General features: G+C 35.4%; 1 protein-coding gene and 1 pseudogene across 1 annotated transcript; one reads left to right on the top strand and one right to left on the bottom strand.

The window, feature by feature from the left end:
• Positions 1 to 52,251: 52,251 nt before the first annotated feature.
• Positions 52,252 to 52,862, top strand: LOC128208345 (uncharacterized; annotated as a pseudogene).
• Positions 52,863 to 61,794: 8,932 nt separating this feature from the next.
• On the bottom strand, positions 61,795 to 63,982 carry LOC128208346 (myoneurin-like; the record flags this gene model as incomplete). Its single annotated transcript, XM_052911904.1, has 3 exons — positions 61,795 to 62,917; positions 63,644 to 63,805; positions 63,883 to 63,982. Coding segments are annotated over 3 exons (468 nt in total), but the record flags the coding sequence as incomplete, so codon positions are not given.
• Between the last annotated feature and the right edge of the window lie 8,107 nt (positions 63,983 to 72,089).

The raw sequence follows: 72,089 nt of genomic DNA on the forward strand, positions 1-72,089 counted from the left end.
AGTATTGGGTCAGAAAAAATGCTCAACGACGATGTTGGTAAATGAACTTACTATTGTAGTAATTGTTTAACGAATTTTATTCTACTAAACTGCTACCAACCGCATTGTAATATGTGTTGTATTTAATTGCCTTTTTTATGTAAATGTAAAAGTACAATCAAGCAAATCATGATCCTAACACCTAAAGCTCATTAAAACATTTTGCATCGTCTGAATTATTCAACAGAGATACTTACATTGTTTTTGAGCAATTTATCCTGTCGGGAATAATGATACAGTTATTTCTTTATCGACACCATTCAAAGTGCATGTCGTGCGTGTAGGTTTCTTTCTGTACGGTTATTTAAGCCACAGTGCCACTGATGATTAAACCATTAGAGAAAAAAATAGTGAGTATATAACTATGATATTTTTTTTTTTTAAATAAGTGTATGGGAAATACCACAAAAATCCCAAACTGGTCCACTGACTTAGTACATATTTCTAGCAACATAAAATGTTAGACATTGAGAAAGTCACGTGATATGCAAATTCTGCAATGACGTTGTAAATTTAGATTATACTTTCTATCATTGTAGGGATTAAAAAGGGTCAAAACGGTTAAGAGAAGTCATTTTACATCACTATATCATCATATAGTTTGAAGTTATAGGCGCAGACATCCTAACAAACATGTCATAGGCGCAGACATCATAACAAACATGTCATAGGCGCAGACATCCTAACAAACATGTCATAGGCGCAGACATCCTAACAAACATGTCATAGGCGCAGGAATCCTAACAAACATGTCATAGGCGCAGACATCCTAACAAACATGTCATAGGCGCAGGAATCCTAACAAACATGTCATAGGCGCAGGAATCCTAACAAACATGTCATAGGCGCAGACATCCTAACAAACATGTCATAGGCGCAGACATCCTAACAAACATGTCATAGGCGCAGACATCATAACAAACATGTCATAGGCGCAGACATCATAACAAACATGTCATAGGCGCAGACATCATAACAAACATGTCATAGGCGCAGACATCCTAACAAACATGTCATAGGCGCAGACATCATAACAAACATGTCAAAGGCGCAGACATCATAACAAACATGTCATAGGCGCAGGAATCCTAGCCAACATGGATTGTGTGTAGACATCCTAGCCAACATGCTATATGCGTAGAAATCCTAGCCAACATGTGATATGCGTAGACATCCAAGCCAACATGATATATGCGTAGACATCCAAGCCAACATGCTATATGCGTAGACATCATAGCCAACATGCTATATGCGTAGACATTCTAGCCAACATGCTATATGCGTATACATCCTAGCCAACATGTTATAGGCGTAGACATCCTAGCCAACATGTTATATGCGTAGACATCCTAGCCAACATGTCATAGGCGCAGACATCATAACAAACATGTCATAGGCGCAGACATCCTAACAAACATGTCATAGGCGCAGGAATCCTAACAAACATGTCATAGGCGCAGGAATCCTAACAAACATGTCATAGGCGCAGACATCCTAACAAACATGTCATAGGCGCAGACATCATAACAAACATGTCATAGGCGCAGGAATCCTAACAAACATGTCATAGGCGCAGACATCCTAACAAACATGTCATAGGCGCAGACATCATAACAAACATGTCATAGGCGCAGACATCATAACAAACATGTCATAGGCGCAGGAATCCTAGCCAACATGGATTGTGTGTAGACATCCTAGCCAACATGCTATATGCGTAGAAATCCTAGCCAACATGTGATATGCGTAGACATCCAAGCCAACATGTTATATGCGTAGACATCCAAGCCAACATGCTATATGCGTAGACATCATAGCCAACATGCTATATGCGTAGACATTCTAGCCAACATGCTATATGCGTATACATCCTAGCCAACATGTTATAGGCGTAGACATCCTAGCCAACATGCTATATGCGTATACATCCTTGCCAACATGCTATATGCGTATACATCCTAGCCAACATGCTATATGCGTAGAAATCCTAGCCAACATGTGATATGCGTAGACATCCAAGCCAACATGTTATATGCGTAGACATCCAAGCCAACATGCTATATGCGTAGACATCATAGCCAACATGCTATATGCGTAGACATTCTAGCCAACATGCTATATGCGTATACATCCTAGCCAACATTTTATAGGCGTAGACATCCTAGCCAACATGTTATATGCGTAGACATCATAGCCAACATGCTATATGCGTATACATCCTAGCCAACATGCTATATGCGTAGACATCCTAGCCAACATGTTATAGGCGTAGACATCCTAGCCAACATGTTATATGCGTAGACATCCTAGCCAACATGCTATATGCGTATACATCCTTGCCAACATGCTATATGCGTATACATCCTAGCCAACATGCTATATGCGTAGACATCCTAGCCAACATGCTATATGCGTATACATCCTAGCCAACATGCTATATGCGTATACATCCTAGCCAACATGCTATATGCGTATACATCCTAGCCAACATGTTATAGACGTAGACATCCTAGCCAACATGCTATATGCGTATACACCCTAGCCAACATGTTATAGACGTAGACATCCTTGCCAACATGCTATATGCGTACACACCCTAGCCAACATGTTATAGACGTAAACACCCTAGCCAACATGCTATATGCGTATTCACCCTAGCCAACATGCTATATGCGTATACATCCTAGCCAACATGCTATATGCGCAGACATCCTAGCCAACATGCTATATGCGTATACACCCTAGCCAACATGTTATAGACGTAGACACCCTAGCCAACATGCTATATGCGTAGAAATCCTAGCCAACATGTTATAGACGTAGACACCCTAGCCAACATGCTATATGCGTATACACCCTAGCCAACATGTTATAGACGTAGACACCCTAGCCAACATGCTATATGCGTATACATCCTAGCCAACATGTTATAGACGTAGACACCCTAGCCAACATGCTATATGCGTAGAAATCCTAGCCAACATGTTATAGACGTAGACATCCTAGCCAACATGCTATATGCGTATACATCCTAGCCAACATGTTATAGACGTAGACACCCTAGCCAACATGCTATATGCGTAAACACCCTAGCCAATATGCTATATGTGCAGACATCCTAGCCAACATGCTATATGCGTATACACCCTAGCCAATATGCTATATGTGCAGACATCCTAGCCAATATGCTATATGCGTATACACCCTAGCCAACATGCTATATGTGTATACACCCTAGCCAACATGCTATATGCGTATACATCCTAGCCAACATGCTATATGCGTATACACCCTAGCCAACATGCTATATCCGTATACATCCTAGCCAACATGCTATATGCGTATACACCCTAGCCAACATGCTATATGCGTATACATCCTAGCCAACATGCTATATGCGTATACATCCTAGCCAACATGCTATATGTGCAGACATCCTAGCCAACATGCTATATGCGTATACATCCTAGCCAACATGCTATATGCGTATACATCCTAGCCAATATGCTATATGTGTATACATCCTAGCCAACATGCTATATGCGTATACATCCTAGCCAACATGCTATATGCGTATATATCCTAGCCAACATGCTATATGCGTATACACCCTAGCCAATATGCTATATGTGTATACACCCTAGCCAACATGCTATATGCGTATACATCCTAGCCAACATGCTATATGCGTATACACCCTAGCCAACATGCTATATCCGTATACATCCTAGCCAACATGCTATATGCGTATACATCCTAGCCAATATGCTATATGCGTATACATCCTAGCCAACATGCTATATGCGTATACATCCTAGCCAATATGCTATATGCGTATACACCCTAGCCAATATGCTCTATGCGCAGACATTCTAGCCAACATGCTATATGCGTATACACCCTAGCCAACATGCTATATCCGTATACACCCTAGCCAACATGCTATATGCGTATACACCCTAGCCAACATGTTCTATGTGCATATTTCCTAGCCAACATGTTATAGACGTAGACACCCTAGCCAACATGCTATATGCGTATACACCCTAGCCAACATGCTATATGCGTATACATCCTAGCCAATATGCTATATGCGTATACACCCTAGCCAACATGCTATATGCGTATACATCCTAGCCAACATGCTATATGCGTATACACCCTAGCCAACATGCTATATGCGTATACATCCTAGCCAACATGTTATAGACGTATACACCCTAGCCAATATGCTATATGCGCAGACATCCTAGCCAACATGTTCTATGTGCATATTTCCTAGCCAACATGTTATAGACGTAGACATCCTAGCCAACATGTTATAGACGTAGACATCCTAGCCAACATGTTATAGACGCAGATATCCTAGCCAACATGTTATAGACGTAGACATCCTAGCCAACATGCTATATGCGTATACATCCTAGCCAATATGCTATATGCGTATACATCCTAGCCAACATGCTATATGCGTATACATCCTAGCCAATATGCTATATGCGTATACACCCTAGCCAATATGCTCTATGCGCAGACATTCTAGCCAACATGCTATATGCGTATACACCCTAGCCAACATGCTATATGCGTATACACCCTAGCCAACATGCTATATGTGTATACACCCTAGCCAATATGCTATATGCGTATACACCCTAGCCAACATGTTCTATGTGCATATTTCCTAGCCAACATGTTATAGACGTAGACATCCTAGCCAACATGCTATATCCGTATACACCCTAGCCAACATGTTCTATGTGCATATTTCCTAGCCAACATGTTATAGACGTAGACACCCTAGCCAACATGCTATATCCGTATACACCCTAGCCAATATGCTATATGCGTATACACCCTAGCCAACATGTTCTATGTGCATATTTCCTAGCCAACATGTTATAGACGTAGACATCCTAGCCAACATGTTATAGACGTAGACATCCTAGCCAACATGCTATATTCGTATACACCCTAGCCAACATGCTATATGCGTATACACCCTAGCCAATATGCTATATGCGTATACACCCTAGCCAATATGCTATATGCGTATACATCCTAGCCTATATGCTATATGCGTATACACCCTAGCCAATATGCTATATGCGTAGACATCCTTGCCAACATGCTATATGCGTATACATCCTAGCCAATATGCTATATGCGTATACATCCTAGCCTATATGCTATATGCGTATACACCCTAGCCAATATGCTATATGCGTAGACATCCTAGCCAATATGCTATATGCGTATACACCCTAGCCAATATGCTATATGCGTAGACATCCTTGCCAACATGCTATATGCGTATACATCCTTGCCAACATGGTATATGCGTATACACCCTAGCCAATATGCTATATGCGCAGACATCCTAGCCAACATGCTATATGCGTATACACCCTAGCCAACATGCTATATGCGTATACATCCTAGCCAACATGCTATATGCGTAGACATCCTAGCCAACATGTTTTATGCGCAGACATCCTAGCCAACATGTTCTATGCGCAGACATCCTAGCCAACATGCTCTATGCGCAGACATCCTAGCCAACATGTTCTATGTGCATATTTCCTAGCCAACATGTTATAGACGTAGACATCCTAGCCAACATGTTATAGACGTAGACATCCTAGCCAACATGTTATAGACGCAGATATCCTAGCCAACATGTTATAGACGTAGACATCCTAGCCAATATGCTATATGCGTATACACCCTAGCCAACATGCTATATGCGTATACATCCTAGCCAATATGCTATATGCGTATACACCCTAGCCAACATGTTATAGACGTAGACATCCTAGCCAACATGTTATAGACGTAGACATCCTAGCCAATATGCTATATGCGTATACATCCTAGCCAACATGCTATATGCGTATACATCCTAGCCAATATGCTATATGCGTATACACCCTAGCCAATATGCTCTATGCGCAGACATTCTAGCCAACATGCTATATGCGTATACACCCTAGCCAACATGCTATATGCGTATACACCCTAGCCAACATGCTATATGCGTATACATCCTAGCCAACATGCTATATGCGTAGACATCCTAGCCAACATGTTTTATGCGCAGACATCCTAGCCAACATGTTCTATGCGCAGACATCCTAGCCAACATGCTCTATGCGCAGACATCCTAGCCAACATGATATATGCGTAGACATCCTAGCCAACATGTTTTATGCGCAGACATCCTAGCCAACATGTTCTATGCGCAGACATCCTAGCCAACATGCTATATGCGTAGACATCCTAGCCAACATGCTATATGCGTAGACATCCTAGCCAACATGCTATATGCGTATACATCCTAGCCAACATGCTATATGCGTATACATCCTAGCCAACATGCTATATGCGTAGACATCCTAGCCAACATGCTATATGCGTAGACATCCTAGCCAACATGCTATATGCGTATACATCCTAGCCAACATGCTATATGCGTAGACATCCTAGCCAACATGCTATATGCGTAGACATCCTAGCCAACATGCTATATGCGTAGACATCCTAGCCAACATGCTATATGCGTATACATCCTAGCCAACATGCTATATGCGTAGACATTCTAGCCAACATGATATATGCGTAGACATCCTAGCCAACATGTTTTATGCGCAGACATCCTAGCCAACATGCTCTATGCGCAGACATCCTAGCCAACATGATATATGCGTAGACATCCTAGCCAACATGTTTTATGCGCAGACATCCTAGCCAACATGTTCTATGTGCATATTTCCTAGCCAACATGTTTTATGTGCATATTTCCTAGCCAACATGTTCTATGTGCATATTTCCTAGCCAACATGTTTTATGTGCATATTTCCTAGCCAACATGTTCTATGTGCATATTTCCTAGCCAACATGTTCTATGTGCATATTTCCTAGCCAACACGTTCTATGTGCATATTTCCTAGCCAACAGTTCTATGTGCATATTTCCTAGCCAACATGTTTTATGTGCATATTTCCTAGCCAACACGTTCTATGTGCATATTTCCTAGCCAACACGTTCTATGTGCATATTTCCTAGCCAACATGTTTTACGTGCATATTTCCTAGCCAACATGTTCTATGTGCATATTTCCTAGCCAACACGTTCTATGTGTATATTTTCTAGCAAACACGTTCTATGTGCATATTTCCTAGCCAACACGTTCTATGTGCATATTTCCTAGCCAACATGTTCTGTGTGTATATTTCCTAGCCAACATGTTCTATGTGCATATCTCCTCTATGTGCAGAGCCAAGAAGTTTTATGCACTGTGGCTTGATGACAAAGGCTCATTAAAGTCATAATAAATGAGTTCAACTAGCTAAAATTATATTTTACACATACTTGAATATGCATATGATCAATGTTATATGTGCAAGTATTCCAACCAAAATTCTTCATGCGTCGACATCCCAGCCAGCAAGTTATATGCGCAGACATCCTAGTCAAAATCTTCAAAAAATTCTATAAAAGGGTTCAACCTATGCATACATGTATACACATTTATTTAATAAACACACATTTCTTCGGAGTATTATTAGATTCTGAATTGAAAAAAATTCAGACCTAATTGCAGAAAAGATGATAACGACTCATCGCACACTATTACGTTAAACATTTGGAGTGGAATAGAAACATGATCAGATCAAAAGCCTTAAGTTCATCACGATTTCAACTTGTTCTCTTATATGTTTTCACAATAGTTCGATGTGACAAAAACATAACTTAAGAAAGAATGTTCAATCGTTTTAAAAAATAAGAAGAAGTTCGACGAGAGCTTCTATTCTGTTATAGGAATAGGAATGAAAATGCATGGGGGAATATATGGTTATACTCCTTGGTGTAATATTGATTGCAGAAATATTATTTAATAAGATATGCACTACACATTATCAGATATAAGAAATAAGTGTTTTTTGAAGTAAAACGTTTTTTTCTTTAGTTTAATACTGGTCCATATAAAATTCCCACGTTTAAAGTCTCGTCACGAATATGATATTGCAAATATAGCTTTGACATGAATGTGTTGGGAATATTAAGACTGTCAATGTTCTCATTTCATCTAAGTTTTTCCCGGAGGATCAGGGAACTATCATATATCATTGTGGTGACGTTTGGCTTCATATTATGGTAAGCAGTTAATGCAATATGCAATTACGGAAAACAAGATATTGTATTTAATTTACGTCGTTATTTTTTGTTGATTTATAATGTCACTATTTAATGCCGTTTAAATGGGAATGACTTTGCTATTTTAAACAAATCCATTGTTAATGTGTTACCTGCTTGGTTCGCCCCTGTATATGATACATTTTAGACATCAATAGGATGCTATCGACTCCGAAACACAGTTGTAACGTTGTTAACAAAATTAGTCTTTGACGGTATACATAGCTATAAGTGTTGTAGAAATAATCAAACATGCCTCTTTCCGTGCAAATGTCATTCACACTTTAAAGTACATTAACATGTTTTTATAACAACATGCCAAATACAAAAAAGCTTTTGGTGGTTAAAAAGATATACCTGACTGTATCAGCTGCGCCGATGCCACACAATGGCAAAGCAACACCAAGTCCCGCGCTACATGCATTGCAGAAAGTGTTTTTTTTTGGTGTGGGCCCATGATAATCGAGGATTTGTTTAAAATGTTCCGCTATTTTACGTAGATCGATTCCAACGCGATATTTCAGTCAGTTTATTTTTCTAAGAAGACATAAAGGTGTCAACAAATAAGTTTGCTTCTGGTTTTCCGATCTACCCTATTTTTTACCCCGACCGCGGAAGATGGATTGTGAAATATATGTTTACGTTTGTTTGATTTTAATCTAATAAGTGTAAGTGGTAAAAGGTAGCATATACTTGGTGTTAATATATTTGGATGGCGTCAAGGACAATCGAGAATCTATCAAATTGTTTGCCTGTACGCCCGCTAAGTTTTCTTTAAATCACATAAATAGAGCTTAAACATACACGTAGTTTCCACAAAATTTAAATGCGTGGAATATTGCATATTCTGTAGTTGTTTGTCGTTAGCTGGTATGTGTGACCATGAAACCTCGTTAGCTATTCTTGATTAACGTAAACCTGTAAAGCGATTCTTATTATTATCAAAAACATCGTTATCCAGGCCTTTTGGTCACTGTAACAACGTAGTATGTCCATATAAGTCCATTGAAAATTAAAATACAAACTAGTGCCTAATTAATAAACATACGTACCTATACATAATTAGTTAAAATACATACAAGTACATAACTTAAAATATAACTACATGTATAGGATTAATTGAAGTACCTACAAGAACATCTCAGAATGTCAAAGCTTAGAGCTTTTAACGATATAGCTCGAAGTAAAATTAAATTTATAGCCATAAAATCGAAGCTATTGTTCTTTCACAGTAGAATAGCATGCATTCATTTTGACGTGGTTTAGAACATTGTGTATTAAATGCACCTAGACCCTTAGACTTTTGTGAGCTAGTTTTACGAGTTAGAATAAAACCATTTTATTTAACCACTTTAAATAAAGGACCTATATATATTAAACCACAAAAGGCAGTTTAAGGCGAAAATAATGTTACATCAGTTGAAATGTTTTCAATTGGGGAATTCTTGATTTAGCAAAGACACAACTAGACACATCAATTCCTATATCTAATCAAACTGTCCCAGTCTTTAGAGTTTTTAGCGGCACATTGCATTAGAGAATAGGAATAACGACATTAAGATTTTTCCCGGCGATTGGATTATCCATTTTAAGCCTGGAATAACCGTTAAAATCTGCGCGCAGGGATGCCTTTTCATTTCGGTTGTGTCTCGCCCGAAACCAATAACATTTTGCGATGACAAAACGGTTTGTCTCCGACGGAAACGACCGTTTCTGTAACTTCCAAAGAAAGTGTAATTTCGTTTTATGTCTCCACTTTCATTACGGATGAAATCTAGCTTTCGTGCACTTTATTATTCGAAGGCTGTGGAGTAAAGTCATTGCCATTTGACGACATAATCTTGCTTAATATGCAATCATCCAAACACTGATTATAAATATTGTGTTTGATTTTCGAACTCACTTATAACATTAGAATATCAAATAGTGTCCTTTAAAAAGCATCGCTCAAAAATATCCGTAGTCAAATTTGCTTTCAACTTTTTTATTTTTAGAAATTGCAAAGATTTTTTAATTGAAAGTTTACATAAACGATCCTTGCATGAATCTCTACTAAATGTTCTAAAATGATTCCAAAGCAGAGTTGTCGTTGACCGAAAAAACAAATTTCCAATCTGCCGAAAAAAATCAGTTCATCTTTTGAGAGGAATGCTTAGACCTTATATAGTTGCAATGGTATGCTTCAAACTGTTTTTCTTGCACAGTGGCATTGCGTGTAGTCATGGACTAAAGAGGAATGTTTCGAACTTATATCACGATGGAGAACCCACGTGATCTATAGGTCATGTATACGGCAACAATTATAAATAATAGATCTCGATTCAGGAAGGTTTTTAAAGATAACTTTCTTAATACTGGGATGAGTTTAATCATATAAAAACCATAAACCCCGCAATTGAGAGCACTTTCCACGGCTATATAAATCTTTCTCTAAATTCTATTTTCCTCTCAAAATCTTGATCATCTGATTTATCGGAGTTGGAAATTTCGCCAAAGTGCACGGCTTTTGAGAAATGTATTACTAAAATTGGCGTTATCCGTAAATAACAAATTTTCAGGAAGTTTCATGCATTCTGTAGGTTTCAGAAGCTTTGGTTTTATTTCTAATGGATAATTCTTATAGTTATTTGAAAGGGAAAAATGTGCAAAACCAAACTAAAAAGTACACGGACATTTTAGATTAGGCGGACTTTTCCAAACTTCAGTGCATTTCCTTATTATTTCACTGACGGGTGCTTAAATGCGTTGTTGTAAATAATTACTATTCTGTAAAACTCATAGTTGAACGTTTGTCCTTTTTTAAGCAGACGCATTGTAATGGATTGCGTGTCTCCCGTTGACAGAAACTGCTGTATCATATTGAACTGAATATCAGGAATAACAGGATATATAACATCAAATGGAATATCCATATCAAAGTATTCGTTCAAATAGTATAATGGATGATTTCAACCAGTCTTGGATCTTTATACAGTTTATTTGTTCAAGTGCTGGATTCTGTCTAGACCCTGACTACTGGGCTCAAGCCCCTGACTACTGGGCTCAAGCCCCTGACTACTGGGCTTCTACCAGTCCTCTCAAGTATGTTATTTCAATAATAAGAATATGATATATTAAGTGTATCAATGTGATATGAACAGCGTTTGAACCATGCCAGAAATGTCCTCTCAGCATATAATAACTGCCGTGATTGAATTTAGGTCCGACTCTACCAATGTCTGTTTAGTTTACTGAGAATACCAAAATGGGTTCCCTCGTTCAATCTATGATGAACCAGACCATATAATCATTTTGCTCTGGTTATGGGTAAATTAACCAATGAAGGAAGGGAAAATGCCATAAAGCAAACCTACCAGGCAATTACTTTAAACCCTATCAGTGCTGTGTCCTCTCCGAACCGTCAAGAATAATACTTAAGCTAAACGAATAACAAGGTATTGGAATCGAAACGTCGATTGCTCTTGTATTGTTGTCTTTCTAAGTTTATTCCGAATTTCTTTGTGAAACAGTTGTTCTGTATTTTTTTTTCTCGAGTTTCTACCATTAACTTAGATGTTTGGCAAGTATGAGAAAGACCTTGGAATTCAAAACATTGAAAAACAAACTTAAATATGGCATTCCAGTTAAGGAAACCTTAAACTAAATGGTTGCTTGTTAAGCATTTAATCTATGGCCACATGGTCCAGGTGCCAACGAACTATACTAATTTAAGACATCAGCTATGATTCTTTTCTCATGACTTTTGTTTTTAATAAAACAATATTAACAACAGAGGCAATCGCAATTGTCAAACAATTGAGGAAAAACGGTTATTCGCATTCACATATTGATGTGTTGTTTACATTAATGTTACCACGCATCATAACGCCATTCAAAAATTAGTCGTAGTTAACAACAGTTAATGAATAGGTGTGTTTTTTTAAATTACTTCTTATCAAATGTCATCGGCCGTTTGGACGCTTGAAAATTAAATATGGGGCAAGGCAAACATCCGCTTATAATGACCTTATTCCCGTCGTTGATATTTCAATCCAGGTGGTTAAGCAAGGGTAAAAATGGCGGCATAATATTTTACTTTATAGAAATAGTGTTTTCGGTATGTCTTGCCCTTTGTGTAAGGTAATGCACCTTTAACACAATCTCGCCTACAGCGTACTCAAATAGCAACAATAATGCAATTAAACAAACAGGGGGGAAGCCCAGTAGTCGAAAATTCGAATTAAACCCTGTATAGGAGCATAACACAATGTTCCAAACGATATTGACCTATAGACCAACCATACTATCATCGCATACACATATACAAACACCACAAACAAGCCATACCCTCATAAGATTGCTTTACCGTTAAATGGTGGTATTTTAGCCTCCTTGGAACGGTCAGAAGAACAAGAGTTTAGTGGAACGCATCAAGCCCAATCAGGTTATTCCAGAGAGCCACCATAATGTGGATAATGACTGACCAGGAACTCTCCACCAGCCACGCCCATCGGTCTTAAAGCACCAGTATCAGCGCCTGCTGCATTTTGGGGGAAATAAGTATGTAAATTAATAAAAAAATCATAAAAATACACATAACCAAGAACGGCACAAAGATAGAATTCAAGATCTGCCCTTTATAGAATATCCAACACAAAATGCTCATCCAAATAAAATTTCTAAGTCTATAGTGACTAGGCCAAAACTATGGTTTGTTTAAAGTTACATCCTTTTCAAAAATGTGTAGGGTAGGCTTTTTATTAGGCTTTATATAAGAACCACTGACAGTTTTGTCTCTGCCTATTCCGTAGGTAGCCTCTGTTACTCAAACCAGATGTATTTTCTAGACCCTTTGACATGTCCAGACAAATGTCATTAACTTATATTTCGCTTCATGCTAAACTATTTTCATATTTGTGATATTTGTGTAGATTGTATGGCATTTTTGTATTTATATCTTTAAAAATAAATATTGCAGAATAGAACAGACAGTGTATTCGACTTATACAAGAGTACATCGTCGTAATATATATAGTTGTTAGTAAACATGTCACGTATATTGACTTAAAAACATAATATTATAAAATAGAATGTAATAAAGGCAAAAAGTTTATGTAAATTGAATACAAACTAATTATTATGTTACGTTGGCAATGAGTTTCATAACTACTATATTAAGTAAAATTATTTATAAGTGAGTTGCGTATAACAAGTGCTTCTTTTATATATTTACAAACATTCAGAACTTCCTTTTAATCACACGATGCCAATTATTGATGGAATTTGAATACAGATGGATTAATATAGTAAAATCGTTTTACGTAACTGACGATAACATCGACAAATATATATGAGGTCATATTCATCCTCTATGTCCCTACTATAAACATAAACTATAACACTCGTTACGATATATATTATTACGTGCATATTGTCTTGGTTGTATTCTTAACGGGTGTTTAGAAACTCTCAATCTAACAAAGTATAAACGTAAATTCTTTGGAACTGAATCTAAATATACTTCATTATCAAAGGAAGTTTTAAAAAGTATATTCATATCCAAAACAAAACTGTAGAACAAATAATATTATACCATTCTTGTTTAAATGTATCTATAATTCCACATTTAAATTCATTTATAAATATATTAACAATGTACACTATTTGGATTATTTAATACACGTTCAAAACCATAATCATTTAACATTGGTTTTAACTTTAGTAACCCAGTTAATACAATCCTTATTACAATCATCAATGTCCTATTTATACACGGACTTTATTATAATGGTTTTACTCTTGTAGATCTTAAACCAGTATCTAAACATTCTAACATATATGTTTATGTATAGATTGCACACCACTGAGGACCATAACAAAATATGGAATTATAAGAACTGGTCAGTCAGTCCCGAAGGTGTTTATTGACCGAGATGTAAACCAATGTTCTCGGGGTAGACAGGCCGGTTCCTATAATGGTATATGGCCGAAAGCGGTTTTTCATAGTTGTTATATTATACCAAACATTTTATATTACCGTTCAATATTGGCAAATTGCTTTTGAACTTTTTTTAATAGCATGTCAAAACTGAATTGTATAATATTTCAAAAATAACAATAAAAAACAACTAACATATGATTCTTAATAATTTATAGTTCACAAAATGTCTGTAACAGAAACAAAACTCATTACAGTTATAAACTTTAAAGTTTTGTCACAGTCAAACGTTCTAAGTTCACTTGTAATAAATCTGCACATTGAATTCACTAAACCTTAAAGCAGACGATGACCACTTACCAATTTTAACAATGTTTTCATTTATTGTCATGCTAAATGGCAAACTCACATTTTTGACCGAGGAGGTCCAATTCCAATGTCATTTGGCTTGTTCATTACAATATTATTAGCTCATGATCTTGAATAGTTCATATAATGTGATATGTCCTCCAAAGTGTGTTCCGTCTCGCTTTTGCTTTTAGTGTCTTTCACGTAACTACAAACATATGATTCATTGCGATGCCCAGAAATCGTCATAATGTGACTTGCTTCAAAGCCGGCATGACTAAGAGCTGTTAAACAAATATTTACACCTCAACTTCCATTCCTTAAATGAACTGCCTTTCGGCAATTGCAGTTATCAATCGATGAACGCAACAGTTTCGGATATATTCGGATCGCAATTCATCGCATAACAATATACATGAAAACTATTGATCTTGTTATTGTTTGTATTGTGTCAGCAGGTCCCGTAAATTATAAATCAACATTTTAGAAAGTGTTAATTTATCATATTTTAAGTGTATTGTTGCCAAAATGTTTCCGGTTACAGTCGGTTCTGTTTACAGAATTGTTAAAAAAGGATTACTGAAAAGTTTTCTTAAATGAAATGAAGTATTTTTTTAACAATTCATGAATGAAAGAATGAACTATTGAATGGCGGGCATGGTGTCATTATCGGGATATGAACGTGATTGGGCTGGTCAATGTGCGCGTGGAGTTCTTCGGACTCCACATACTTTGCCCAGCCCAATTGCGTTCATACCCTGATATTGACATCAACAACGCAATTCATTCTTTAAATAACTGCATAAGATGTAAAAAGGGAGCTTTGTAATATAAACTAAACTATTGCTCCAAACTTCAGAAGCGTGCGAAGAATACATCTATAAGGCACATACAAAATAGTATATGGCAAATAATTACATAATATGATCAGTGCACAAAAGGTTGTGACCCTAAGTTTCGCCCCCGTCTAACATCAAGTCGTGGAACCGCCCCTGGCATCACCGTTATAATTCCCCTTTGAATATTTATAAGCAACGAGTCAAAAGCTATAAATGAGCAGTTTATAACGTTCAGTCAAAGAAAATAGCAACTTATACCGTTTTGTGAGTGGTAACCATGTTTGTCGGAGGAAGCTAGCTGTTTTTGTCAATATATGATCATAACATGGCCTTGATATTTCATTACAGACCTAACAATGCGTTATATTCCTTCGGTTCATAATCATGTAATTTACATTTGATTGACTGTACCTTTTTTGCTTGCTGGCCAAAAATTGTCTATTAGATCTTTAGAAATCTCATATTCCAGGGTATCCCCGGATACTTTTCGAACAAAGCCATGCCTTTGAAGAATGAAAACATATGAAATGACACGTGTAAAGTATCTAATTAGCTGTGATTGTCAACAAGACTCCTCAACATCACAATAAACCACAGGTTTTGTATTGTTACATTAATACCATTATCATGGCTACCTTACAGCTTCAGAAGGTGTATACCGGAAATAAAATATCGAATCATGCGCATGCGCACGGACCACGTTAATATCCGAGTAATTCCGTACCGGAAGACAGTTTTTTGGACAATATAATTTTGCCAGCTAGAGCGACATAGAATTCATATGGAACTGATATTCACCGATACCGTATGTAAATTTTGCATTGAACATGTAATTGAAGCTATTCCTTCCTTTATATTTCTGCAATAACTTAATGCGTAAAACACGGTGGATCACCGTACACCGGATATAGTAGTCCTTTCGAGACATAAACAACGCGATATCGCAATATTTATGTGTCCAACAGGTTAGATTTAACATGATATTTCTGCAATTTGTTAAATTTGAATGATAATAAATATTGATTGTAACCGTCAGGTGTTTTATCCAACCAGTTAATACTCGATAAATCCCTAATTTGTTGCAAGAAGTGCATTTCGTGTTTGAAACGTAACAGCTCGCTCAAAATTTACACACATGTTCAATTTATATCTGATTTTAACTTGAAATGTACAATTACATAAATTTCTTAACTGTACGAATTATTAATTTTCTCAATAGCCAGATTGTGTCTATGAAAATTTTCTCCTTATTTAGGTTCATATTAAATAAACTGGGTATAGTATTTTTGTGTACTGTGTGTTGCCGTATAATAAAAAAATAGTGTACGGTGGATAGAAGTATACTGACTGGGTTATAGTAAATCATTTTTTAGGAACTAGAGGGTTAAATTAAACGTCATTTCACGAATCATTTAATTTATGATTTATTTTAATATCAAGTATGGTATGCCTCAAATAGGGGAAAATATGTATTGCTTCGTTGTTTTTAGGCTGTAGGCCACAGGGCAAAGAAAATAGAAATATGTTGACTAAAGGAACATGTCTTTCATTTACCTGCTACAAATAGAAAAAAAAAACATTTTCATCTCATACCGGGTTTCATTTGATTTACACTTACAATAAAATTGCGAGATGAAAGCAATGTCCATATATCCTAGTACATAGGTTTATCAATTAGCTAATTGTATTATAATCACCTTATTTTTATTAATGACAGGTTGTTATTTATCGGTTGTAACCGTACAGTTTGGCGCCACTCAAAATATTTTGTCTGTGAACAGAATTATAAAAAAAAAGTAAAATCACTCTTGTCGCGCTTTTATACGGTTTTTCAAGACTTTCAGCGCTTTCATTTTGGTTGTGTTATGTTTTAACGCCCTATCGACAGCACTGGTCATTTAAGGGCGTAGTCAGTCCATACAGGATCTACATGGGCTTCATATTAAGTGCACTCGTCGGTTTCACTGCAATCGACGTACAGTTTTCCTTCTTCAGGTGTCGGCCCACAACGAAATGCTTCCGGGTCGTAGTACCCCTTCAAGTAGTTCTTAAAAAATATTTTCCCCCATTCAGGTAGCATTTGATGATGTGTACATTGTATTCTTGTATGTATTTTCAAGTTTACACATGATTTATATCATATTTGAAGATAATTATGTGGTTTTGAATGATATTTTGCAGGATCTCTTTCTTGGGTGGATGGATTCAGAGATGACCCTAGAGATGCGCCCATGACTGTGGCACATTGACGTTATAGATAGTGACTGTAAAGAAATGATGATAGCAGAAAAACGAAACAGCTTGATATGGTTTTCTGGAGTTAAATCAACAGACAAAGTGTTCATGATTTGTGGAAAAATAGTGTCATAGCTCAAATCTATTCTGTACTTTCATAGTAAAGTGGTTAACTGGAGTGATTTTACATAGAACAAGAAGGGCATTTTCGTTGTGACCCGTGTCCTTCAAGTCATTGCCCGTCCAATCGCTTGTTTGTCCGCTCTTCCGTTCAGACTGTATTACATGTATAACACAATTTTTCTAGGATGTAAATCATGTCTATAGCATATTGCATAAATCATTCAGATCATCAGATTAAAGGCCAAAACCCACTTTCGGAGTATATTTTACTTGTTCACTATTGTTCTTTTTCTTCGATATGTGTGATATATGCAATTGACACTTCATACATATATTTTGTTCACGTAATATTGATTTAATAAACCAGATGTGCCAAAAAATGCTATTCACTAATGTTTTTCATTTAAGATAAGTTATTGTTGTTTCTTACCGCGAAGAAATCCAACATATTCGAGAATAAGCTCTCTTGATAACAACGTGTGCTAGTAAGTATAATATTACACATACTATCGCATCTATAGATGACGTAAAATCTGTATACAGTTTATTTGGAAACTAATGTCGTCACAATGACAGTGCAATGAAACCTAAAGTTCGTGTCTAGTATGTGGGGATTTTATGCATTTGGCGAAATTTAAAATCTATCTTAAAAAATAATGTTTTATGAAGTGTATAATTATTATGGCTATTATCAGGGCAAATGGTTGCGAGAACTGAATACAGTCGTACTCATAATTCAGACGCAGATCATATGCAGGACCATCAATTCCACACCACAAAGCACTTTTAATAGAGAAAAATAAAGTAAAATCACAACATTTGATACAAAACTTTCTGTAATTTGTAATCTTTGACTAAGAATGCCAAATATAATGATGTCGACTAGGACTGTTCGCATGTCGATGCTACAACTATCCTAAGTACATAGAGAGGCTATACTCCATACAGTTTCCATACAATATCTGCGTAAAATAGCTATACTCAGTATTACAGAGAAACTTGAATATAAAAAAAAGACAGTCATCGATTCACAGTTTTGTTATTCGTCGTTTACAACCAAGCCAATCTATCTCCTTTACCACCAGTTTGCTAATGTTTTAAAGCCAAGTACCATAGTTATGTTGATGTTTGTAGACATGGACATGTTTATATTCTTTAAACTGATACTTCATTGTATCAAACATTGGTAATTTGTAACAAAAACAGGTCATATACTTATCATTTCTGTGAAAAGATCATTGTTTACGTCTCACTTGGTCGACTATATCCGGTGTACGGGTGATCTACCGTGATAAAAGAAGCGTGCAATACGCTTCTGAACACTTGAACAATAAAGCAAAAACTGGGATTATGTCGTATAATTGGATAAACAGGGACAAGTCTTTGTCAATAAACCCATATGGAATAATTCTCCTAGACGATCGGAAAAGATAACGTTATTGGAGTGACCAATTCTGTGTCCGATCAAGATCGCAAAACGATAAATTCTTACAGCAATTATATCTTTTTACTTGTGAAAAATTCTGCGGAGTTTGATAAACACGCATATAAATCGTGACGAAGCATGTTGCAATCCATTTACTTCATTTGGGAGTTGTTTATAAACTAAATTACAAGAAATGTATCTGTGTGAATACTAAGTATTTTATCATCTGTAATTATTTGTTTCTATGACTTATAAATAAAACCATGAAGTGTATTAAATGGTGCGAATAGTAGACTTGAAAATTATCATTTTATACCACAAAGGCATGTGGTGTTGTGAAAAAGACATCCTTAAAAATGCATTTCCAGTTAATTGTTCTAAATAGGGAATACCAGATTCAACAAAGAAGTTAGATTAACGCATCAGTCCCCTATATCTTATCAAACTGTCCCTATATTTAGAGGTATTTTAATAGCAAATTGCATTAGAAAATAAGAAATTATGACATAAAGGCAATTTCCCTGTAATTTTGTTATTCATTTCATGCCAGAAATTACCATTCAGTAGATTCGACAGTTTGTCAGTAACAATTAGAAGTGACAAAATTCAATTGTGATTTGCTTTTATACCTGCAGTTTTAGCACAAACGGTTGCCCATATATTACTTTTTATTAATGCAATTTATTAAGCAAATAAAATTATATGTTACTGAGGTCAGTTTTAATGGTGACCATTAGAAATCGCGGCATATCCGCCCACTGTCCGATATTATGCGCTATTCTCAAATTGCGTGGTAAACTTGAACGAAATGTCCTTCCATAAATATGTATCAAATATACTGATACGATTCAAATCGAAAAAAAAACTACATTAGAAATATTAAACGTTTTCAAAGTCAAATGCTTCGACTTTAAAAACTTGCTTTTTGTGTCTTGATTTACATTTTACTGATCGTTCCTTGGCGGACCCTAACACTCCTTGATAAACACATCTTGGCGAAAGCAAATTTAACTGATAATTCACCTAAAAACGTCTTCTCCATAGAAATAATCCTGTCCATAAATGACAATGGCGTACGTTTATTAAACAATTTGGGAAGTGCTTTTCTTCTGTTCGGTTGGAGAAACTTTTGCACAGATTTATAACATAAAGAGACGATAAGAGACGTGTATAATTTTGATACATGCCTGGCTAACAGGCTGACAGAAAAAGGGCGTCATTATGGCACCCCACGTGAAGTCCGTCTCTACGACTGACTGCTGTACTTATTTGGAATGCCAATCCGATTACTTTTGCTTAATATACGTTGATCACCACACTGCCTTTATTTACTTCTGCTAAAGGATAGCTCATACGAAGGGGTAAATAGTTAATCACTTATCGCTGCAGCATTATGATTCACGGAAACAGCAATTGTAATCCTTTATCTTCATAAAATAGGTTTTTTATATAGCTATTTATTCAAGATCGGTTTCTATTGGATGTTACAACATGACCAGTAATCGAAGTTTAGATTCTGTTAACAAGAGTCAAATTGAACAAAGCATTTGATAAGATTCCTATTTGTATATACATGTAATTTGTTGTCTTTATAAATGTTCAAGGTTTGAATAAGGTTTCACTGTATTAAAACAACCGTGATTGTAATTCAAGTCAAGCTCTAGAAATGTAAATTTAATTTACACTAGAATAATATTCCGGTTTCCTTCGCTCAATCTATGTTGATCGTGAACTTTATTTGACTCTGCCTATGGATAAATAAGTTTAAGCAGGAAGAGTCCTCATGGAAATATACAAGGCCATTACCTCAAACCCCGCTGTCAGTGTTGCGTTGCGTTATCTCGAATTCTTCCATCGCCAACATTGACCGAAAACAAATTATTATATTATAGGTATTTTTGGAATAATCAACGATTAGTTAAATTTGAATTTCAACCAGCACGGTAAGTTCCCCAGTTTGTATTTTATATACAACTATAAGTTGCATTTTACCATGCATTGGAATAAAAAACGCAGTTTTTTATTTGTTCGTCTTGTCTCCATATAATAACCATACCATAATGGTTTATCACATCGTCACAAGACTATAAATTGTACATACATAATCATTCTACCTTCAAAACAGCTTGAACTAAAAGGTACTTTGATTTACACCCAAATGATTCTGGTGTCTAAACTATACATCATATATCAGCCATGGTTCTTTTCGCAAGACATTTGTTTGAAAATCAAGGACATAATTTCATCATCTAATAAAAAAGTGTAACCTAGTTTGCTTTTTTCGGTACTGATGAGGCGAGCTTAATTCCGATCATTTCACGTGCGGGAAGGAATAAATAGCACCAAGTAATACATCACTTGAGCCTGCTGTCATTGATGAGCTCTCTCGAAAATAACGATCTTAGTCAATGACAAACAACATAATTTACAGTACACTTGAGTTGTTGTTTGGAGAAATAATTCATCAGCGAGTGTTCATAAGTTCAGGCGTCACTTACCCGTGACATATTCGTTCAATCGACACTTTTACAAAATATTAGAACTTAATATATGTTTAAACTTTTGGCTACTGAGCTTGTTTCTGTAGTTTTTAATATGAATATTAAAGGAGAATACTGTGTATTGATAGGGCATTATATTTTCTCAAGGCTAATGCCATCAGTCCAACATTTTCTTTTCTACAACAATTGTTTGGCAGTGGGGTTTATTTTATTAACGCATCCTTTGCTGACTGTCCATTCGACCCCGTTCAAAGCGGTGTGAAATGAAGTTATTTACGTCATCAATTCCTTTTATACTCACTGCAGTTGTCAACTTTCAACAAGGACTTCCTTGGTAGGTATATCAATTATACTCCAGATACGATTGCATTACCTTATTGATATAACAGTGTCATTTACATCGTTTCACAGAGGTTTAGTTTTGATATAGCGTTTATATATACTTTATATTTACGACAAACGAACGCAACATGTGTCCTTACAAAAGGTCTTATCTCCTTGGCCAAAACCCCATTTCTATATCGTCTTCACATTGTTCGCAGCAAACAAATAACATACACGTTATCTTGACCAATTGTATTCCGCACATGGATATTTTTTTCAGACTACATCATGACCTTGTGAAACTGTAACTTAATCTCAAACAAACATTTACATTGATATCGTTCTTACCGACGGCTAACACAGACATTCTGCAATTCATCGTATGCAGATGGGCATATTTATGAACGGTATTTGACTTTGGCAGACAAAAGTCTACATGTATCCTTTTATGAGCGGCATTACAATATTGGCACTACTTTCTCCGTAAATATCAAACACACTTCAAACTGAAACACCCATGCAGATGCTTATCAATGTAAAATATCACCAAAGATGCAACATTTGAAAACCTTATTTTACATATTGACATTTTTATTTGCAATCCATCATTCAATAGTTGAAATAATTATATATCATTGAGTAAGTTCACTTAGATCACTTTTAGTTAAAGGCTTCAGTCCTGTGTCCGTATTTGTATTTTGGTGTATATTTAAAAAAACAAAAACAGGGTGAGGAATCACGTGACATCAGCTGGGTTCTCACGCGGGTCACAAAACTCGTCTCTGTATTTGACATGTATGCATAAGTAGGAAGGTTATCGCTTCGTGAGAGAAAAACGCGAACACAAACTTATTTCATTCTTCAAAATGGTGAAAGAATTTGCGTCTTTTCAAATTACAAGCAACAAGCTTCTATGGATCCAGCACTGCGAAATTCCTCGAATATTGATGGTCGTCCTGTAAGAACATCTCTTAATTCAAATTCGTTTTTACCATCAATACAGATTATTCTAAATGGCTTCAACCAGAACCCTGTATCGCCGTATCAGTTAACTCATTTAAATATATCCTCAATCCAAACAAGCCAGGACTCGCACTACTACTACGGCAAACGCAGACAACAAGTAACCTAAGAATTATTCTCTATGACTGCTTGAAGTTATGTAACCTGAATGTTTGTCTACTTTCCTCTTATTTATGTATGATTTTAATCTCTTCATAATGAAGAATAGAAAGAATTTCGCTCTCACCCTAAAACATTACCCGATTGTAGCATTTGATTTATAACAGGTATACTCTTGTAAATATAGCCTCATCGAGGCATTAAGACGGCAAGGTCCTAATCCATAAACCGTATCAGTACAACCTCTTCCTCTATATTTTGTTTAATTTATTTTCTTTATTTTTGTGTAATACTTATACTTACTTAGTAATAATCGACTTAAATATATCTACTCCGCCAAAACCCACCTCATTATGTCATTTGTATTGTGAATTTAAATGTCCATCACTAACCATGTACTGTCTCGAATGTTTGGAGAAGAACTAAAGATTATAAGTATCTTCCATGGCCGAGAGTGTAAAAAAGGTTCATTCCGACCCGAGCGTAGGGTGTTTTGCGGAAACAAGGTTTACCGAGTTTCCGCAAAACACCCTGCGCGATGGTCGGGATGAACCTATCTTACACGAGCGGCTATGGTAGATGCTTTTTCTCCCACCTCAGTTAAACAAAATTAAGTAAAAATGTATTTTTTTGCTGGAACTCTTTTGTGCTTAGTGAAAATAATTGCGTATGGTGTGCGATAATTCGTGGTTGTCATGGATATGCACACAGTGATTCAGATTATGTTAAAAGTCAAATCGGTCTTTAAATAGTTCTGAGAAGAGTGAAGCATTATTTCTTGAAAGGTGCGTGAAAACTGTTTCATGGTGACATTTGAAGCTAGAAATAATTAATTAGCGTTCTAAATATTGCCACAAGACAAGGTTTTCATGATGCTACAGACGACAGTCTTCAACTTACAATGTGGCGACCATTAAAAAGGAGTTCCATACGGGCATTTCATCTTCGCCCGTGGGCAAGATAAAAAAAATCCTAGCATGGTTAAATTATTGGATCTACTTATCTGAGGTGGGAGAATAATCCATCTTCCGTTCTGATTCATTTCCCTTGATTGCGCATATGTATGTTTTTATATGTCATGTACGTTGATGAATAGCATGTGTTATGGCCCAGCGTACACCAGATGTTGCTCTGTTTGCAATGGCGTATAGCTGCTATCTGTGGGTTCTCGACCTGGATGTGTCTACGTGTTGTACGTCTCGCACAAACCAGAAAGGCTTCAACATATGGCACATTCGAACTACTCATACTACTTTCCAACATGGACTATACCTTTGTCAACACCTTTGGCTATGTAAATAACATGAATTAAGTCATTGCACACAACATGATACGAATTTGGACAATATTACTGATGTATAAACAACGCTACCAAGTATTTCCACTGCCTACTACAGAACAATCAAACCAATAATTTATCTATAACAACGTTACTTATATGGTTATGTAATGTGTGTTACCCCAACAGGAATCCATATATTATTTTGCCCTCAAATAATTACCAGAACATTATTACCTTATAACTGTATGTACTGGATATCTGCATAAATAAAACCAACACCGCATCGCTAAATGCATTCAAACTACATTTAAAGATGCACATAAACTCCCAAATAAGATTTACCACAATTAATACAATTGTTTAAATATACCAAAAAGGATAAAACAAAAATCAAAAACTATGGTTCTTTTGAAGGATACCGAGTTTAATTTGAAAGAAAGGTGCAGAAAACACGGTATTTCTAACTTATGAGACGATACTAAATCATAGTAAAACTTTAGCACTCACCTATCATTTAACATTTTTGCGTTTTCAGCTATTAAAAACATTGCTTCAATCTTGTAATCAGAAATTAGTATTTTCTATAAATTATTATTATTTAGTAAGTAATTAAAGTTTTATAACTCAAAATTTGTGTTTGCCTTACATGTGTATGTATTGGCTTTGATTAAGAGTGTCACTTTAAACAAATCAAATAAACAACGCACATTTAACAGTATAGTCAAAACCCATACTATACAACAAGCTGTTTGAAATTGACAAATTATTGTAAAACATGTATACTTGACAGGTAAATCACAGGGAGTTACACTGGCGAAACATTGATTTTTTCCATTAATAACGGATTTTAGTCAAACAAAGATGAAATAAAACATTAATAAAAACCAGACTTTTATATATTAATGAAATGTTCAATTTTTACTGATTTAACATTACATTTCCAGTGTCACATATGCCCTGCAGTAAAACTATAAAATCATATTATGAAAAATAGGGCTTAGCCGTGACAGAAATAATTCAGTTAGAATATCTGAATTATGTTTGCGATGGAACGAATACATCATAACTATACATGGATGGTTTTATAGGCGGGAAAATAAAAAAATACATAAATAACCACGTCACGATCTTTACAAATTACTATTGTTAGATTGTTTGTAGCTGTAATAACCAAATGATAAAAAATAATTGTGTAATAGACATGCAATACTTGTCAGAACAGTTGAAATCAAGAGCAAAACCTTAAAACAGTTTTATTATGTCGTATAAATGAACATACAGGCGCTTATCTTCGGCAATAAAACCATATGGAACGACCCTCGTAAAAGACCAAGGAAATATAACGTAATTCTCTGAATCGGAGAACGGACAAAACAACGACCTTAAAGGCACTCACTCACGTTTTTTTACCAACGAATAGTTTTTCCGGTAATGCATCTGAAAACACTCGTTTTAGCATTATTTTACTCTGTGATATAAAAATTGCTGAAAACAATCAATTTAAAGAATAAAAATATATTTTGGTTTCAGTTTGCTTTCCCACTCCGGTTAAGTCAAGTGAAAATAGAAAACCGATGCCTTAAACACTAGACCACAAGGACTTATGCAACAGTGATTGATATTTTTTACCTTTTAACAACACATTGATAACATCACGTGATTATGTCAATTAACCAATCACGCATCAACGAATCGCTGGAAGTCGTTAGTAATGCTAATGAAAATTGTGGTTTTCAAAGACATTAGCTGATCAAATATCAACATTTGCTGAAGGATTTCAGCTGTCAGCAATTTAGTTTTCACACTCTTAATTGGTTGCCGCTCTTAGCGAAACCCTTTAAGTCAAAACTTTCTAAAAGCAATAATTCTTCTTATTCTGATGACCAATGCGGCAAATCATAAAACGTGTTTATTTAAAGGGTGCCATTTATGTTTGTGTAAATTGATAGTAACAAAATGCTTCCAGCATTATTCTTCATCGATCATAAAATATGGCGCTTTCCCAAAGTGGTTGGGGTTCCGAATTAGCGGGCGGTAGGAGTCAAATCAATCCAACATTTTTCATCAAACTGTATGGCACATTGCAATAGAGAATAAGAAAGATCGGCATTAAAAATTAAATATGTTTTGTACCTTTATCATTTTATGGGGAGCAAGAAATACCGTTAAATATATTCTTAAGTGCAATTATGTCTATTGTAGTTTGAAGTAACAAAACGGTTTCTTGCGAAATTATGATTTGCTGTTATAGCTGCGCGTTGAATACGAAAAGAGGTTAATTTTATCACTTTCCTTCGAAAGTTCGGTCATCTGTAATTTGTTCAAAGAGATGTTTGATTGTTTCAGAAGTCAGTTTCGTTTTGACTACCTAATGAAATACCAAACGTTTACAAAATTAATTGGTTCGACTTTAGGTGTTCGCTCTTTGTGCATAATGGAGAACCACGCCTGTTTGAATTGAATTCAATTCATTGGCAACATATCAATCAAACAATGTTTATAAAGCAATGTTAATTCACCAAAGACCTTCCCCTACATAGGAATAACCTGTCCATACCAGGTATATGTATATCATAGTAGTGTTGTTCCTTTCATATTTACACGTTGAATAATACTCGGCTACTGAATAGCTCTTCGTTCATCAAAACAATATTTAGCAGAATGACCACGGCGTACGTGTATTGACCACTTCAGATAAAAACACCGGAAGTATACCATTAAGCATGTTTTTTTGTATGTAATGATATGTAAAATTATTAAAATAGTTGCACATAGAACTATGTAAACGTGTTAAGCGAAGTGTAAAATTATGATACACGCATGGCTTAATCGTGACAGAAAATGTTCATTCTTTATTCCACCCACAGATTGCAATTCAGTCCAGCTCTAAGACTGACTTTTTAATTTACTTGGAAATGTCATTCCGATCACTTACGCTTAATCTACGTTGATCGCAATCCTACAACTATTCAGTTCTCATAAACAATACCAAAGCTAAATGGTTAAATGCCATCAAGCAAGATTACTTTGCAATTACTTAAAAGCCCGGTGTCATTTCAGCGTAGCGTATTCTCTGCAACTACTTCAATTATCCTTCATCTTCTTAAATAAGATATTTATAATGCTATTAATTTATGATTCTTTTCTATTCCATGTTAAAACATGATCAATTTTAGAATCTGTTAACACAAGACGAATTTAGCAAGGCGTTGGACTAATAATTATATTGATTTATCTTTCAAAATGTTCACTGTATGAAGCAGAAATTAAATATTGACAAAAAAACTTTAGTTTCGCTCCAATGGGTTCAGAAGTATTCAGTTTCAATGACTCATAGATATCGAGATGCTGTTTGGCAGTATTCAGTCCAAAGAACTCCAATGTATTAAGTGCGAACTTGGATGACATTAAAATGAATATAGGTTCCAATAAGTGTTGCTTGTGAGCAACATTGTGTGGTTCTTGTTTGTGTTGCATTTTATTTAGTGCTTCACTGTCTCGTGGATGTTACACTGAATCAGTTTTGTCACCAAAATTGAATCTTTTAATATCCCAAAACTATCTATATGTATGTAAATCAATGTAATTCAAACAGTCACATTGCCTTTGGCATTAGATCAGGCTCTTTTCGTCTTAATGACGTTTATTTTATGTTGATTCATATTAACCGGCGTACTTATTACCAGGGCGTCCCTTGAAGGGGCTTGAGCCTACGACCACGTGTGTACCAAGAGAATACGTGCTTTTGTACCATGCAACTTCCTTAAATATGATGACGTTGCGCTAATGCAAGTGCTGGAAGACCGGTGGACGCATCCAGTGGAGAGTTCCTGGTTCGCCTTCCTCAAGTACAGCCTATTCATATATCATGGCGGCGGGCTGGCGTGAGACCACAGTTATTTTTACTATATGTTTCATATAGACACTAACCTGGCTTTTGACTTTATACACATCCCAATTGAAAAACAAGGACATGGCATCTCTAGAACAATTCAAGACACAAAATATAATCACAAGAAAACACCATGTTGACCATTGACCCGACTGTCAAAATTGAGTTCAAATACATAACCCTTCCGCCAAGGAGTCAATCGGCTAAAAACAACTAATTTTCAGACTTCCACAAGCTATGATTTTTCCAATATTTACACTATCAATTTCTGCAATAGAGTGTCAAATTCAGTCAAGTTCTCTGCAAAAAGAACATTTTTTGCTTCTTTTTTATTCAATTTTAATAAAATATTGATACTTGAACACAAGCACTCTTTTTTCTGTATTCACATCCGGATCTTGGAGAAACAGGGGGGGGGGGGGGCAGATAACTCTGGTCTTGAGCCTATATACGTAAAGCGGCTCACTGGTAAAACGTCTCTGTCAGACAATTTTGACTGGTTTCTGCCGACTACTTTGCAAACCAGGATGGCTTTGGATATGATTTTTTTTTTGAATGTTCGACTTCATAATCGTTGCATAGATCGTTTTAATCTGTCTTTCGTCTTTAATTATCTGAAGTTCCGGATCAAAATCATGTTATTTTCGTTTAGACTACTTGACCTTTCTTATGAATGTTTCTTGTTACTGCAAAAATGTTAACGAATCCTTTCTAGAAACTGTGTTATCACTAATGACATTAAAATCATAATGACGACATTTAAGAATCGTCGCTCAATATCCGCCCGTCGTCGTTTTGCCTTTAATAATAAGCCTTTTCCCAGACCGGCGTTTATAATCTATAAAATTTTAATGAAAAGTACTTGAATTAACCTATACAAAAAGAGCTAAAATGATTCCAATCCAATTAGAAATCTGGTTGTCAAAGAAAACGCAAGACAAAAAAAGAAACGATTTTATTCAACAAATAAAAAGCTAAAACCTTTTATATGTGTACTGTTTAATTGTACAGTGGTGCACTACCAAGCTTGCTTGAAGTGATTTCATAGATGTTTACGTTCTGAAGAACAACATGTTAATCAAATAGGCTATGAATTAAACTTGAATGTTAATACAACAAAAAATCTAAGCTTAATAGAAATAACCCACTTTATGTATTTTTTTTAAATTTTACTTATGTTATATATTTTCTATTTGGATGTTTGAACAACAACTATTCTGTCGGCAGATCGATCTTGAGACAACACACATTTATGTGACCAAAAATGCAGGGACAAGCCAAGTAGTTCAAATTCAAAAAGAGGCCCTGTTCAGGGGCACAACGCAAGGGCCTGGGCTTACTTGTATTGAAAAAAACTTATTCTAGAATAGTGTATTTCTTGTGTTGAAGAACCGGATAGGCTAGAGAAATTGTTGTTTAACCTGGAACCAAACACTGAATGTATAACATTTAAGTGGATTATTTATATGTATATATATGGGAAAATATTTTAATGGAACTTTATTAGATGATCATTTGAAGATGATAAGTGAAGTATGATATGAACAGCTTTTCACCCGTATCAACAACTATGATTGTAATTCAAGTCGAGCTCTTGCAATGGCTGTCTCAAGAAACTTATTCCCGTTTTCCTCGCTCAATCTATGCTGATCGCGTGACCGAACTATCTATTGGTTTTGTCTATGGATAAATTTACCCAAAAATACTAGGCAATTATTTTAAACCCCACTATCAGTGCTGTCGCTCGTTTTATCGAATACTTCCATTGTCAACTTTGACCTTAACAATTTATTTATAAAAGTTAGTTTTCGGAATTAACATCGATTAGTTATAGTTGTATGTAAACCAACAGTGCCTTAGTGAAATGGGTAACATATAAGCCTATACCTTTTTCCTCAATCCTTTACTTGTATATGTACTTTTGTACAGACATGAATTTAGATGGTGATCCTAATGGCGATTTACCAAGTTGTGATAGTCTAGATAAAAATATTACAGTGTTTGAAGTACAGAAAGCAATTGTTAAAGCCAAATTAGGCAAATCATGTGGAATAGATAAAGTTCCAATTGATATTTTAAAGAATGATTGTTCTATTTCTTTTTTACATATTTTGTTCAATGTGTGTTTCAATACTGGAATCATCCCAAGTGAAGGGGGTAAAATTATAATAAGTCCAATACCTAAATCCAGTACCCTTGATCCTCGTGATCCATTTTCATATAAAGGTATCGCCTTGTCATGTGCAATGTATAAGATATATTGCTCTGTTCTAAATGACAGGCTGTCAAAATGGTCAGAAACAAATAATATTTTAGAGGATGAACAGAATGGTTTCCGAAAAGGAAGAAGCACTATTGACCATTTATCTTCACTAACAAATATTATTGATACTTAAAAAGCAATATCATTCATTTTAGACCCCATTCTGTCTCCAGAGTTTCATATAATTTCACATGTGGGGACAACAGTTTGAAAATGGTTGCCAAATATACTTACCTCGGCTTATTGCTTGATGAATTTCTAGATTTTAACCTTACAGCAAAATCAGTTGCACAGAGTGCGGGCAGGGCTCTCGGTCTTCTGATTGCAAAGTTTAAAGCATATGGGAGTATGCCTTACAGTGTATTCACTAAACTTTATGACAGTACAGTATGGCCTGTTATAGCATATGGCGCGGCTATATGGGGGAGTAGATCATATTCTTGTATAACCGCGGTTCAGAGTCGAGCCATGAGGTTTTTCGTGAGTACGGGTAAATACACGCCCAACAATGCTCTCTATGGGGAACTTGGTTGGAAGCCCCCACAGGTGAAACAGTGGAGATCTGTGTCACAACAATGGCATAGGCTTAATCGAATGGTCACAAATAGAGTTAATTATAAAATTTTCAAATTCTGTTATAATAAGAGTAACAATAGATGTAAAAATTGGCAGTTTCAATATAAGAACCATCTGTCATATATTAATTCACTTCAAATGTTGGATAGATGTGAAAATATGTCCTCAAAACTTTTTTTGTGAAAAAATTATACATTGTACTATGAATAAATTTATTGAGGAATGGAGAGCCAGTATAAATAATGTTATAGGTCCATCTGGTCAGGGAAGAAATAAACTTAGAACATATAGGCTATTTAAGGTTGAATATAAAACTGAAAACTATGTTAAATGCCCCAGTACAGCTAGAAAGCACAAGTCAGCATTGGCGAAATTTAGATGTGGAGTTGCTCCACTTAGGTTGGAAACGGGAAGATATAAAAACATCCCTGAAATTCAACGATTATGTCCTATATGCAAACTAGCCATAGAAAATGAAATTCATGTACTTTTTCACTGTCCTTCCTACCAGAGTTTCAGATATGATATAGTTAGAAAAGCCATTGAACTTGATACATCATTTAGTAATATGTGTGATCAAGACAACTTAAAGTTTGTACTCTCCAACGAAAATATGTTAAAAATAAGTGCCAAAAATTGTTACTTGATTCTAAAAGCCAGAACTGATCTCTTGTACAGGTAGTGTGTATATATATCAATACAAACCAACACATAATAACATGATTTGCTATCTGCTGTTGGTATTTTGAATCAAAAGCTCAATCTAGCTGACAGCAAATATCAAAACATTGTGAATATGATACTTAGCTATTTAAATTCATAGATAATTTTAGAATATATGTAGATAATGTCTCCCTTTTTTAAATAATAGCATATGTAACTTTTTAAGTCATACGTAAAATGGCTTTGCTAATCCGACCACAAATGATCTGATCGTATGTGGATTTCGTATCTTACTTCTATTTCTTATTTGTGCATTAGTACTTATTAACACTATCAGAATTTTGTTTTCGTTGTCTTAAAACAGTTTTTAAAAAAGGGATTAGCAAGGGTATTTAGCTGATATCTGTATACAGATGTATTGATATGTGTCTTAGTTGTATAATAAAATTGATTGTCTCTTATAACTCTTACTAGAGTGGCAATGCACTTGTATGTACTGTTTGTTGAATGTTTGTTTTATTCATGAATGTACAATGCATTGATGAGACAGAAATAAATAAAGAATCTATGTATTACAAAATAAAAACTGTTTAAAACAAATCAACACGGTCAGTCCGGTGCTTTACGTATAGTGGTTTACCCGGGGAATGAGGATCGACCGGTTTACAAGGACAGTATCACGCACTTGTGCGTTTGTCCCGACATAAATTAATACATGTACCAGCAACATTCAACCTAAAATACACTCAAGACCACAGTCATCAGCCCCTCTACGACCAAGGTAAGGATGTTATAATAGAAAAAAATGATATCAATATTAAATTGAAGTTGAATGAACGAGACGAATCAGGGTTTTTTTGCATATAAAAAATTGATACTGTATTGCAAAACATAAAAATATAAAGTGTAAATATGAAATCATGGCCTGACTAAATGTGATTTTTTTGTAGACGAATAACGAAAGGACAACAAGAGTTATGTTATTCTACTCCATTTTGACAGCTAAGATGATATGTAATCCTCGTAAGAAGGAACTCCGGACTTCTAAGCATAAAAGACATTTCGTCGTTAGTACGACTCTTACCAATTCATCGAGCTTGAAAAAAAAATGCATTTACCCAAACGAATATCAAATCGAAATTTTAATTAATAGTTGATTCGCTTTATAATTATAATTATAGTCATGGTCGAAGCACTATATGAAATATTAACCGGCGAAAGTTTAAACAAAATCAGTCTTGATTTAGATAAAACCAGCAAAATTCAATATGTCACAGGAGAACATTAATTGCACTTCAAAATCTATAGCAGAGTTTTTATCACTTTTACCAAACTGCTAATGCATTAAGTGGGCCTGACATTTGAATATATGGTCCTGTTTTTTTCTCCAAGTATTTTCAAAGAAAGTAATTGGTATAATCTTCCTGTCTGGGAAATTTTATTACCATCCCGGGTGTCAATTTACGCCCTACTCGAAAAAGGAAACTCAACAAAAATAGCTTTAGATGGACTAATGCGTGTAGTCTCATTGATTTGTAATAACAATAAAGAGAATTTCCCCTCATTTGGTTAAGCAATTTAAGCCCGAAACAAGTCGAAGACGATACTCTCTAAAAGAAGAAATATTTCATAGCATCTTATTTATGAGAAAGCGAGAATAAATGAAATGTCAAAAAATTGCATTATGTCGTTTTTGGACTAAGGCTTCCTTTGGAATATTCTTGAGGTTAAAAGACCCCCACAATCCTCCACCACCCCTTTGATGCTTATTTAAGCAACACTTCGGACTCACAGTGTCTGCTGTACGCAGTAAACTGAAAATAATTAATTGGGTTGGCACGTTACTTTATTTGTATCGCAATCAAAGCCTTATATTACAAAGGATCTTTTTAGCCTATTATGTGCGTTTACGAGTTTAGAAAAAAGGTACTTTACACCTCTTAATTAATCCACTAATGTACTAGTTCGGTCAATATTCGAAAGGTTCTGGTGGTGTCTGGCCAATTTGCAGCTACGCAAGAGTTTATAATTATCATAACTACGTATTAAGTAATAATTGTTTATTTAAACACTTTCGCAGCAATGAAAAAGAAGGCCACCAAAGCTGCAATATTAAAATATATTGTTCTTAACTTAGTGTCCTGTAATTAATGTTTCCTTTCATAGTAGCATTGGTGTTCGTTGTTCAAATCATTTTCTTGAGACAGCGGTTGCCTTATACTGGGGGTATATGTTTATTTTACTATTCCTCTGGTGTACCCATGGGCGTCGGCCACAGTGAAGGTATCAGTTTTGTTAGGTTGTGGTATTAGTTTGAGCTGTCCTGTATCATTAGGGTACAGCTCTGTCACATTAACGTCCCTCCCGGAAATTTACAAGTATTTTATGCACCGGGAATCGTTGGAACGGTATGAATGTACACAATATCAGTTAACAACTGTTGCCTGTTACTAAACATATAACTTATTTTGTTGTTGGCATAAGCTAGAATTTAAACCATATGCACCAGGGGTCCCAATTGGTCTTAACTGATGCTTATCTTTTACATGTAAAACATCGCTCGCAACAACATCGTCCTCCACAGAACGGTCAAGAATACCCTCCATACAAATTGCACTTGATCATAACTCCTAGTAAAACATTCAAAATGACATTGCTAGATGAAATCAGTCGAAATAAATATTAAGAAAAGAAATAGCGCTGTCAACTTGCTTTTCCCCCGCTACCGGCTTGGTGATATTCATACTAAAAAGAAATATATTGGACAGATAATACGAATAACATGAACCGTTCGTTCAGGATGAACGAGACAAATACAAACCAATGATGGCTCGATCATGCTGTAATGTAGTAATGTAACCATTATCATTCTCTAACATCCGATCTGTTCCAAACTGTATGTCGATCTAATGACAGACATACTAATATGTAAAAGAGGATGGGATGTTATAAACGTACTTTGTTTATGCACATTATTTGATTCAACATTTAAAGTAACTGCTTACCAAATAAATCACTCATAACGATAATTGTACGCGAGCATGAATACAATAATATAACGATAGCAAGTAATGCGTCTACAATGAAAGTTGACAAACATAGGTAAACTCTCTATGTGAACCGCACGTTAACTAAACGGTCTTTGTCCAAAAAATGTTTCTAAAAACTGCATATTGGGCTGTACCGTCGCAGACGTATAAATCTCTCATTTGACATACTCATTAGGCTACGTGATTTAGTGCTACATTTATGAAATTGAATACAAATCCCGTCTGTCTAATATTTCTACTTCTATGAAAAATGAAAACCCATTTAAATCAAGCTGTATCAAAGAAAATGTTTTTTGTTATAGCTAAGGTTTATTCTTGTTATACATTTGTAAATAGTTGTCGAATTTTGGTGTAAGAACAAAAACAACTCTTCAACTAAAGCAATAGTTTACAAATATGACATTTTGTTGACACGAGTGTAATGGCGGGTGGTCTAACACTTCCCTTTAGAGGCGCACAATATAGAAGTATGCAAACATATGTTTATAATGCATTATCGTTTTCAAATCAAAACAAAAAAGGCATGTGATTTTGTGTACATATTAAACAATATTAGCGATATTTTGGGCGCTTTTTTAACTGGGGAAAATTGTGGTCATGGAGCAATTAATCAAAATTATAAGCTATTTTTTTATATTTAAGTAAGAAAAGTTCAACATGATAATGCATTACAGAAAAAGGAGCAACTTAGATCGTGCTCCTTTCCGGAAAATTTGCCATATGCTTCATATTACAAAGATGACGAACATAACAGCCACATATTTGACGTTGGATTTGTTTAAACGCAGAGCCTAAAAGACAAACAACGAGACGAAATAGAAAACACACCATACATTATTGTCAAAAATAGTTCAAAAATAAATGCGGGGGTAATGTGTTTTGAGTAAAGTTTAGAAAAACGTTTCATAATAAATGAACAGCAATAAAACAACCCCAATATCTAGACCAACAGGTTATATTCCGCACAATGTCGATATTTCGTTATGTTTTGGCAATATTTAGCGGAGTGCACCCAATTAACATGTTTCGTTATACATGTACTGCAATATTATTTTTTTAAACCCGACCAAATTTCAATTGGCTCTCTTTGACCAGAATAATATGATTCTTAAACAGATAAAATTCATTTTACAACTTTTCATCCAGTATGTTTGGTTTATCTAAGACACAAGCCTGTGCTAGTGTGTGTTTAAATTATGAAGAACATAAGGTTATACTACACCATTGTCATTGCCTCAATAATTTAATGTGAAATGATAATGTTAAAGACATTTCGAGCGAAAGCAAACTACAATAATCATATATGTATTAAAGTACAAGCGTTAATTACCTTTAAAATAAAAAAGGGTGGGGGTCGAGTCAATATCCCCTCTTCAAAAACAAACTCTAAAAAATGCACAGTCTGCAATGACAGTTCTTCTAAAAATGACTTTTAAACTTTAGGGCAGCAGTAAATGCTATAATCTTTACTCTAAACAATAGATACTCACGGTATTTAAGTTTCAGGATTTATGACATATTTGAATAACAGTGTATTCAGCATGTGAAAACAGGTCCATCTTTCATAAAAAAAAACATATCACGTAATGGTTTGTATCATATATCTTACACGCTTTCAGTATGTAGAAAAAGGTCCGCTTACTTTCTACTGACTTCAAGGTTAAATATAAAAGAAATGTAAATTATTTATTTTTATTATCCTAGACTCAAGCGCAGACTTGTTACCCACTTGTACAGTTAATTGAAGTGAAATTGAAGGCTAACAGTTGTTTAAAATAAGTAAAATTCAGTAATGAGGAAACTGTTGTTGTTTTCACACCTGTTATTGGGTATTTTCTTACACAATTATACCTCTTGGCACCATAGCTTTCCGTAAGTGACCAATTAGACGAAAGAAAACCTGTCATTAAACTGCTTGACATAGTGCTTACTTATAATTATGGATTATAACAACTAGGTGGAAGAGCTGTAAGAATTTTTAAACTTTGTTTTGAACCATTTAGGATCAAAATGCTGTTACCATTCTAGAGTTGCAGTTTCTGATAGTCTCTCTTTAACCCTTATTAATAAGTTTATTGCTTTCCGAACATTTGTTTACATGATATATTCATGTGCTTAAATATGGATTTCACATGCAATTTCAATGTACGTGAAACAGTTTAACAGCAGCTTAAAGGCTAGGTAGAATATGTTGTATTATTTCTATTGTTTGAAGCAGGTTATCTTTTATTGCTCATGTCCGATGTTTGAGTTTATGGCTTATGAACCTAAACTTTGTGAAGAATGAACAAACATGGAATGTTCTAGTTAGTGTTCTCATGGAAAATAGTCTACCACCATCAATGATGCACTATGTCTCTATCTAAAATAAAAGGCAAGCCCTGATAGATCATAACACTGGTGTGAGGCCACAAATAAGAACACAAACAAGAGTACTTTCTCCAGAGGACGCATGTTAATCAGCATAAGTTGATTCAGAACGTTTCTAAAATGAAGAAGTGGCGGTAATGACAACATGACGCATGTTTGGAAAAGAGCAATTTTCGCGAGATCATTGCTCTTATCATATCTGATCATACCGTCACATTTTCAGTGCATTATGTTATACCTATCAAAAGCTATCTGGTGAAAGAACAATTTTGTTTGTTTTTTGTCCATAGTGTGATGGAATACTACGAGAAAAAAGGCCATGTAGGCTAACAATGCATGCATGCTTGGTCCTTAAAGGGTCGTAAGAATGTCCGCAATGTTAAAGGTTTTTAATTATGGTCTAGTAGTTACCTGCTGATCTGATACTGGTTGTGCAACATACGGCAACAGGTCGTACAACTGATCTGATACTGGTCGTGCAACACACGGCAACAGGTCGTACAACCGATCTGATACGGGTCGTGCAACACACGGCTACAGGTCGTACAACTGATCTGAAATTGGTCGTGCATCACACGGCTACAGGTCGTACAACTGATCTGAAACTGGTCGTGCATCCCACGGCAACAGGTCGTACAACTGATCTGAAACTGGTCGTGCAACACACGGCAACAGGTCGTACAACTGATCTGAAATTGGTCGTGCAACACACGGCAACAGGTCGTACAACCGATCTGATATTGGTCGTGCAACACACGGCAACAAGTCGTACAACCGATCTGATACGGGTCGTGCAACACACGGCAACAAGTCGTACAACCGATCTGAAATTGGTCGTGCATCACACGGCTACAGGTCGTACAACTGATCTGAAATTGGTCGTGCATCACACGGCAACAGGTCGTACAACTGATCTGAAACTGGTCGTGCAACACACGGCAACAGGTCGTACAACTGATCTGAAACTGGTCGTGCAACACACGGCTGCAGGTCGTACAACCGGTCTGATACTGGTCGTGCAACACACGGCTACAGGTCGTACAACCGATCTGATACTGGTCGTGCAACACACGGCTACAGGTCGTACAACCGATCTGATACTGGTCGTGCATCACACGGCTACAGGTCGTACAACCGATCTGATATTGGTCGTGCATCACACGGCTACAGGTCGTACAACCGATCTGATACTGGTCGTGCATCACACGGCTACAGGTCGTACAACTGATCTGATACTGGTCGTGCATCACACGGCTACAGGTCGTACAACTGATCTGATACTATTCGTGCATCACACGGCAACAGGTCGTACAACCGATCTGATACTGGTCGTGCATCACACGGCTACAGGTCATACAACCGATCTGATACTGTTCGTGCATCACACGGCTACAGGTCGTACAACCGATCTGATACTGGTCGTGCATCACACGGCTACAGGTCGTACAACCGATCTGATGCTGGTCGTGCAACACACGGCAACAGGTCGTACAACCGATATGATACGGGTCGTGCATCACACGGCTGCAGGTCGTACAACCGATCTGATGCTGGTCGTGCAACACACGGCTACAGGTCGTACAACCGATCTGATACGGGTCGTGCATCACACGGCGGCAGGTCGTACAACCGATCTGATACTGGTCGTGCATCACACGGCTACAGGTCGTATAACCGATCTGATACTGTTCGTGCATCACACGGAAACAGGTCGTACAACCGATCTGATACTGGTCGTGCATCACACGGCTACAGGTCGTACAACCGATCTGATGCTGGTCGTGCATCACACGGCTACAGATCGTACAACCGATCTGATGCTGGTCGTGCAACACACGGCAACAGGTCGTACAACCGATCTGATGCTGGTCGTGCAACACACGGCAACAGGTCGTACAACCGATATGATACGGGTCGTGCATCACACGGCAACAGGTCGTACAACCGATCTGATACTGGTCGTGCAACACACGGCAACAAGTCGTACAACCGATCTGATACTGGTCGTGCAACACACGGCTACAGGTCGTACAACCGATCAGCAAACGGTCACAATGTAAACTTTAATGCATACGTTGGACCTTTAGCGTTGGTAGCAGCTTTTGTAGTCTGCGATCGGTCTTGGCACATGTGTGACTGATGTGTGTATGCAAAATTTAGCTACTAAGCAAGTCACACGAGACGCAGATCGAGTGGATGATGACCATCAGATCAATCGGTAATGAGTGTTCACTCATTCGATCGAAGGATCATCTATTCATTCATCAAACACAATGTATTTTCAACTTTTAAAAATTCAACGTAAGACGTCGGATAGCCTTAAATATCAGTAATACATGAAACATAAAGGGACATGCTCAGTAGTCGAAATTTCGAACATAAATCTTGTTAAGGGGCACAAGGCAAGGGCCCACACGGCAATGAACTATAAACACAAACATTTTAATATCACATACACGAATACAAATACCGAAAAAACAAACTAACACTACATACACAAATACAAACACCACAAACAGACTACATATACAAACCATACCTCATCAAAATAACTTTATCGTTAAATGATACCTTCATTTAAATTGCAATACATGATGTACTCAATATTGGTTTTGCCTCTTTGAGGTTTGGATAAACCACTCAATCACTTGGTTGAAATTTTGCGTTATTTTCAATTGTCAATTGAAAAGCAAACCAAGTTGGTATCATCCCAGCTTTTTTAACCGTATGAAATTAATTATTCTAGCAACCAAATGCAAACCGATCAAAATATGACTTTGACTCATCTCAGAGTTTCCCGTACCCTGAAAGCGAGCATAAGCCTTAAGACGGCCAATCACGCCGAGATGCACGACATACGTGTCTAGGTTGTGTTCTAGAGTGAACTAGTGCACAATGCATAGCAACTGAATTTCGGCTATTTTTCTTGTATTCTGTACATATAATAATTTCATTCGAGACAGGCTTTTCTAATTATCAATTAAAGCAGTTGTCCATTTAAATAAATCAAAGCAATGTACTGAGAGCAGGAACTGCTTAAAACTGGCAACATGAAGGTTATACATGTAGTTGGTAAAACAATGTGTGTTATGTTCTAGAAAGAAGGTGAAGTATATCAAACAAAAATACTTATCTGTTTGTTCTGAAGAAAAAACATGAAACTCAACAGCATGTTCATTGCTAAGGATATGTATTTTGTCTGTTAATGGAAAAATCATTTGAATAGGTTAATAAAATATTTGTATGTCAATGTTAATATTATTAGACAATAACCATATAGTCATGAGCTATTGTTATGATTATTGCTTAAAGTTTTTCTTAATAGTCAGCAGAGTTTTTGTAAAAGAAATAAAAAATGTTCATGCAGAATATACATATTGACAATTTCAACAGGCTTATAGTTAAAGTAATGTTTAACCTCCCCCCTCCCCCTCCCCCCCCCCAAAAAAAAAAAAAAAATAAAATAAATAAATCTTTGTTTCATATAGCATCTCCAAAAAATAGGGTAAGTAGGGAGGCAAAAAAATAATTTTTGATAACCGGAATTTTGTTGAAAAAGCGACCTAATCAGGATAAATCAATATACTATTGTAGAACGTTTTTTTTTTTTTGGAAATTACGAAACAAGATCCACACTACGGTAACTAGTGTGTGGGATCGGGAGAAAAAATAGGATTGTACGGGTTAGTGGAAACAAATAATTATTTGTTTACGTCTTATAGCAAATCAAACCTTGATGTCTGGTATATCATGAACTGTATTAATCAAGTGATACGAACATGAGAATAAATGTCACAGTGGTAGAAATAAATAAAATAATGCCAACTAGATTATCTGTTTCCACACTAGCATAACAACAAAAATGACAGTATGCGAACATCAATACTGAGTAAAACATATCGCAACTAAATATCATTTAAGTCATGAAGTACAAAAACTGTAAATAGCATGATTGAATTTCAGATCCAACTAAGCCAAATCTAGCTAAACCTATTGAACTCTTTTTGTAAATTATTTTGTAACTGAAGATTACTCATCCATGACAATGCGTACCATCAATAAATAAACGAAAATAAAAGATGGCTAGTTAGGTACATAACTTATTTTTGATATAATTTGAAAGTTGCTTTACTTCAGGGCATACGGCTTTGCCCTTGACCGGTTTTCGTTCCGTGTTCTCTGTACTTTGGACCAATAACAAATTATAAAATCATATCCCAAGTTATACTGGACGAAATGTTTGTGAGGATCCAACAACAGACAGAGACTTCAAAAACTTGAAGTCGTGGGACTATTATTTTTTTAAGAAAACACAGCTCAATCCTTCTTCCGGAATGTCGTCTGACACTGTTTTCTCTTCTTACATTTACAGTGCTGTAACATTGATTACAAAATGTTATTATGGAATAATAGTCATAGTTTTTGTTCTACTAAACGTTATTTTCTTACTTCAAAGTTTAAAGATGTATGCGTGATAATGTTTGTTATGTAATTGCTTTATGGTCATATGGATCATGGTCCACTGCACTTAACCAACCATACCTCTATCGCTACGATTAAATTGGTGTTTAGCTGTGTGTTTTTTTTTAGAAATATTAAAAGAGTATTTAAAGTGGGGTTTTTAAGTTTATAATTTTCGTTTTACTTATATTGCATTTAAGTTGATCCTGGAACCGATTAGCATGTTGTTTTTTTTTCTATTTTGAACTTTTTGGCCAAGTGTCAGGTTTCGTGCGCATGAACTATTTTAAACCTCAGTGAACTCGTTTTTCGTTGAACGTTACAGTGCGGATAACCCATCATTTATTAATAAAGCTGTGTTAATACATGGTTGGTCAGTTTGTCATGTAGGAGATATGTCTCTCGTTCTTAGTCTTTTTGGCTCTAGCTTTGTGGTTTTAAACAGCGTGTGTGCTTAAATGTTTTATTAATGGGTTTGTCATTGTAGGTTTGATTGCATTGTTAAATTGTGTTACATCATTTGCATGAAACACTGAATTTTATTTTAATACATGTATTAACATCGGAATAATGGTATTCAAGAAAATGCAAAGTGCATCAAACGAGAAAACAAATGTTTGAAAGGTCTGAAATCTGTTCCCAAGAAAGAGCTAATAAAGCCAGTACAACTTAGTGAATCTTACAGGATTGTCGTCTGCAAGTCAAGGCAGAAGTATATTATCTTGATCAAAGCAATCGCTTTACAAGCATTCCCTTAGGAAATTAGTGTGTTCCTTTTCAATTATATGGTTTTATTATGTGTGTCGTAACAACACCTAAAAAAATTCATCTCAATTTAAATTTGTAAAAATATGTTCTTTTAAAGACATTTCTATGATATTTCAAGGTTCAGTCCTGCACTTTTATAAAACTTGCAAGAACAGAACTAAAGAACACATTTAAATAAAATAAGTAGTATGGCAAGAACTGAAAAAAAGGTTTTAATAATGAACATAATATTTGAATTATTTAATACATACAATTAAACTTTTGTTTTAACTTGTTGTAATGGTTTGGTTGCTTATTTATAACAAAATGAAATTGGAGTAGTGACAATAATTATTTGAAACAAATTTTATTACCCCTGTTCTTAGAATTATTATGGTCAAACTAAAATTATTTACGAATACATTTTAAATACAGGGCAGAAATGTTCACTCTTTTGTGAGAAAAAACAACAAAAAATAAAGAGCAATTATACTAACATAAGCAGAACCCGTTGGTTTGTAGGGTAAAAACCGAAGACTAAAGGTCGACTTATTTGAGCTTGTTCTCTTAACGCGTTATTCAGTTCAATATTGATATCAAGACAATTAAACGAGGTGGCCTCGGAGATACGAGTTAGGCATCTTTCCATGTATTGTAGTGCCTTAACGAGCAACACTATCATGGAACCACTGGCGATGATTATTAGGCGAACTGCTTAACAATAAGCATTAAACGAACGTCCATGCAGTTTCAATTGTAGCACCGCAATATGTGTATGGCGTTTTCATATTTCACATGTCAATATGAATTTATATAGTTTCTGGCTGTTAAGTTAAAAGTTGCCAGTTGCATATTAGGTACAACCACATATAGCGCTTTAACCATTCGATTTAGATACCGTTTTATTTGTATTTTCCGCTCTTTATATTGTGTAAAAAGAGAGGACACTGTGATCCGGAAACTTATCTGCAACTCATTACTTCATATGCCAATAAGGATATGTTTATGCTTTATGTGGCACTTAGCTCAATTTTGCGGAGTTTATATTAATCGAATTACGTCGAACTGCTCTCTTCTCTTGCAACTTTCTACATTTATTGACGAAACGGTTTTTTTCTCCTACGTCAACAGGATTGAAATCTCTAGTTGATTTACAATACTCTTGTCCAAATTACAATTATCATGTAAGGCTTCATGTTATTTTCTTCTTGTGTGTAACTATGATAACTAATGTTATTAGTTCATTTCTTAAAGACCTTTAGGAATTATTCGAATCTCTGGCCTATTTAATTCCATCAAAACAAATGAAGGATAAAGCGCAAGATTTGCTGCGCTCACCAATGTTGAGACTAAAGAAGAGGACCATTAATTGGTCAAGAAGTATCACTAAACGAATATTTAAGCAATAAACTGCCAAAATGTGTGACAGCAATTTAATAACTGTTGAAGAATCTTTGAAATATATTTTCTGGATGTTGACCAAACAATTTGTTATGAGTTATTGTTATTTATATTGATAATTAATTTAAAAGCAAGTTCTAGGAACCAGTGGAAGATAATGGGGTTTTTTAATAGTGAGCAGACTGTATGTTCATGAAAAATACACAAACTGACGATAGAAACTAGAAAATTGCAACAGGTTTAGAGTTAGTTGGAGAATTGTTAGCCAGTAAAGGGTTTTGTTTTAACTTTTTTGTATATTTCAAGCTGATACTTTTATGGGCACGGATAATGTTCTTGCAAGACGCCGAAGATGACTTCAAAGCTTCAAAATTACTAAAACCTTTACAAGCGCCAATTGCGCCGTCATGATCTGAGTTAAGGAGAATGATTCCTAAAATTACTAGGTGCAAAAATTGCGACATTTATCTCATAACAGGTGTGGTATCCGGTGTATTTTATCACACACTTTTATATCTTACCTATATGTATCTCAGATCTGGAAGTATGTTGAAGGCCGTCAAGGGACCCAATTTGGAAATTGTCGAAATAATGCGACAACACTTTCAGCAGAAGATCGGCTCCGCAAATTGCTATTATAAATTTAGTTATTGGCGCACAATATGTATATTGTCGTATAGATGTAACCTGCCGTTGAAGAGTCATTATAAAAAAAAATCAAAATTAACCCTGACAACATTTCAATATGAAATTTTGGTTAAGGCAGTCAAAACGATACCAGCTTGCCTCTTTACACTAATCGCCACCCCGAGATCGAACCTATAAATGTTCAGGCCAGTTTTTCATGCATAGAAATCGGCCGACCTGGGATTTACAGAATGCACCCCGGTCTCGGAGACACCACTGGTTTTTTGTATGCATAATACTAATACGACCTTGGTCTGAGACCATCAATATGAGAGGGGATAGATCCAGCGAGTTTATGCTCGTTATCAATTGACAGATTTGCTCTGAATACAAATGATTCACTTTTCTGTAAAATGAAATTCAAGCTATTCACTAGGTAGGTCTTCTTAACAAGTATTTAAAAAATAAACAAAATCTCACAATCTATTTTCAACATTGGCAAAATTGTTGAAGTTCATTCGCTGGATTGCGTGTGTGTCGCGACATTATCCTCCCGAGAATCATAATAAATGGGGACACAAAGACTAAATTGACCTGTGTTGTAAATAGTACTGATGTTTCAGGTCATGGCTCTTTAGTGATTTGATTTTACAAAGAACAACAGCAAAAGAGGAGCAACCAGCAGCGCTATTATTGTATTTGAAGGTATCTTTTTGAAAAGGTACCTAAGTCGACAACCCTTTCTGACTTATTTCAGCAGAGATCAGCAGACATATGACCCTAGAATCAGCAAAAAACATTATTTTCAGCTTATGACATACTCTTCACTATAAAATAAGTACGTACAATAACCCCCCCCCCCCCAGATCTACTGAAAGTTAAAAGAATAAGCTGGATTGCAATGGCAGCAGTCTTAAAGTACATGACGTTTTCTTTGCTTGTCCTACCGTAGCGGACGATATGATGTTGCTCTCGCTTACGCCCAAAGGTCTTCAATCGATGATGGATGTTACTTCTGGAATGTCGAAATGGATCGGTATGAATACAAAACGAGTCAAAGAGACCTATTTTGGTAAAACATTAGTCTATGCACAACTACAGTTTATATTAAACACTTTTTCCAGGTTTCAGTACAACTATAAGTTTTACAGGGGACAAAGTTTTGTGACAGACAGACAGCACTAAAACAATATGTCTCTTGCTTACTCGGGAAAAAACATAAATAAGGCAAACCAAAGTTACAGTTCTCGCACAAGCACAGCTGTCAATGGGTTTAAAGTAATTCTTTTCCATATACATGAACTAGTTCATTTGTATGAACCATTGAAAGCAAAAACAAGTTCGAAAATACAACAGATTAAAGAGAAATTATTTCTTAATTAAAATGATTAATAATGGATTGGCAAACAACATTCTTTTGATTGTTCTTTAATGTAGTGCAGATAGTTTTCCACAAGTTGTGAGGCTAACATTTAAAGCTACATTTACAATTAGAATAATTGGTTTAAACAATTGTAAATGAAACACCTAAAAAAGTAATTTAATCCGTGTTATCTTCTCATCTTTTCACCAAACCAGCAAAAAAAAATACTCAATTCATTTAAATGAACTGCCATTTTCAATAAAAATACACAAACATCCGTCTTTACGTTCACTTTAAGAAATTTAACAAAATAAGTCTTAAAAAATCTTTAATTTAAAAACTTATTTTTTTCCTTCTTTGTCTATATGGTCAGCAATTAGTCAGCAACTGTACTCTATTTATATATCGTCAGCTAACTCGTCAGCACTTTAGCACGTGCCCAGAAACGTTGCGAAAACAAACGTACGAAAGACAACTCTGTCTATATTATTAATGTCAAAAGTAACACCGTTTATTTAATGACGAGACAATCATTATGGTAAGAAAAACAACTCATGTATTCAAGAGAAAAATTGACTGTGTCTACATTTTCAGCTCATAAGTACTTGATTTTTTTAGGAAAAAGAGACGCATATTTTCAACCAAGTTCTTAAGTCTCCATAAACTTTTTACTCACCACGTATTAAATATAGCGGGCCTCTGCAGCGGCCCGCAATAAACGCGCCTTCTTTATATAATGAGAAACAGAGCGACTATAAAAAGTACCAAATACAACGGTAAATTCGTACAAGCTACAGTAGTTATGGCTTATATGGCAATACCTCGCAACTGTGATTCCGAAGGCCCTCTACGCAAGCGAGCTATGGAGTGACTTACAAAATCATCATATATTGGTACTTAAACGCAGAATATGTGTGAAACATCTGCAAAATAACCCAGTAAATACAAGAACAGTGATTGCTTTAAGCTGAGCTGGAATCTACTCATAAGAAACATATATAGACAAAATTTAAAAAAATCTATTTTTCGGACAATTATGCCGTACTTACTACACATATATATTAAAAAATATTTTCCTTACAAAGACTATGCAAATTTGCAAGTGAACCAAGTGGAGTATCAGTATGTATTCCGGAAATTTACAGAATTCTAGGCAAATATAAACTAATACATGTGTTATGTTTCTTGCAGACGGACGCAATTTTTCCGAGTCATGATAGCTGGAGGTCTACCGTGAATAAATATATTAATAATCGTGTTGTTATCAATTACACAAAATCATTGGAAAATGATATGAACCTGAGATTGTCAATTCAATGCGAATATGAACCTGTGTAATATGGCAGTTAGAAACCTTTCTAGAGGCTAGCTGAAAATTTGCAGAATTGCTATGCATGTTATTAGCAAATACTTCTCAAGAGGTTTTGTGTCCAAATGCAAGGAAAATTTTACTGTAACAGTACAAATATGTTTACATAAGATCATGTTTTGTAAAATCGCGAGCTTGTCAAGATACTATTTATAGATTACATTTTGTTAATGTCTTAGTGTTTCTTGAATTCAGTCACCTTTAACCGGATTACCAATTGATCAAACTGTTTACTGGTTTTCCGCTGCTTTCCCTTGATGACACAGTTAGAGTCAAGGCTTTCAAAGCGGCACTTAAATAAATTAAGATCATGTTTGAATACGGATACAGCAAATGTATAGCCTCTTGAATGAGACCTAGACTTTCGCTTTTGTCGTTTATGTTTTTTGGCTTACATGGTGTCAATTCAAAATATGAACACGAAACTATTATACATGTATATATAAAAATACAATAAAACGTCGTAGAATGAAGAAAGGTTAATACAATTATAAACCTATGTTTCATTCACGCTATTTAAGTACATTTATTGTTGCAAAGTTATCATACAGTATTATTAATTTTATAATTTATAGTAATCCTTCTTGCCTGATTTATTTGTTTGCTTTATAAATTTTATATTAAGCTTCTTTTTCTATATGTTTCTATGTATCAAGTTCTGATAAAAGTGTGTCATGTCCCTTCATACTGGAAGAAATAAAGAATCACACACACACACACACACACACACACACACACACACACACACACACATACACACGCACACACACACACACACACCTAAGTAGTATTTTTTTAAATAACAATAATAATTGAAAAATAGCAGATAAAAGAGAAGGGTTTATCTATACATTGTATGGGAATAATAAGTGTATGATCCATGCTTATTGCATATATTATATTCTCAATAGTTAAGTTCATATCCTATAAGGCTCTAACATGACATGCAAACATATCAGTATTTTAAGCACTCAAAACAAATCTTTGTTTAAAGTAGACTCTTTCTAAAATTGACCAACCAAAGCAGGTTTGTGCATGCATACCAACACAATCTTTGTACATATATATCAGTCTCAGTACTTTTCAGTATCAGGTGAAGTAACAAATTCTGGCTTAAATTCAATGCTGAGATATCCAAATTATCTCTAACTTTGTTGTATATTGGGAATTTCATCATCATCACAATTTCTACAGAAAGGACAAACCCTATTCTATGTTGGCTTGGGATGAACATAAATGTCTACATATATATTTTAAAACATCGTTTTAAAAGCTTCTTAATATCAACCTGTCCAATTTCTACCAGTCTCAGCATTTCATTGCCAATTTATTTCATTATTAACAAACAATTCAATGTTTTTGTCAGCAAACTTGCTCACAAACAATTGATTTGACAAGTTATGATAAATTTTCAAGCAAACTTATCACTAAAACATTTTTTTACACTTAACATCAATTTTGTTTTTAACATACTGATATAATTTCATATTGATTGTTTAATCATCCATTCCCTTAAATATATGAAACTGTTGACAAACTGATAACCTTTGCCCAACAGAAAGAGGCTGCCATGGACGCTCTTCATGTTGTGCCGATATTGGAGAAAACTTCACAAGACCCAACTAAAAACGCATTGCTCTATATTGGAAAACATTTATAAGGTAGTATGATTTTGTCTCTCCAAATAGAAGCCCCATAGGAGATACCGCCTAAACATCAGAGTCAAACAACTTCACAAATATATTGTATGGCAGTGTCCGTATGGTTTTGAATTTAGCTATCGAAAGCCCTAAGGTTTTATTTGCACTTTGAGCTACGTACTAAACAGTATTGCTAAAGTAAAGAAATTCGTCGATTAGAAGTCAGAGAATGTTGTACTGACTAACCGTTTGTAGGTTGTGATTTCCGCATGCGAAAGAGAATGGCGATTGACTAACATATTTATTTCATTACTTTGTTGTGGTTTAACACCCACGGAATTACCAGAACACCATGCATTCAACGCATCCAGCAAACATTGTAGATCTTTTACATTTGCAGCAATAAGTACAACATCATCAGCAGAAAATAAAACACATATTTTCTCATCATCAATATCAATACCTTAACCACTTAACTATTGTCATAAGATCATTGATGAACAGGTAAAATATAATAGGGAAATGGGAATAGTGAATACCTTTGGCGTAATCCACAGTCAGCACTAAACCTTCTTTAATAAAATGGTTAAATCTAACATATGATAGCACACACATATATTAAGATTGAAGTGCATTAAACATATTTCCAATTATTCCAATGCTTTCCAGTTTTGCCTTAACATATCTGTTTTTAATAGCATACGCTTTCTCTATAACCATTTGTTGATCTACAATAAGGCTATTTGTTTCTATCAAGCTTGACGAACGTTCTTTAGGAATACAACTATAGAGTGTATGCATAGAATATTAATTTTCTATTTGATGATGACTCTCTTGGATCTAAAGTACTTCAGTTAGATATCGGACTCATAATAATTTTACTCTCATCAGAACAAATATTGAATAAAAAGAAACAGCCATTATTTCTGGAATATTATCGAAACCAAATGCCTTTCCTGATTGTGCCTATTGTAAGCCTTAAATACTAAATCGGTCATTATACCTACATTAAAAATAATAGAATTGACATGTTAATGTGAATAATCAAGATTCATAGCACTACCTACATGTGTGGCAGCTGCTGTATTAGTATTAAAAAGATAACTAAAATCGGTCTACTATTTTACCGTTGATAAACAGTTATTAATATTTATATTGGTTAACAATTCTGACGTACGAGTAATAGTGTAGTCCGTTAACTTATTTAAAAATTCGTGAACACATCAACAAACTATGGAACCTACATTGGTTAAAACAGATGTAACACCATTTAACGAAGGTTGTACGCTGCAATGCTTTCTTCCTTGGATAAATCAGGACGGATGAAAACTTCGCGGAATGGGTGTTCTGAAGGTTCGACTTCGTTTTAAGTACTTTGGCACGATCCTTTATGTTAGCAAATGTTGCAATGATGATATCTTGATACAGCATCATTCTTAACTACATTCAACTGCTGACTCGGGGAACTTCAGAATAACCAGATTAAAGTCTTTTCGGGAGACTGTATTGCTTGATGAAGTATTTGGCAAGTAAGGCGGTTGTATTGCATCCGACACAGGCTCGAATCAGCTTTTTTATATGTGCACGAGGAGTGCCAAACCTTCATCTTACGACAAATACATTTGGACACGATTTACAAATGAGCTGACCCGTATATCCAGGGATTGGTGCAGTTTAGAGGATTTATGTTTTCAAGCTCACTCTCAAGTGTGTCTATTCTCTCAGAGAAGCTAGTATATACTGCCTTGATTTCTTAAACTGAATGGTCCAGCTTTGTTAAAACTATACAGCTGTTTTTTGTCTGAGATTGGACTATGCTCAGAACTCCCACAAGTTTTTATTGGCGTGCATAAATAGGGTACGTCTAGCATAAGCCGTTAGTCCACCATCAGAACTACTTTCATTGGCCAAAACTGTGGTTGGAGCTCTTATAGGATTCTTAAACGGATTGGCTTAGTTTTTATTATTTGTTTTATCTTGATCAACGAGGATCAATTTTTCACAACACGAAGGGTCATTAATTAACAGTCAGGGTAAATTTTCAACATTGAAAATTGATCCATTATCCGTTGAAAGATGATCAATTGGGTCAATAGTCAACGGGGTCAAAAAACACTGAGTGTGTATTCCATTGGTTTCGATGAGCTTATAAGGAGTACTCTGTCGTCACTTTCCTCAGTCAACCTTTCCTTAAGATTGGAACGTATGATTTGACAACATTTATCCAAATAAGCACGTTCAATGGTGTTGTTTTAGTTTGATAAACTGAATAATTCAATAATAAATGGTCTTCTATTACGGGAGCTTTGAGTGAAGATAACAATCACCTGGACCGAGTTCAGCGCAAATACCTATCATGTTTCAGCCACCAGCTCTGTTCATAAGACTACCTCGCAATGCTCAATATAAGAGCCTGCTTTAACCAGAAGTAACCAGAACCTTTCTGTTGCTTTTCTGTGGCACAGATAGCAACTCTCTGTGATCATTTTTGGCAGTCATTAGGTCGATAGTATCATTTCAGCCCTCAGACGACGACAGCCAACATACTCAGACTAACAATTGTATGTGAGTGTTCAGGGCAGACGAGTCATGTGGGTGTGTTGGGCAATGTTTACTATGCCAACATTTGATAAGGCAGCTTACTTTTACTTTAAAGCCTCAGTGTCATAATAATTTGAGAAAAATAAAAAAAGTAAAGATGAGGATATAACTATGATATAGAGTCTCATATTATGCCTGATAATTTCCCGAGGTCCACACGATGATTTAGTAAAAGAAACGGTTGGAAAATACCAACGAAATCCAAACTGGATCACTTCCTCACTTATTGGTACTTGCTCATGATTTTGTCAAATGCACTTTTTTGTGTATGACGAAATAAAGTGTGGTAAATCATTAGGAGTGTAAAAACTAAGATACCAAAAGCTGGAACCCTCCAGCAAATGTTGATATATGCTCCAATATCATTTGTTTTATGAGGACTGCAAATTTCTTACAAGTGTAAGCAGCTTTGTTGGTGCGTGAAAGGTTGATTGACATTATCACGTGATGTTATCAATGTATGGTTAAAACTTTAGAATACCTAATGCTTTTAAGAGAGTCCTGGTGGTCTAGTGGTTCAGGTGCTGATTATTAACTGGGGTTATTATTCTTGACTTTACCGATGTGAGTTTGCTCCCCATTAAAAAAACATACTTTTCTTAAACTGTAATTGTCTTTGTTTGCAATTTCGATATACTAATTAGTAAACAAATGATAAAAAAATAAGTGTTTTCAGATGCATAAACGGAAAAACTATCTTAACCCAAAACGTCTTGGTTAAAAACTGTAACACATTAGTATAGACGATTCTATTTAATAGTACAGTACGAATTATCTCCCCTGTCAAATACTCTTCAATTAACTTGTCCGCCATTACGGAAGTGAAAAACCAATAATCTGTCAACATATCTCGAATCGATAAAATATCGGACAATTATGCCATATAAACGAGGTGGTGGAAGGCAGTGTGTTGTGGTTAATAATAGCAATAACCAGAAGAAACTTTACGACTGGGAAAATTCCCCCTGCCAGTTTCATAATGATGTAAATGGCAAAGACTGTCCATGTCTTGGACCGTTCAAATTCCACTGCATACCGGCATCGGGAGAAAATCGCTCCAGTGGTTGAAATCCATCAACAGGAAAGGCTTTGACCCTCCTACCAAGTCAGTGGTGAGTTATGCTAAATTTTGGAAAAAAATGGAGTTACTGTGTCATATCTTTATATTGTGTATTATGTATACCATAACCACTATGGTGAACAGCCACCCTTAAAAATGGAAAAGCACCACACTTATTGTCGGCAACATTAAATCAAGAAATGATGTTAAAACATTCTTTTTCATTAATTGTTAAGGTGTAAAAAATCTATATTTTCAGGTTTGTTCGAAGCAATTTATAGATGGCCGCCCTACAAAGCAAAACCCAATCCCCGTGTTGGAAATGGGATATCGACCAGTGACGTCAAAGACACCTGGACGTAGACCTTTGAAGGGACTCCGTCTAGAATCTAATGAAAATTCAAGTCCAAGACAGTCACAGCCATAACCTGATCCATTTATCAACTCCTGTAAAACGACCAAGTCCAAAAGTGAACTGTCCTCCTAAAGAAATGTTGACAGCTACCCCAATCACTGAAGCTGATAAAGCCTTTACGGACTGTCCGCAATGTTTAAGCATCTGTTGTCAGAAAGACCCACAACACTGCTATAATGTCAATAAGCCTAAGCTAGTAGACATCATAGAAATTTAGGTATTCGGAATTGTCACGTGATATGCAAATTTCGTCATGACGTTGTGTGCACTAAATGTGCATAATACTAAAAGTAACTTTCGGTTTTGTTGCATTTTGTAAATGCGATAAGTGCATTTTTTGTCGGGGGGGGGGGTGTAAAAAAAATAAGAGAAGTCATTTGGATATATATACGAAAAATAAGTATACATCACTAAAGTATAATGACTTGTGGCTTTAACTCTTTTTAAATGATATCCTTAAAAAAACATTTCTAAACCTTTCAATATTCAAATTATTAATATATTGATAAATTTGGTAAAATTAAATAAATTTTATGGCCATAAAACCATGGGAGATAACTCTGCGACGACGTGTTTACGCTACATAACTAATGAATTGTGTATTATTCCTTGGCTTTTATGATTACAAAAGCTGCAAACCTGTAAATGACACTGGACAAACACAAAATAAGCGAAATACAAAATAAGGGAAAGTAGTAAAACAAACTAAGTGTAGAATATTAATGGAAACAAGAACATGATTTACACTTATTGCTCATAAAGCACATGGACATTCAATAAACGTGAAACATATTGAACAAGCAAGCACCGACTGTCCATAAAATGTTTCAATTAAGACAACGAAAATGCTCTTCCAGCTTTTACCAGAGAGAAGAACATTGTAAAAAGATCAGGCTTTTGTAGAATAACAAGAAGTTAGATGCATTATTCAATAATTCCGTATATTTCTAAATGGATTTCACAACAGCTATTGTTCAGGGGCTCTTTTCTGGAGGGAGTTTGTGTTCATAAAACAAATTGAAAATCGCTGTAATTGCTTTGACATTTGCATAGTATTGAAAACATATTGCAACAAAAAACACGACTGTAACAGTGTCTGGAAATTTTGTCTTGTATTTGCCTACTTGGATTATATACTTGCAAGCTGTATCTTTAGCTTCCCTGCGACATTGCATTTCTATTGATTGCTAATTAATGTTGTGTTCTAAAACAAGAGTCAGTGCTCTTGAATCGTAATGAGACGATGAGAAAACATCACACTGGTTAAATATTTGAGAAATTCAATCATGGAAAAAATTTCTATTTTGATCGATGGATGTCGACCGTTTTAGATGCATTAATTCAATCTGTACATTTTTGATTGCTTTGCAGAGTTCTAGAAAACATTATTATTTGAAATAGCGACACTAAATGAAGATGTGATATTGAGTTAAAATAATCTATAAAACAACGTATCAGCCGTCAAGTTCAAAAACGAGCTCAAACTCTCCCGGAATTTGCCTGTTTTCTCATAGAATGTTAATGCTCTTAGGGAATTGCCATTCGCGCTATTTCTTAAGCATTGGAAAATTGAATCGGCGACATATTTGGTGTTGTAAAAGGTCCTTGCGCAAACAGATTTAAAATTAGCACGCTATCTAAAAGTCGGCAAAGAAAATGTTTCGTGTGGAAAATTGTAAATATAACATTCACCTATTAGTGCCTTTACTGTCTGTTTTCATAAACGTGTTTTACTTTAGAATAGTATTTACTATATGCTTAAAGTAATTAATCAGTAAAAGGAAATTGATATTTAACTGTTTCAAAGAGTGAAAATATTACTAAGATAATTGTCACTGGAGTTTGCAATTTTAGCTCGCTCTCCGATCCAAATCAAACGAGAGTGCGCACAGGGCTGGGATACAATTTTAATGTCGTCATTTCATTTCAGAAATGACTTAACATTGGAATACAATTTGGCGCGCTTTTCTGAAAAAAATACAATAAACAAACAAAGGAAAATCAATAATACTTTATATCTTTACAAAAAAGAAGAAAACAAACATTAATGACACGAAAAAGAACTACGCTCTTATGGTTTCTTCGTGTATATGTATCGTATGAAAACGGGTTTACCACATGCAAGTATGGTTCTTTATTTCCCATTTGATTCTGCCATGTTGAATACATTACTTAGCAATGACCTTACATGTAATTGCAAACAAATTCCGTATAATTGTTATGGCAAAACTGCCTTGAAGAAATGAAAACACAACTTTCCGATCTTTATTTGCTGTTTGGAATGTAATAGGACTGTATAACACTCATTCTCAAATTCTCAGCCATTTTATTGTCACAGGTATATTCATGCAATTTCCGCCACTTAAAACGATACAAGCAGCTAAATAGATATTATATATATGTTGATTTATTTTGCTTAAAAATAAATTCTATTATTTTCGCGAGATTGAATTTAAAGTCTGTTGTTCCGGAACACTCTCGGCATCTATCGGTCAAGTCAATACGGACTGGTTCTCGATATTTGACATTAGTTTAAAGTGTTTTTTTTTAATTAAATTAAACCGGTCTATGTAACGGGAATCTTGCTTTGCTTGCGAAATCTCGTGCGGAGAGGACTGGTTCTCGATATTTGACACTAGTTTAAAGTGCTTTTTTGAATTAAACTAAACCGGTCTATGTAACGGGAATCTTTCTTTGCTAGCGAAATCTCGTGCGGTGAGGACCGAAATTAAAAAACCCGCCCAGCCCACCCAGTCATAGATTGTTTTTCCCCTTTTCCTTTTGTTTAGAATGTACCTGTTATATAAGTTTTAAAGTAATTAAGTTTAAATTTTGCCGCTTAGAAATATACTTTCATGTGTTGCTGCTTTCGTATTTTGTATGTTACAGCATGTATCGCAGCGGTGGTTCGAGTCTGGTCCACATGCACGCTATGGCGGATTGATGTATCTCGAAGGGGCATTCGTTTTGACAGGGAATACCCTAAAACAGTCGGGGAGCAACGGATCACAAATCGCCATCTGAATCTGTCTGGAGTGTCATATTAAAGAGTTCCAGGAATATTCAGACGCTTCTTAACGTGCAACCGCTATATGAACATTGCTGGTGACCATGTTGTTTCGCACCATCAGACTGAATTTCTATCTTGTAGTCATGGTGATTTTTCATAACTGGAAACTCGTGCGGATGGGAGTTTAGAATGGAACAATTGACTGTTGAAATGGAGAGGCCATGACAGAGTGTCACCCCCACTTCAGTGGAAATAACTTTGGGTATAAATACATTGGACTGGATCAGACTTGTGGACATTATGTACTTTCTTCACATGTTGTAAATGTGCCTATATTTTGTTTGTGATTTAAGAATATCTAAATATGGAACCATGGACATCGGAAACTGCTTTCGGTTTGAAATGATTAGTTATTTATTAATTTTGTTTAAATAGCTGCTTTGTTGCTCAAATGGTTAACCATCGTAATTTGGTTACCGGTAGCTTGCATTTGAGGTAGTATTTAGTAAAGTTTGAGGTATATGAGTGCCGCTTTCCAAGGTTCCACATACTTTTGTTTTAGAATACTTAGTCAGTCGTGAAGGCGGGAAAAAATTCGCAAGCCGAGAGTTGGCTAGGCTGTCATCCATTTTAATTTAAAATTGCATACATATATAATTTATGATTTAGATGTATTTGGGCTTGTTGAGACCTTTTACCTTGGTCGAGCACCTCGGTGCTAGTTATCACTCGGTTTGGGAATCAACAAGAGGGCTATACATGTGAAATTGGGAATTAAAACTAAAATCAATTAGGATGAATATAGATATAAATAACGTTTACTAATCCCGTTGCTGGAATAACAAGTTCTTAAGGAGTCTGTTGCATGTCTGTTGCTCAAGGCCGGGAACGTCCTAGTACTTGGCGTCCCGGTGGTTGCGTTGTTGCGTTGCATTGCGTTGCGTTGCCATGAGATTGCGGAGATATATTGCGGATGTTGCATTAGCTGTTGGCAATTGTGGGTTGCATTGTTGCGTTGCGTTGCTAGGAGTTTGCGGGTTTTGCAGTTGCTTTTGGCAAAAGGATCATTTGCACGTAGACCGTAGTTGCTTGGTTGTCGCATTTTGCCTAACAGTCTATTCCAGCACGGGCATATCATAGGACACTATAGTATTAATAGAGTACACTTTGAATATACATTTAATATAACGGCTCAGCCTAGCCTCTCTCGGCTTTCGTGGTTCTTTCCCACTCGGACTTCCAGCCGCGTGTCGCTATGACCTATCATGGAGTCCGTTCGTTTTCACGGCCATATTTTGCCAATCCTTTTATTTTTGTTGATAAGATGTTGTACCAATTGCAGTTATTATGTAGCAAGGCTATTTTAAGTTATAATATTTGTTATGCAAAAGTAAAACTTAGGAAATGTCAACGTTGTTTATTTGGTTCCTATTCAACGAACTGGTAAAATAGTGAGAAAAATATATTTCCTCAATTTTGACGTATAAAAAATACAAATATAACAACAAATTGCATGATATATTTGTACTATCATATTATACCCCCGTGAAATATGCACTGTCACATGCTGAGCGCTTTAGTTAGTAGGTCATTTACTAATTAAACTATCAATGCCATGCATATAAACACTCCTTTTTGTATATATGGATGTTACCGTGAGTGTTTAGGTCAAAAATTCATTTTCTTGCAAACCGTATTGGCCGCAAATTTGAGAATGAGTGATAAACACAAACATACTTAACATCACGTCAAAGAAGGAAAGTACGCATGAACTGGTTTAAATAGCAATCATGTTATTCTGTTTTCCCTATTTTTGAAAGACATAGAGTTACATATGCAGCAAGGAACCAACGCCGGGCTCACCATTGATGGACTCAGTATTTACCTATTGCTGTTTGCTGACGATGCCGCTCTGATATCCGAGTCAAAAGAAGGACTCCAGAAACTATTAAATCACTTGGAAAGTTATTTGTAAGCGCTTGAGTCTCACATTAATTGTAAATAAAAACTAAAATTGTTGTCTTCAAAAAAGATGGTAGACTTTCACGAACTGATACATAAATAAAAAAATATGTTTGATCTGATTAATTTATATGTTGTGTCTATACTGAATTATGGATCGTTATTGTTAATGGATCCTTAAAGTGAAAAGGTCAACTAAAATAAAACTACTTATACCTGTTAAGCTTATGAACTTTCGTAAATTGGGGCCGGATTATTAAATATTTTCTTAAACAATTCGCAAGCAAAACTGATTATTGTATTTTAAATGTATACATACGATGTTTCAAGCTACATGTATAATTATTTATAAACTAGATAACATTAATTACAGACAAGTACTTGCAAAATTACGATTATCGTCCCATAGAATAATTATTGAAGTTGGAAGACATTATAATATTGTAAGATATATGGCATCCAGAATAAGACGAGTTGTATATTTAATAGCGTTTTACATGCTTTTTGTTTTGTTTTTCTGTTGCTGTTTTTTTTTACAATTGATATATCTGTGATCTATATATATTATGCTAATTTATAACTGCAATATTGCTTCCTTTTATACACGCTGATAAAATTATGTGGGTAAGATGGTTGACGTTGTGTGAGTGAGAGAGTGTGCGCGCGCGTGTGTGTGTGTGTGTGTGTGTTTGTGTGTGCGTGCGTGCGTGCGTGTGTATGTGTGTGTATTAAGGTTTTAGGTATCAGTTATTTCTTAAAAAAACAAACAAAAAAAACTTATATATTTTTTAAAACTCCTAACATGTACAGGGTAATTTTGTATGTATTGATTTATTGTGTGTGTGCCTATTTTATATTCTTATTCTATATTTGTGTAATGTGACGATGAGCAGTTTATGCTTAAGTCAAAAATAGTATTATGTTCTGTTCGGTTCTGTTCTCTAGGCGTTGGTGACAAAGCGCCTTATTTTCACACGAGTCATGGTTCTCTTTGTCTATGGAGAAAATGTGACGCTTTGCTGGGCCTTGGTTATTTTGGAGGCGGCTCAGTTATGGTTTGGGCCGGTAGTTCCCGTAATAAAAAGACCTAACTGGTGATCTTTGCAACTTAAATGCAGTAAAGTACTGCGACGAAGTTATCAGCACCACGCCAACCCAAAACATGCAATAAAACGGCACACAATTTCAGTAGTCAGAGGTGTAGGGTCACACCCAATTAGGTTGCAAAAATCGAGTATACGCCCGTACATGGGTACATAACAGTTCCGAGTGCTTTCTGAAAAAAGTTTATGATCGACCTCCACGTCCAACTGCCCAGCGATTGTCTCCATTTCTGTATCTGAAAAGACAGGATCTAAGTAAACAGCCACTACCTGAATCTGCATATCAGTTATCAAAAGTCTTAATCTTCCCATTCCAGAAAAGAAGATTGTTATTTTTTATTACTATGTATATAGGCATATTAACAACCTGGTACCTCAGATGAAGGGCCAGCTTCGACCACAGAAACATGAGCAGAGGAATAGAACGATCGCAAAAGCTGACCTTGAGCACCTCGTGCGCAGGTGATTATATAATGGTATAAACTAGGTGTCAGTCATGAATCGTATGGACCTTTCGGTAATTTGAAAGATATTTAAACATTAACATCAACAATGCACACGAAATTTAGCTCGACTTTAGTCCTGACAAGTAATTTCTCAATATCCCTTTTTACATAATTCCGGAGTTAAGATGACTTGCTGAAAAAATTACAGTCTGTTTTAGTGGCGCAATTATTCATTGGTAATCAGTTTCTGTTTAAACACACAGATGAAATTCCGTTCAAATTAGATGCATTCTTCATTCCACCTTAATCATTTCCAAATTACCCTAAAACACGTTGTTCCAACATTCGCCTTTCACAGCAGCTATTGATTAGGTGCATTAAGAGGTTTCGTGTCTTTTAACAAATTGAGCATGGCTATAATCTGACATTTGCATAGCGGTTGAATCGATAATACTAAAGAACGTGAACTGTAACAGTACATGTCACATAATCATTTTTACCTAGATGTGTCTTGTACTCTACATTTATAATCCTCAAATACAGAAATAAATTATGACGGTGCCTCTTAAAAGGACAAATGGCCCTTCTCATGGAAAATCTGTGGTAGAATTTCATAAAAATAAATGTGGTTGGCATCGATACTACCACATAAACAGTGAAAAACGGAGTTTAGCTCTCATAATTCCATTTTGTTTTCGAGGTTCTTTACATTAATGACGGCTTCGTTTTCTGACTTTAAGTGCAATAATTATTATACAGACTATAAATTAATGAGAAATGTCGCACCGTGTTGCGCAACATTTATGACAATTAATGTTTTCCATTACAAACATGAGACACATTGTAATTGCTTAAAACGAACAGGAAACAATAATACTGCTATCTGTTTGATGTATTTGCCGTCATTATAAGTACGATGGAGCTATGCGATTTTTTAATTAAATGGCGATTTAATTGAAAAAGTAACGTCATTTATTGCGGTATTGTTTTGTCAATTGTAGACTCATTTATGAACGTTACATCCATATACTTATTTAAGCACATCTTACAAAAAAAATCCTCTTGGATATGGTTTTAAAGGTTCGAGCCCCATGGTCAAAAAGATGAAAACTGACACATTATCTGAAACGCCATGTAGTCCACTAAAACGACATGTACACCATTTCACATCTCAAATGGAGCATTAACTGAATAAATTGGTTATAGTTTCAGCAACAACGACCTTGACCAGACCAAGCCAATCTATGTTGCCACCTGGGCTTGCTAAATTAGATACTTAATCACCATACATTACTCCTACGTTATTGAACTGTAACATATTTTCTATTTTTATGAACAGTGATCTTAAAATTGGATTCTTCTACAAAAATGCAGTTAGATCTCTATTTGACTTGCTTTATTTAAAGAGTCATGGCCGTTTTTGTTTCATTTTTAACATATTCCTTGACCTTGAAAACGCCCATTCAATCTAAATCCAATCCCAGGGTACCTTTTTACATAACACTCTTACATACTTAGTCTCATCATCACATGCTATTATTTACCAGGGGTATTCACAACTTTTATTATGAATGTCATTAACCTGGATTTTATTACGATAATAACAAGCTAAGCGCAATTTTCTGTTTTTAGGAATAGCGACCTTGGTCTAGACACTCTCTCTCCCCCCCCCCCCCCCCCCAAGAAAAAAAAACAAAATCAACAATCACAATATACATATACCGATGTAACTTCTAAACAACCAAATACATCGTTTTCCTAAAGTCTTAAGAAGAATAATCGTAAACTACATGAGGCTGCATACAAAATGCGAGCAGCTGCGGTGAAAAATGTCAAGAGTTATTGCCACCCGTCTTAATTTGTCCTCACAGAATTTATGAATAAAAACACTGGGTTGGCCATGCTTTCATTGTTGTTTTTGCAACCATCCTGATAGCTCCGCACCTCTACGGTTGGACAAGGTCGCAGGTTCATATCCCCCAACGCGTCATACCGATAAAAAATGATACCCCAGTAGCTAACTTACCTTGCCCTCGGAATTAAATGGTAATGTGACATTTAAAAACCAGAAAGTGTACATTATGTACCACGCGTGTCGGTACTTAACATTGGGCAGATACTTAACACCCGGTACGGCTCTGTTTGAAGGGCTAGAGTAATTCCTTGCATCCAACAAGAACAGTGTTTCATTACTTCTGGTATCTAGATGCGACTTTGAACTCAGTTCTTGATTACGTCTCAGTAGGTCAAGACATACTACAGTCCTTGGATGTGTGGATTACTTCATTTAGTTGAAATAAACAGTTCTTGCATACGAGAAATGCGCTGTATGATCATGCAATTGTCTATCCCTCTCCATCCACGCCGCTGATCCACTCGGGATTGTGAGTTAAAATGAATACTACAACTTTAAGCTACTTATATTTCACGTTTTGCATGAATTTACTTATATGGTTTTTCCCACAGACAATAAAGCAATACACTTAACATTTTCTTTTAAACAAACATCAGTACCATCTTATGATATAAACCATTTTCTTGTAATTTGATAATCTGTGAATCAATGAAATATCAGATCAAGTATGTAGCTGCTTAATGTTCCACATATTTTATGAGAGCTGGAGAAGTCGTCCAGTAACTTTGAAAACTTACTACACCTGACCTAACTGAACAAGACTAGAGTGAAAAACTCATAATGCAGTCCAATAGGGTTAAATTACATACAAAATTCAAACTTACATTAACAAACGGTTAATCTTCTTTCTCAACTTTAAGTCAACATGTGCTTTACAATGATTACAAACATTTTGCAATAACAAAGCAATACAGTTAGATTCCTATGTGTCTAGATATGAGATTTCAACATTTTCCTGACATACATTTAAGCATAAAAATAGTAAAACAAGCAATCTGAACATTGTTTTAATGAATAAAAAGGGGGTTTTACGCTGCAATTAATAAATATTGCTGCACTTTCCTCAGAACTGTTTGTATATTTTGAATAACAGCGCTCACATATATGACAACCACAAAGTATCATATTGCAACAGGTTCCCGAGTAACATGCATGTGTATATGGAAATAGTAAAATCGTTCTTTTAATAGTTTTTAGTTTTTAATTGTAGTATGCAAAAAAATAATAAAGAGTAGTTCCATACGGGTACTTTTTTTATCTTTGTCCGTAATCTTTACCTAAGGGGAAAATTATAAGTATCTTCCATGGCCATGAGTGTAAGATAGGTTCATCCGAACCCGAGCGTAGGGTTTTTGCGGAGACGAGGTCTACGTTTTCCATATGTTTCAGCAATTTCAGACATTTACTGTTCTTAAACACAACACCTCATTCCTGACACATAATGACCTGACACGCCATACCATGCACTTTATTGTGATCCTTCAGTTGTACATTCCAGGCAGCAGCATAGTTACACAGGTCGCACTTGAATGGCTTCTCTTCTGTGTGGGTTCTTATTAATATATGAGATTTCAGCTGGTTGTGCTGAATGCAGGAGAAGGAACACTGATCATAGGAATACTGATGTTCACCTGCCAAAGGAAAAATATATTTGTAAGATAATGTTTTTTACAGACTGTATGACAAATTACCTAATAAGAAAACGTTTGTTACGGACTGCGTTCGATCGATAAATACAGATATCAATTTCTTAACCGCATGCGAGACATTTAAACTTTAGACTTAACCTTATTTTTAACGAAAATATACAATGTAAGACCCAAAATCCATATATAACCAGAGCATGTTTATGTGCGTGATATTTTGACCAAAAACATACTGGTTGTGAATTTCAACTTTTGCCTCATAAAGTTGCGGTTTTATATAATGACATACAATTAGTATGTGTTAATTCACACTTTGATGATCAGATACTTAAAGATCTGGCCTACCTGTGTGGGTAAGTGTCGATTCACATTGTCCATTTGCATGCTGCAAATGGACAATGTGGACATAAGCACTTTCTTATCTTCTTATGAGTTCTGTTTACATATATGGATACTAAGAAAAGTTTCTGAGCCATATGCATAACCACAGTGCTCACATATAAATTTTCCTTGTACTCTCCTATCTTCTTTGCAATTTCTAAGGTGATTAAGGTGAGATCACCTTTGTGTACAAACAATTAACGAGGAACATTCTTCACAATTGAACATACTTTCTTTATGTTCTAAATGCATATGTTTCATGAACTGATTTCTACTTATGAATGCCTTAGGTTTGTCTTTGCAATATGTACGACAGAATAGTTTGCTTACATGTATACTCCCTAAATGACCCTTTAGACCACCTTTGGTTGCAAAGGTTGCTCCACAGATTTCGCATGTGACATCCTCTTCGGCTGGATGGTCTTTCATTCTGTGTTTTTGAATTATCTTTCCAGGTGTTGATGAAACATACCCGCATATTTTGCAAGTAAACTTATTACTTATGTGGAGAAACAAATGATGTTCCATTTCTTGCTGACAATTTGTTCTTTAAATCATACAAATCAAACAAGACAGCATTTTATATGAGCGTTCAGACTTGGACTTTCCTCTGTCTTTTCTAGCGATAGAAACCATGTTTTCAATTCTATACTTATTTTGATGATCCTCTAAACGTTTTCAATTGCAATGTCTTCATCTTGAGAATCAAACATTTCTTCACTGTCACTGGTAAGGTCGTACAATTTACTGTAATCTGGTCTTGTTCCTCTAGCTCTTGCTCTCGTTATTGTTTCATTGTCTCCCATATCTTTTTGTTCATTTGCATTTTCCAATGCTTTCATAGGTATCGTCTGCCTTTTGATATGAAGACTAAAATGGCTTTCTGGTTGGTTCCTCTCCGTTTTAACTGAACATATATTAATCGTGTTTTCTGCTCGACAACTCTCATCATTTAAAATATCTTTTTCTGTTAGCAGATCAACAAGTTCATCTGTTTTACCATCAGAAAGAGAAGAATCAGAAACAATCGTTTTAGCCAATGTTATAGATCTCTTTTCAAGCCTTTCCTTTTCTTGTTTGGCTGTGGGGGCCATTGTACTTTGGAAGTCTTCTTCTATGATAATACATTTGACAATGTCATTAATTACACTTTTAACAATTATTTCAATGTTACCACTTTTTTCAGGCTTCTGGTTAGTGAGATGATTGTGTTTGTTTTTCCACTCAGAGACATACCAACATACAGGGGCTGATTTTGAATATGGATGTACATTGCTTAAGTAAGTACCGCTGGGATCAACTGTAATTCCAACATCCATGTGAAATACTTCTTTGTCCATTGTTGTTTTGGTTAGATACCTTGAGGTGATTTCAAAGCCATCTTGTTTCTCTGCTTTAATGATATTGTCATCATTAGGGATAGTCTTCAAAGTGGCATTCTCTTTTCGGTCATATTCTAGGGCTCTCAAAGTACACTCCATAGTGTTTCCAATGGACAATGTATCATGAACTTGCACTGTGTTAAGTTTGTCAATGCCTGTATCATACATTCTGAGCAATTGAATTGGTATTACATCTCTTTCATTATCAGTATTCAAGTATTTCATGGATTTCGTGGTTTCATGTTCAGGGTGCACAACTGCTTCGGTTTCATTATCATTGATAACTGTTTTGTCAACTGTGTGGACATTTAAATTTCCTAATCTGTTACATTTTATCTGAAATGAATCTCTTATCTTTTTAATAAATGCCATATCAACTTGAGTCTCAGCAATTCCTTCATTATCAGCAGGATAAGATATGGCATTTTTGCAATTGTTAAAGCAAGAAGTTTCAGTTGCAATACTGATATTTTCAACTACTTCAGGTTGGTTTGTGTTCTGTTTTGACCTATTTGCTCTTCCTTTTGTTTCATGTCCCGAAACACTGCATGGAACACTTTCCATGCTTGTCATTTTAATGTTCTCAATGTTTACAATTTTCTTTGCTATAGGACAATAACCCATCGATGGAACTGCTCCAGGTTTCAATATTTGATGTTCTGAGTTTGACTTACAGCCTGTGTTTTCTGTTTGAAAGTAAGTATGCAAAATTTCATCTGCTGTAAAGTGATCTTCACAAACATAACTGCAACTTGTAGTTGTCAGGGACTCGACATCTGTAAACTTTGGGTTCCTTAACTTTTTTAACCAAATTTCACACAGTAATTTCTTCTCTTCTGACATTCTCCAGTCCGGTATTGAAAACATTCTCTTTCCTGATGAAAGTTTGGTTTTGCAGTGCAGCATCAGACACTCATATTCACGAGCCATGATCTCTTCATTTACTCCACTTGTTTTGTTATTATCTGCTTTATTTTGGTTCATACATTTGTTAGATTCCTCTGGAAAAATATGTTGGTTTTCTTTACCACTCTTAATTTCTTCCATACATTTTACTGAAATAACACTTTCTTGGACTGGATACGCTTTAGTTGGATAACAGACCATTTTAATTATTTTGGGTTGGTGTGTCCTCTTAAACTCCTGTTTGGGTCTGTTTGCTTTTATTTTTGTTTCATTTTCCATTTCACTATATGGTTCACTTTTTATAATTATCTGTTTAATGTCTTCAATCTTAACAATTTTCTTTGCTATAGGACAATAACCCAATGAAGGCACTGATCCAGGCTTCAATATTGTATGTGCTAAGTTTGGCTTCCAACCTGTGTCTTCGTCTTGAAAGTAAGTATGCAAAATTTCATCTGCTGTAAAATGATCTTCACAAACACATCTGCACTTTTGAGCTGTCAAGGACTCAAAATCTGAAACCTGTGGGTTCCTTAACTTTTCTAACCAAATTTCACACAGCAATTTCCTCTCTTCTGACATTCTCCAGTCAGGTATTGAAAACATTCTCTTTCCAGATGAAAGTTTGGTTTTGCAGTGCAGCATCAGACACTCATATTCACAAGCCATGGTCTCTCAGATGTTGAACCTTAAATATTGAAAGGAAGAAAAACATTTCTAAACATGTTTCATAACAGGTGAATGCTCATAATCAATCATCGAAAATAATGAGATAGCACTTTTTGATCAGTCATCTACTTCATGGGTACTCCTATCATGTCAGTCATTTGGTCGACAGCATATGATGTGTTTTTAGTCTGATAGAAAATTTGTCAGTCTCTCAGATGTTGAACCTTAAATATTGAAAGGAAGAAAAACATTTCTAAACATGTTTCATAACAGGTGAATGCTCATAATCAATCATCGAAAATAATGAGATAGCACTTTTTGATCAGTCATCTACTTCATGGGTACTCCTATCATGTCAGTCATTCGACAGCATATGATGTGTTGTTATTCTGATAGAAAATTTTCAGTCTGAAAATAAACTTCTAAATTTACTAATTGATTTCAGACCATTTTGCAGTATTTGTAAAGGAAAGAAAAGAAAAAAGTTTCATGACAGGATGTCCTGTATCGTATGTGCAGCACTTAAAAAAAAGATACTGGCCCGAAACATTTCAGGATCAAACTATATACTGGTTGACGGTACATTTCCGAACGGGCACATATCCCGAACACCGGCTAAAATACGCGTTTGTTTACCGTGATCGATTATTCGATGATCTAGATCAATACAGAGGCTTGCCTTGGTCACACTTGCGAAGTTTCATCTTGTTTTGTTAAGTATTTCTCTAAAAAATGCCATTCAATGTTTATACGCTTAAAGATCAAAATGTAGCACATGGAGGAATGACGTCAGAGGGCGCACGCACATCTTTTGGTTTTGCAGTTATGTTGACCTACATTCAAGGTATTTATAAATAGAAATCACGCTTTACATTTGAGTGAATGTTTTGAAAAAAACTCGGAAACAATAAATCACTTTACAGCTAAGTGTTTATTTAATATAGCATACTTTTTAATTATATTTGTATGACCATGTATTTTCCCTTTTCAAGTGTTTGGTATTTGTGCCCTCCATAGCTAGTCCAAATAATTGTACGTTGACGGATTTTTTTTAGATTTTTGATATGGCAAATCCTTCACGTACAAATTGTTTAGTATCAAAAGTGGGTAGTTGTTCCGATCAGGATTCCGGGTTAAAGCATATAGCGTCTATAAAATGTCATAAAAACAAGAAATATTACCAGATAATGTTATTTTATATTAGATCCGTTCACAAAAAATAAATATCCAACTTATAATTATGAGTTTGACGGCTTTTTTTCATTTCATTCTGTCAAAACATAACAATATATACATGAAGGGCACCTGCAAGGCTTTAGGGCACAGTTTTAAATCGCTCGGAACATTTCGGCCATGGCCGAGTTGTTACGATTGTATAACGAGGTCTATCTCGAAGCTTTGTCGGAGGAGGCCGAGCTATTACGATTGTATCGAGTTGTTCCCCTTCGCATAATTGTTGTCTGTGTCAGTCAACTTTCGTTTTATTGGAAAGGTAAACAACTTGTTTTAATGCATTAAATGCTTGTTTAGTGCAAAATAACATTTCACTTACATGGTAAAATATGAATATAACTCTTTATGATCAATTTCAACCATAAAATACTTCACTTAAAACAATTTCAATATTTTTAAAACACCCCCGTTTTTTGCACATTCCCGTTTAGACGTTAGGTATTGGAAGAATCCCGTATAACACGTCTATTATTTTACACTACCTCCATAGCATACTTTTAAGGGTGATTTACTGTCCATAAAATGAACGATTTACAACATAAAATTGATTTGATCGTGAATCGGTACTTTGACATCTGTTTTCACACGAACCAAAGATGTTTCATACAAAATTTTAAGTTACTACAACAAAAATTCTCCAAGATAATTGTAAAATACTTCAAAGTGTTCGGATTTGTGACCTAAGCCAGTAGTCTGTTTTAATCATCAAAAACTTTTCTAAATATCTTTTCATTATTTTACAGAATTGATATTGAAATATTGATTATCTACATTAATTTGATCAGTTCATTCATAATTACCTTAAAAACAACGTCTTTTAAATTATTTTTACATCATTTAAAACTTGTTATGAAATGGCAAAAATATAAAGAAGGGAAGTAACAAAGAGAGTGAATTGGTGCTAAAACCCGGTATCCTGTATTCGGTATCGTCAGATATGAGGCAACACTTTTCGATAACAGCTATGTGATTCACCATAGTCAAATGATAAGCCCGGCTATCGCATGACCCGGATTTTACCATAGTAATTTAAAATTTACATATTTAAATTGATATCTTATATAATCATTAAGCATGCCTGAAGTCATAACTTTATTTACGCACAAATGCATTACGCAACTTTGCAAATTTACATTTATTTAAATCTACATTCCTGCTAAAATTAATAGATTATTCAAGAGAATTTTCTCTTTTTTCTTTCTCTCGTTGTTCTCAACGTTGGGTAAATTAGAACAGCTATTGTAACCTAATTGTATACAACAATGAATGCACAGATAAAATAGTTCCTTATTTATATGTATCTTTTTAAGGTCAATACTATTTTAAATACGTTATAACTGTATTACAAGTAGAAAAAAACTTGAGTTATGAAAAATTAACAATAACAAGAAAACAGCAAAAATATCGCCACCTACAAAGTTCTCATTATAACTCGCGATAATACGCGATACTAGCGTTTGTTAAGTCATGAGTTTTCAAATTGGAGAGAAATTCCAGTCAATCAAGTTGTTGAGTGCTATGTTGAAGAATCAGTTGGTGTATGAATCATGTTGGAATACGGTGTTGGACATAATCAGCAAGTGCATTGTCATTTCTTTAGAAGTTAACATTCAATTTGGATGAAACGACAGTGGCGGTAGGTGGGGTAACGGTGAACTTTCGCGGAAGGAAAACCAGAGGACGCGAGAAGACTTAGTGTTGAACTGAGCTCTTTCTTCTGGATACTGCTGGGTGCACTACAAGATGTTATTGTTTCATATCTCGATTTCATGTTTTGTCAGATGCTTTATTTTTACCAAATGTCAATTCCAAATTCCGAAATAAAACGTCAAAAGTCATTGTCATTTAATATTTTTTTCGACTGTTCCATCCATCATGAAATCATTTGCATTAAAATCAATCAAATTATCGTTGCTTATTTTGTTTTAACTGTTTACTGCAGATTACAGTTTTGCATGTCGCCAATAATTTTACTACGATTTTATTGGGGAAAAAATAGTCCCGTAGAAAATATGCCCCGCCCATTAGTATTATTGCGCCCTATGACAAGAAAGAAGTATCGAACAAACGCACGCGATTTCGATGGTGGTGGTGTTGGCGGTGTTAGTAGTTTAAACTCCGGGTCCCGGCGTGAGCACATTGAAGCCGCGATTTCGATGGGAAATGCTATTGCACTTTATACAGAAATAATGTGAAATTGATAAACAACAACCATCGTTAAGGAATGAAGTGTTAATGTAAATATATAGATATAATAAGTAAAGTGATAAAACCCTACCATTTTATTACCTTTCGATAGTATAGTTTTAGGCATAATGGTGCAATATTCGTTTATTTTTTCAATCTATCAGCAATAATATGATATAATTTCAATTCAAATGGTTGCATATCAATGTTGTATTGTTGCCTCTCCCTTCGGGCCTTTTATTTAGATTTAGATTGCCAAAACTCGGTATTGGGGCATTGTTTTTAACCACTTTACCCTACATATAAGATATGAGTCTCTAGTACTTTAGTAAACCCTATCGCAGTATACGAACATATATTAGCGTCCTGTTTCTAAAACTAGTTCAGTGTAAGGAATTACATGTTGTGTAATGATCACATTACTTACAAGATTGGATCGTTCATGCTTTTATGATTTAACACTTAAAAATAGTTTGCCTACATGTGTGTGTCACACCTAGCCGCGTTGCCACTGCGATTTTACGGCGTTGTTAAATATCCCAGAACACCGTGAGATGTGCACTGCCCCTTCACGGTGCTCACACTGCACTGACGACCACTGGCACCGGATTTTCAAACTCAATCTTTTGTTTTTAAATCAAATAAAATCTTATAATTCTGAACTAAAAATTATAATACCGAAAATGTGAAAAAATATTGAAAAATATTTTTTTTTATATAATTATGCACTTTGTAATGTATAATATACTAACATGTTAGCCTTGCATAATATCATTTGAAGAGCGCAATGATCGCCATGGTAGCTCGGTACAATCGTTGTAAGAGGGTAGTAAGAAAACCAAAACTCAGTGTTTAACGCCGTACGATCGCCGAGCAAGCGGCTCCGATAACCATTGCATTCGCACTGCGATCTGTGGCGCTGTAGAAGACCTAACTGCGCTGCTACGGCGACCTTATGTCGACCCCACTGCGCGTTTATCAGCACGCCGGTGTAACATTAAATTTTGACACCGTTGAAAAGTGACCCCGTGGATCATTTTTCAACGTTGTGAATTGACTCGGGGTCATTTTTCAACGTTGAGAATTGACCCTGCCAACAATTCAACATTAAGTTTTGATCCAAAAATCGTTGAAAAATGACCAGTCGTTAAATTTTGATCACAAATGGGGCCATTTTTTAACAGGTAGAAAAAAGTATATGTACGCATAGGGGCGTTCTGAAATTTTAAGAAATTCAATAAAAGCTATGACAACTACAAAATTATGCAACGGTAAGCATGCGCGGATCCAGACACTGGCACCGGATTTTCAAACTCAAACATTTTTTTAAAAAATCAAAAAAAATAATCTAATAATTCCTCACTAAAAATTATAATACCGAATATGTAAAAAAAAATATTTTTTTTTTTAAATATGCACTTTGTACTGTATAATATACTGACTGACGGGGGGTCAAAGTCATCCTGAAATATTGACAACCAAAAGTGTTTCTTTCTCCATTATTTATGAACGAGAGAACATGTTTTACCGCGGAGGAAACGGGCCCGATTAAAATTTGAGAGAGTGTGTGTGTGTGCGGGGGGGGGGGGCTTGTCAAATTTCAGGGGACCCGACCCCTCGCCACCCAATCCTTTGCGGCACATGGTGACGTTTCTGTACGTTTCCGTGCATAAGAGAGGAGTAAATTTGCCCTCCAGACCATGCGTCAGTGCATCCCACCTTAAATTACCAAATCTGTGTCCTTCAAAACTACAAAAGTATAAGATCTAGAGTCATGAAACATTTTTAATATGTCAGCATTAACTCCTCATTAACGACATAAATGGGATTCGTTCACAGATTGCCAAATTGCACTTTTTAATATTTTTGTTTCATATTCCAAAATAAACTGATGCATCGCATTAGATATGTTAAATTTTGAAAACTGCCAATTGGACTTCTTCAAACTATGTGGATATATCTTTATGGTCAAAAAGTGTCTCTGAAACAACCTGATTTTTTAAGCGTTAGTAAAGCCATGCAAACCTGTTTATATCGAAGGTAGTGCTCAGATCAAGTACAAACCTCCATGGCCGAGTAGTTAACTACGGAATGCCGTTAGGGTCATCGCCTATGAATGTGTTGATCTTTAACGCGATACTCGATAGTACGATGATGAAAACGCGAAATCACGAAACTACGATGGTGAAAACGCCACAGCACGATGATGAAAACGCGACAGTACGATAACGAAAACGCGATAGTACGACAGTTTAAAGGATATGGATAATAGTTTTGGACTTATAGTCGTAAGGTGGGTAGATCGTGAGTTCGAAACCCCGCCCTGCCAACATTTTTGTTTTGCTTTTTGTATTTTCATAATTTCTATGTCAAACAGCATCAGGATAAAACATCGACCA

This window comes from Mya arenaria, chromosome 11 (genome assembly GCF_026914265.1).
Source record: "Mya arenaria isolate MELC-2E11 chromosome 11, ASM2691426v1".
NCBI classification, from domain to species: Eukaryota; Metazoa; Mollusca; class Bivalvia; order Myida; family Myidae; genus Mya; species Mya arenaria.